Source organism: Dioscorea cayenensis, chromosome 20 (genome assembly GCF_009730915.1).
Source record: "Dioscorea cayenensis subsp. rotundata cultivar TDr96_F1 chromosome 20, TDr96_F1_v2_PseudoChromosome.rev07_lg8_w22 25.fasta, whole genome shotgun sequence".
Classification (NCBI taxonomy): Eukaryota; Viridiplantae; Streptophyta; class Magnoliopsida; order Dioscoreales; family Dioscoreaceae; genus Dioscorea; species Dioscorea cayenensis.
The window spans coordinates 15,575,500-15,640,831 of record NC_052490.1 but is presented as its reverse complement, the minus strand read 5'-3'; the positions used below and the strand labels follow the sequence as shown (position 1 = coordinate 15,640,831).

At 33.7% G+C, this 65,332-nt stretch overlaps 2 protein-coding genes and 1 non-coding gene across 4 annotated transcripts; all 3 read left to right on the top strand.

Moving 5' to 3' along the window:
- Positions 1-9,729: 9,729 nt before the first annotated feature.
- Positions 9,730-9,836, top strand: LOC120252334. Its single transcript, XR_005533873.1, has one exon. It is a non-coding gene; the product is annotated as a small nucleolar RNA R71 (small nucleolar RNA).
- Positions 9,837-13,541: 3,705 nt separating this feature from the next.
- Positions 13,542-28,271, top strand: LOC120251537 (sulfhydryl oxidase 2-like). 2 transcript variants are annotated; one of them, XM_039260088.1, is made up of 5 exons: positions 13,542-13,866; positions 18,131-18,155; positions 18,238-18,330; positions 19,015-19,196; positions 28,034-28,271. In XM_039260088.1, exons 1-5 carry the CDS (start codon positions 13,655-13,657, stop codon positions 28,056-28,058), a joined length of 537 nt encoding a protein of 178 aa, XP_039116022.1. In that variant the 5' UTR covers positions 13,542-13,654; the 3' UTR covers positions 28,059-28,271. The 2 variants fall into 2 exon arrangements, with proteins under 2 accessions (XP_039116022.1, XP_039116021.1); XM_039260087.1 differs by lacking the exon at positions 28,034-28,271 and having other exon boundaries at positions 19,015-19,344.
- Positions 28,272-48,286: 20,015 nt separating this feature from the next.
- On the top strand, positions 48,287-63,652 carry LOC120251536 (sulfhydryl oxidase 1-like). The gene is given in 13 exon segments (XM_039260086.1): positions 48,287-48,633; positions 51,928-51,952; positions 52,030-52,122; positions 53,696-53,877; positions 55,806-55,878; positions 55,982-56,050; positions 56,133-56,165; positions 56,167-56,207; positions 56,279-56,435; positions 61,386-61,426; positions 62,339-62,485; positions 62,565-63,005; positions 63,160-63,652. Coding segments are annotated over 13 exon segments (1,557 nt in total). The 5' UTR covers positions 48,287-48,406; the 3' UTR covers positions 63,188-63,652.
- The last annotated feature ends 1,680 nt before the right edge of the window (positions 63,653-65,332 follow it).

The window sequence follows — 65,332 nt, the reverse complement described above, 5'->3', positions numbered from 1 at the left end:
ACCTTAGCAAGATCTCCTCCAAAATATGTGCATTATGATCCACATTGGTCTATTTTCTTCATACTCGGCCTCACAACCCTACCTGCATAAAAGTAACATAAAAACACACATATTAATGTAAAAACCTGAGAAAAGTAATGCTCAACATAAGGAATGAACGCTTCGCATTCATATCGCACAAGCACTTATCAGTTTGTGAGGAGTTTTTAGGTAACTACTAGTTTTTAATTTCACATCTTTGAATGGTGCAATTTTGATCTTTGTAGACTATGTTGTAGCTTTAAATCATGTTCATTTTCTAGTTCATATTGTTAGTATGGTTATTTATGTTTAATTTGGATCTTCTTATTGTATACCATCAAAACTATGATTATGTTGGTATGCCTTATATGTGTTTGTAAAATTGCCTTAGAGAGAGAGAGAAATTTTTAATTGACTTCATTTAATAAGTTTCATATTTCTGGTTTTGAAATACCAGAAATTCAACTTAAGTTTTAAGGGTCTTAGAGGCATAATTTTGAGGAGAGTAAAAAAACAAAATTTTAAATTTTGACATTAGTTAAGTTCTTGCAATGTTTCAAATTTTACATATATGTAGTTTTTGAGAGATAGCCCTATTTGTATAACTGTCTCGGCTGGAATTTTGGTGCAAAACCTGAAGATTGGTGGGTATTTTTTATGGTCATGGAGATTGAATTTGGTAAGGTGAAAAATAGGAGAATTGTTTCCTACTAAGTTACCTGATTGTCTGAAAAATATCTTTTCTTTTGGAGTTGTAGATTGAGAGAAATGCATTCTTGAAGGGGATATATCTGAATTATAAATCTGAAGAACTAGGTAGAGATTTAAATGAATGTTTTAAATTGAGTAGTACTCTAATCAATATGAATTTCAGATATGCTATAGTCTTATGTGTCTACTCTTCTTAGAATCTTGAATTTTGTCATTTGGAAAAGTATATGTAAAGTTATGAGGGATTTAGTCCTTAATGGTCATGATGGAATTGTTCATATACCCTTTAAACTTTAAAGTGGATAATTTCTATTGTACTCTCGAAAGAATCAATATTTGGGAGTGTAGGATAATAGCTTGAACTTTTTGCATTTGTGCCCTTTGGAAATCTCATTTTATAATACAATTGCTTATTAGCCGCTTAAGTTTTGAAGCATCATCAGTATCTTGGAATCTTTTTGTATATTTATGAATATTGTTAAATGGATATTATTAGTAAAACTAATGGGATTTCTACCCAAATATAGGCTATGCCAAAAGTTTTGATTTGGTGTAAGAATTAGAGAATCTCACATTGATCAAGTAAGTAACACCACATATAAATGTATATATATATATATATATAATTTCTAATTATCAATATTATGAACTTATTCATTTATTTATTTAAATTATTTTTAAATTTTGCTTTTATAATTTTAAAACATTGTTAGACTTTGATTAATTTTCTAATATCATATATACATACATATATATATTAAAATTTTGAATTATTTTTCTTACCCTGAAACATCAATTTCCATATCTCTATTATATTTTGTTAATGCTTGTTATACTAAGTTTGTTAATTGTTCTAAATATAACTAAATTATTTTTTTGCTATAAAAGAAAAAGGGATCATACATATGTTAGTATGTTTGCTCGATGAATTATACCGCAAATTCGACATGTTTGAAATTTTTGTTTGAAATTCTAATATTCTATTTGTTTTTTGGATAACAAAGTTATTTTGACATAAATATGTTTAGTCTCCAATTAACTAGGCACTAACCCTGTCACTAGGGGTTAAACACTAACTATGTCGACATGAAACTCTAATAAGGGACTATAGTTTTTGCACTTTGTGTCATCGATGAAAGAATAATGGTTTCGATAATTTGGCTCGGGTCACCGAGAGTAAAAAAATGAGCTCGAAAAATCTAGCTCACGGTCACTAAGGCTAAACAAATGAGCTCTGATATTTTGCTTCCGCTATAGTGATCTGGAAACATATATTTTTTTGTTATTTACTTGTATTTTGTTGAACCACCTTGGTTTTATGAACTATATTTTGGATAAATATTTGTAATATGTGATATGATTTGTTTTTTATTCTGAATTTTTGAAATCTCATAAGATCTCAGTTAGTTTTAATGCATTACTTACTAGGTTGTCAAGCTCATAATCTAGTTGTTGAATTTTTTCAAATTAGGGGTATAAATAGATTACCGGGAGTGAACATGTAGCAAACCTATCTCTAGTATTGTTTAAGTTCTAATTTTGTATGTATTGTAAACTTTGAGCTTGTATTTAGTAAATTTTGTATTTTTTGGATTTTAACTTTTGGAATTTACAATTATGTTACATTGTATGTTATGTCTTGAGATAGGTTCTGAGGCCTTGCATGCCTATAGTGCTATGCACTATGGGTGTGCCCCCTTTTGTCGGCGTACTGAGTCCGGCGAGCCGGGTTCAAGGCCTGACAGATAAGCCTATCAAGCTTTGAGTAGTTGTGAGCAAAAAAAACCCTAATCTGATAATCCTATCCTGTATCCAATTTTTTTGGCTGAATTTTACGGGTACCCGATCCGTAAAAATGAATCGAGTACCCGATCAGAATTTTTGAGCTGAAAACTGGATCGGATCCGGGTTGGGAGAAAATAAAAACTAGGTAGCCGAATCCGATCCAATTTCCAATATATTCTTATATATATCATATATATGTATATATACATATATATTAATAAATTTAAATTTTACATTGTCTAAAAGTAAAAACAAAATCCAAATTCATAATCTAATACATTTAAGAGTTGTATGTATACATTGATAAATTAAATTTTACAAGGGCTAAAAATAAAAAAAAAATGAAATCCCTAATTTAATTAATTTAAGAGTTATACATGTATATATAATAAATTTGAATTTTATAGGGGCCAAATATAAAAAAAAAAATTCAATTCCCTAATACAATCCCTCCAAAGTATATCATTTCTTCTAGTCGTCATCGCCCCACGTCTTCTCTCTATCTTCATTATTGATGAGAAGTTTGATGCTTCCGAAAACATTTGATTTTTTTTTTTTATCATTTAGGATTGATAGAATTTTTTATTATTTTTTGTTCTGTAGAAAATAATATAAGATTTTAATCCTTTTTTAAATTATAAGTTGGTTATATTTGTTTTTTATGTAATGTTATTATATAAAAAATTCCATAAGCCGATAAAACTTAAATTTGGATCCAAATATCCGATTTTAGATCCAATTTAAATCAGGTACCCGGTTTTGGGTGTCCGATTAAAATCGGGTCAGATACGGGTCAAGTTTTTTCCCATCCAAAAAATCGAGTACCGGGTTTTGCTCACCCCTAGCTTTGAGCATGATCATTCCTTTGTCAAGCTTGTTATTTACCTCCACCTTAAAGATTGCATCTCTGACCTCTTATCAAATTCAAATGGTGATAAAATAATATATCTAGATTATTATAATATGCACAAGTCAGAATGCTTGAATGTGACTGCCCTTGTGCCCCTCCAAATAGTTGTACTAGCTTGAATACGAGGAGGTTGGCACACATTCCAGCATCTCAAACCCAACCTATGTCTTCACGTTTGAACCTTAGCAATATTTCCTCCAAATTCATGCATTATGACCCACATTGGCTTCTTTCTCTCATATTCGGCCTCACAACCCTACCTTCATGAAAGTAACATAAATACACATATATTAGCGTTAAAACCCGAGAAAAGTAATGCTCAACACAAGGAAAGAACACTTTGTATTCTTATCGCACAAGCACTTATCAAACTCCCCCACACTTAAGTTTTTGCTTGTCCTCAAGCAAAAAATTAAAACATTAAAGCATAGACGAAGGAAATATTGGAAGTGCTTGGCCTTAGGTTCACCAAAGCATACAAATAGTGCATTCTACAAGTACGGGAAATTTCAACACTAAATACGAAAAATCAATGCTCTAGCTAAAAAATTGAATCAAAAAGGGCGACAAACCCGAAATCGTGTAAGTGTGTGAACTCACTCAAGTCGACCCAAAGTATACTCCTCAAAGCTCTACATATAAGGGACTTATTTATCTACAAGAGGTAACAAAAATTCAAAAAGGGTAGTAGCTTCACACATCCTCTAAGGTAGCCCTTTCCAAAGCAGTCGCTAAGGTGGCTTTCACACTTTCGAGGTGGTAGCTCTTTCTCTCATTAGGGCATAACTAGTATCCGACTTATGAGAGTAGCTTCATACATCATAGGTGGTAGCTCTTTCCACCCAACAAGCACAACTAAACAACAAAACTATTTTGTTCTTTCTTTTTATTTTTTCAATTTTTTCATTTTTTTCAGAATTAACACAAGAAACAACTAAAACTAGTCCCTTATATATCAAATATGAGTTTCCAAAAGAGTTCAAAGAGTGAGTAGTGCAACAAGTGTCAATCGGGCAAAAATTCCTAGAAACTCAAGCAAAAACCTGAGCATGAAAACATCCAATGTTAAAAATTTTCCTAAACTCAAGAATACAATCAATGCAAACTAAGGTGAACCTCCATTGGCTATGTGAGCATGTATATCAATCAAAACTAGTATAAAAGAGATGTGTGCACTATGAAACTCCCCCACACACACACACACATTTAAGTTGTACATTGTCCCCAATGTACATATGCAGGCTCATTCATAATGTAAATCAATTAGATTCAGATGTGGGAGAAGCAATCAAAACAATACTCCCCTGACTCCTAGAGTTGCATTTGATGGAGCTAAGTCCTTGGGAGTGTTGTTCCAACAGGGTTGTGAAGCTCACACGGCCAAGTACTGAAACACCTTGGCCGTGCCCATGACAAAGTCTCAATTCCCATGATGACAAGACCATCTACACACATACATGAAGGGGTTCAGTGATGCTCAATAAAAACAAAAATAACTCGAGTATATAAAAGATAAGATAATGAATACAACTTGAGATACAACGGAAATAAACTCAGAAAGAAAAGTCCTTTCTGAGTATACAAAGTCCAAAAATAAAAATACGGAAATAAAAAGGCGAGGAAAAATAAAAATCAAGTATCAATGTCGCTCTACGGATCTCATTGTTGCTCGCTGGTGATGAAGTACATGGTGGGTCATCCGTGCTGGGAATAGGGGATGGAGGTGCTGGGAGGCGAGGGGCACTGAGGAGTCCTCAGTCGTAGGACAAATGATGAGACGACGTCTTGCTCTAAGATCTGTTATAATGTGTCAAAACGTACCATGAACTCCGTATTCTATGCGGCCTGCGTAGCCCTAATATCGCCAATCTCTGCTCGGGCCTCTGCTACCTCTATTCGTATCAACCCCATAGTGCTCTTGAGCCTCTCAAAGTGATCCTAGGCTCGAGATGGTGAAAACATGTGCACGGGGGTGGGTCCTCTATCACCGGAGGTGCCTTGGTCTCCATAGGTACTGACTGAGGCTCGGGGGCAAGCTGGGAAGCCTCGGCATTATCTTCCTCCTCCTCGGCTATCTCTGGGACCGGTATAACCAGATCATAAACCCCTGTCTGAATCCTACAAACCATGCCCATCAATCTCATCGTCTCCAGGCTTAGGGGCGCATGTATACTCGTCTTCTCGGCCCCGCAAATCGCGCCTAAGAGACCCATACCAAGAGCAAATCTCATAATGTATGGACCCGAGAAGATCGCTCCCAATCTGGCATACTGGCCCTGATGTCGAATGTACTCAGCGACGATATGCCCAAGATGGATCGGTGTGTACTGCATCATCGAATATAAGTACATAAGCTCCTGAGGCTCGAGCAGCGGTGCTATCACCATGGCCATTCACCGAGCACACTCATGATGGCATGTAGATATCGATCACGCAGGTCGAGAAGGCGCGTGGTCGTGGATACCCCAGCTCATATTGGCCCCTAACAACATAATGCTCCGTAAGCTCTACGTGGGGTCGAGGCTCCAAGATAATCTAGTCGATGGCGAGGGTACTTCTCGGGTGTGCGTAAATGCCTCCTTGTATAAGCCGAGGCGAGCGGGCCGAATGATACTCAGACTATAGTGATGTCCAAGTGCTCTGAATTGAACTATGTTGAGGTCGTCGGATCTTGCATAGCTGTTGAACTCGAATGTCGACAGAATCTCAAGTGTAAGCTCCCGGATGGCCGGCTCTCTAATCGACAATAACTGCCTTCAAACCACCCACTGAAACGAGATCCTCGACCTCATCAACGAACTCATCCCCCTGCTGCAAATCTCTCAATATACTCGTATCCAAGAACCGAGTCATGTCGAGACCAAAACCTTGACAAGCAGCTCAAAAGCAGGGCACGATGCTTAGGGATAGTGAATCTCATGCTCTCGGACTTAGGAGACGACTCTCACGATCGCTTATCAGCTTGCTTCTTTAACCTGGGTGCTATAGTCTGCAAAAATTGAAAAAGAATTGATCAAACTAGTTAATTAAACATAGCTACAGAAATCCACACGGTGGAATGCGAATTTCCGCATGCACGTATTGGATCCGCAGCCGTGAATAAACACCGCGACCCACGCTTCAAACTCCACAAATGCACCATTACAACGCTTTTACTTAGTTCTAAATATAAATAATCATTCTAATTGAAAAAATGAAGCATTATTGACTAGTTTCATCGATGAAAATCATGAATTTTGCAGAAGGAAATCAAAGATAGGGATTACCCGTCGAGGTTGAGATGAAAAACTTTGAAAATGGCGGAAAAACCAAGCAAAATCCTTCCAAATTGGGGATATGAGGTCGGGGAAACAATGTAGAAGTGCTCTCGAGATAAGCGGAGGATTTTTAGGGTAAAGAGGAGCGATAATCCTTTTTAAAAGGACTCGTCGCCTCTTGGAGTTACATGACATCCCCATGGGCGTGTGGAAATTACACACGCCCAGTGTACTCTCACGGAAAGCTTTCCGGAGCGGGTGCATGCCCCATGTGTACTCTCGAGGAAAACACTCACTTTGCCTGCGAGCGCAAATACAGGCGTGTGAAAAAAATACCGCACCTGTGCGCCCGACCCACAGGCGGCCGCACACCATGCTACTTTCGGACATCCGAGAAAAAAATTGCTAAGTGTTCCGCACGCCCGTGTGGAAATTCCGCACGGGTGTAGCCATTCACAAGCCCAACTCACAGGGGGCAAGCACACACCCCTGTGACTTCTCGGAATGAAGAGAGCTTCTCTACAGAGATTCGCACGGGCATGCAGAAATTACCCACGCCTGTGTGATTTTCACAAGGTCGCCCACAGGGGTGAGTCCACACCCCTATGTGCTTTTCAGGAAAAATCTGCCAATCTCTGCAAGAATTCACACGCCCGTACAGAAATTACCCACGGGCGTGCGAGGATTGCATGGTCATTCACAGGGGCGAGTCCACGCCCCTATGCCTTCTCTGGATGAGCTCGCAATACAAAACCACGGGCATGTGTTAATTCCACACGTCCGTGTGTTTTCTCTTGATGCCTTAGAAAATTTTGCAGGCTCTACAGAAAATTTCTGAACATGTTTATACACTCAGAGCCTGCCCCAATATGCAATTTATACCAGTGAAACATGAGAAATAGCTCAAACAACCAAAACTTCACCAAATTCACATGAAAACACACGATGAACTTGAAACCCCACGATAAAATTACAGCAGAAATATAAAACATCAAGACACCAACACTCAATAATTTATTCAAGCAACAATAAACTACCAAATTAAGAAAACAGTAAACACTTGGGTTTCCTTCCAAGAAGCGCTTGTTTAAAGTCATTTAGCTTGACATACCTTATCTTACCTCACGGGGGCTCATAGATGAAAGTTGTCCTCTTACCCATGGTTTGGAAACATGACGAGCAAAATCTCTTAGGGGTAGAGGGTGAATTGTCGGGCTTGGGAATGCCTAGAAATGGTTCACCCAATATGTTCGGTTCACGCACGTCTCCAACAGCCTTGGAGTGTTTCCGGTGGCATCTCCTAGCCTTCTTCAATTTCTGGAGCACCTTCTTCAAGATCCCTGGGGTGGATGGTACTTCTTCTGTCAAACCAAGCATTATTACTTCTTCATTGTCCTCCTCTTGGTCGAACAAGCCTTCGTATGGATCCTGATTGAACATTTCCTGCATGTATTTATCAAAAATCTCATCAGTAGCGTCTAGAAAATATAAAGTATCATCAAAATCAAGAGAATGCCGCATGGCTTCAGCAAGGCGGTATGTGAGCTTGTCATCTCCAACTCTCAAAGTTAGCTCTCCGCCGTCCATGTCAATCAATGCCTTGGAAGTCCGCAAAAACGGTCTTCCAAGTATCAAGGGTACATCAGCATCCTCATCGACGTCTCCTACTATGAAGTCAACAGGAAAAATGTACTTGTCCACCTTGATAAGCATATCCTCGATAATGCTTCTCGGATGTCTCACCATTCGGTCTGCTAGTTGCAAAGTCATCCGAGTAGGTCTAGGCTAGCCCAAGCCTAGTTTTTGAAAGAAGGTGTATGGCATGACGTTGATGCTAGCCTTTGAGTCCACCAATGCCATTTCTTCACCTAGATTGCCAATATTACACAGAATGATGAAGCTTCCCGGGTCTTTCTTCTTGTTCGGCATGTTCTTTTGCAAAACCACCGAGCAAGATGCATCTAAAATCACTGAAGCACTCTCCTCTAACTTCCTCTTGTTGGTCAACAAGTCTTTCAAGAATTTTGCATACTTAGCATTTGGGACAATGCCTCAACAAAAGGAATATTGATGTGGAGTTGTTTGAACATACTCAGGAGCTTCTTATACTATTCACTCCCTTGGTCATTCTTTAATCTAGAGGGATAAGGGATTCTTGGCTTCAAAGGTGGGGGTATCACCTCCTTCTCTTTACTTGCTCCCTTCTCAACCTCTATAACCTTGGGTACGTGTTCATTGGGCTTCTCACTCGGAAGCTTACCCTCAACCTCATAACCACTTCTCAAAGTGATCACCTTCACATGCTCTCTAGGGTTGGTCTCGCTGTTACTCGGCAAGCTTCCTTGTGGCCTTTCCGATAAGGACTTCACAATCTACCCTACTTGATTTTCAAGATTATGCAAAGAGGCGGTGTGGTTGCGAAGTGTAGCCTCAACTGATTGGAACCTTGTATCAGATGATCACACAAACCTAGTTAAGGCCTTCTCCAAATCGGTCATTCGGGTCTCCAAACCTGAAACTCTGTTTTCTACATTTGGGCCTTGTTGTTGGAAACCCGGTGGCCCCATGGCCTTTTGTGGACCTTGGTTGCTCCACGAGAAATTGGGATGATTCTTCCAACCCGAATTGTAGGTGTTGCTGTATGGGTTCCCTTGAGTCCTCATGCCATTACCTACAAAATCGATGTTCTCAATCGAAGATGCATCACCAATAGATATCTGGCAATCGGAGAGAGCATGTCCTCCACCACACCCGGTGCAAGTAATCACGCCCGCTACTCTGTTCAAAGTTAGAAGATCTAACTTCTTACTCAATGATTCCACTTGAGTCGCCAATGAAGTCATTGCATCTATCTCATGGAGACCGGCCACCTTTTTCTTCTCCCTGGCATTCCATTGGTAGCTGTTTAACCCCATTTCTTCAATTAATTGACGAGCCTCACCGAGGGTCTTGCTACCTAAGGTACCTCCTGCTGCCACATCCAAGAGTTGCCTTGTATTCGGATTCAGACCGTTGTAAAAGGTCTGAACAATCATCCACTCCGAGATTCCGTGTTGTGGGCACTTTCTCAGGAGCTCCTTGAACCTTTCCCACATCTCAAATAGAGACTCTAATTCCAATTATACAAAGGATAAGATCTCATTCCTAAGCTTTGTAGATTTTCTGAGAGGGAAATAACGGACAAGAAAAGCTTCTACCATCTCCTCCCATGTGGTAATTAATGCTCTAGGTAATGTGTGTAGCAATTGCTTCGCTCTCCTTTTCAAGGGAAATGGGAAGGCTCTCAACTTGATGGCATCATCCATTACTCCATTTATCTTGAACATATCACACACCTCGAGAAAGTTCTCTATATAACTGTTTGGATCCTCATCGGCCAAACCATTGAACTGTGTGGATTACTACAACATATGGATGAATGCCGGCTTCAGCTCGAAGTTCTGAGCTGTAATTGGGGGACGCACAATGCTCGATTGTGTCCCCAATACTGAAGGTCTGGCATAATCGGATAATGTCCGCTGTTGCTCATTTTGTTCTGCCATGTTTTCAGATTCTTCTATTTCTAAATCATCTTGATTAGACTGTTCTTGCACAGGTTCTTTCCCTTTTCTTCTAAGTGTACGTTCAAGCTCAGGATCTCCTTCAGTCAGTATGGAGGGGTTCCCTCGGGTCATAACCTGGAGCTGCACCCAAAAAAAAAGAAAAAAAAAATCAAAACGATGATAGAATAAGAAAATATGAAATAGAATGAATAAATGAATAGCTTAGAAAACAAAGTGCAAAGTATCTCTAAACGCCTATTTCCGGCAACGGCGCCAAAAACTTGACATGTCCGTATATGCATGTAAACCGTAAGTGCACGGGTGTTGAAGTAACAATCCCAAATGAGTGGGTATCGTATCCACAGAGAGTAGGGAATAAAGACACTTAAGTTGTTTCTTAACTAATGTGGAAGATGAATAGTGATATGTGTGACAAGATTCAATTCTCAAAAGTAAAAACAACAAGAAAGAGAGCACAAGTAAAGGAGAAGGTAAGGCAATCGATAAAGATGGGGTACCTGGATATTGTTCCGCCTAGGACAATCGTTTCAAGTGCAAGAAACCTCTATTATGCTTCCTAGTTAATGCAATAGTGAGTCGTGGGAATCCTTAATTGCATAGTCCCAAATCTAAGGTCAACTATGCCTAACTCTATACATGTCCCGGAGGAGAAATCGAACAATCTCAACACCCCACACTCGTATAGAATTGTAATGAGCTCTAAGTATTCCAAATGATAAACCCTATTCTTATGTATAGACCTAACCCTTTGGTCCAGGTGAAAGATCCCTAGCCACAATTAAGCCCTAGATGCTAAAATCACTCCAACGCTTCACTCTGTTGCACTCACAACTAAGCCCCAGCGGAAGGTCATCCCTTAGCCCGTTCACTCTACTATGGTGGCAAAGAACTCTTGGAACGTGAAGGTAAGATAGATCACACCGGAGAGGAAAGGGCACGCTCCGCTACCTCTCGACTCATCCTCTCAACTCTCTCCAATCTAGCTTTGTCTAACTTTCATGGTGTGTCACTCACTCACAAGAGTTACCAAGAAGAACTCTCAACCCTAGTGTCACTCTAGGGGAGTATTCATACAATCAAGCATACAAGATTGGAACTCACAATAAACATCAATTAATTGAAAGCATAATAAAGAGATTCAATGAAATGAATACATCCTAGGGTTCACAAATTCCCAAGTACCCACTAGGGGTTTAGCTCTCCATGGAGCTAGATACAATCAATGAAATCGAATGTAAAAACAAAGCATCCATAGAAAACCCCCTCGTTAGTCGTGGCGATGGTCTTGTGGAGAGTCCTCTACTCATCGCAAGGGTCCTTTTGTCCGGCCTAGGACACACCTCGCTGGATCGGTGCCGACGAAAGCTCTCCCACTAACCTTCTTCCATACGGCGTGCGATGTCGGAGCCGTAAAACCTCTCCAAAGCCCTAATCAAAACCCTAGCCGCCGTCGTCTCTCAAGTTGGGGAAAAGATGGAGAAAAAAATGCTGAAATCGGGGCTGAAATCGGCTTTTAAAGGGGTGGAATCGGGATTTCACACGCTCATGTGGGCGCCCCTGTGGATTTTTCACACGAGCGTGTGGAATTTCCATACGCCCATGTAGATTCTCTGTTTTCCTGTTTTCTCTGCCGGCTGTGAACAGTGCTGGTACAGCATTTTTGCTACAGTACCGGTCCGAAATACTCCTGAATCCATGCTTTCATCGAGGTAATACAAACGGGCACACGTTTACGTCGTGGATCGCTTTGCTTCTTCAATAACGGACATGTTGGTGGAGATCTTGTTCTATATGCACAAGTCGGAATGCTTGAATGTGACTGCCCTTGTGCCCTTCCAAATAGTTGTACTAGCTTGAATAGGAGGAGGTCGGCACACATTCCCGCATCTCAAACCCGACCTATGTCTTCGCGTTTGAACCTTAGCAAGATTTTCTACAAATTGGTGCATTACAACCCACATTGCCTTCTTTCTCTCATATTCGGCCTCACAACCCTACCTTCATGAAAGTAACATAAATACACACATATTAGCGTTAAAATCCGAGAAAAGTAATGCTCAACACAAGAAAAGAACACTTCGTATTTTTATTGCACAAGCACTTATCAATACACATAAATCCAATTACAATAATTTATGATAAATAAAATTTTATTTTAAAAAACATTTTTAATATTATTATTCAAATTAATTATTCAAATTAAATACCTCATTTTAATTATTATTAGTTTTAATTATTTTAATTAATTATTTAAATAATTTATTTTTTTATAATTAAATGTCAATAAAAGAAATTGTTACCAGACTTTAATTATTATAATTAATAATTGTAATCAATAATTTTTATTTAACTAAATGTACCTGGACACAATTATGTAATTCTAATCATTGTAATTTAATTAAATCTTTTTTAGGAGCAAAAATATCATTTTATTTTTATTAATATAATTATATATATAATAATGTTTGTTTAGTTATTATCTAATGTAATCATTATAGCTAATTATTTATTTTTATAAGTTTTATTTAATTAAATATTCAAAAGGGTAAAAGCGTCATTTTAAAAGTAATATTATTCATTCCTCCCTATACAGTGTCATCCTCACAATTTTGTGCAAAATACATATGCTTCTACCATTATTCATTACTCCCTCCGTTCCTTTTTATCTGTCGTAAATAACCGAATCTCACATACCAAGAAAGTTGGTTATTTCACATAATTTAATAAAAAATTAGTTATCTTTCCAAAATTACCCCTAATTTATATCTTCGCATTTCTCTCATATTAAATTTTAAGAAGAAAATTGAATAGAGTGTTATGGTAACTTTGCGAAAAAAATAATAAATGCTTCTTGATGTTAAAAAATGACAGATAAAAAAGAACATGAGTTTATAACAGATAAAAAGGAACGGAGGGAGTACTTACACATTTCATTCACATTCTAATAGTTGTGCATTAAACATGGATATAAGCTACTATTGATAATGATTCTCATTCCAATAGTATTTATTACTTCCATTCAAACACACTCTCAATGCATATATAGTGAGTGGGCCTCTTATAGATGGACAATGTGGGGTCGCTTATGCATATAATGAACGCATGTAATATTTTTAAGACAGGTTTCGGTTGTATTGGTTAAAAAATAATTAAAATAGAATAATATTAAAAATAAAAATAAAATTTTTGGAATAAGTACTTTTTTTTTCTTTAGTTAATTACATAAAAACCCTTAACCAACTAGCGGTTTAACAAAAAGCCAAAACATAAACCTTGGGGTCACCGCGCCTTTCCGTGCCGTGCCGGCTCGAGCATGAGGCAGCTCGATTGAGACTATGCTTTCTTGTTGCTACTACTCTTTCGAAATCCTAGAAATCCAAAAATCGTGATCTCTCGGTTTCTCCCAGATGCTCGCTAACAAGTTTCACCGCCTTTTAGTCTTTGTCCTCCTTGTGCTACCAGTCTTGGAAGCTTCAGTCATCTCCTTGGGGCCTCGGCATCTTGGAGGACATGGGATTTATCCACTGGAAGCCTCCGTGGAGCTCAACATCACCAACTTTGATGCCGTCCTTACGGATTCTCCTACTACTTACGCTATCGTTGAGTTCTTTGCTCATTGGTAAGCACTTGTTCTTTCTCTTTCTCTTTCTCTTTCCCCTTATAATTTCATCTTCATGTGTGGTACAAGGAATGTGAGAGTTTAGGGTTTTCTTTTTTCTTGCGTTTTTTTTAATGGTGAATTTAAAGTTTATGGGTGCAATTAAAGTTTGATGGCATATTTAGGAATGGTAGAAATCTCAAAGTCTTCATGATTTTAATACTTGTTCTACAATTAAAAAAAAATGTTAACACTTTTGTTAATGTTGGTATTTAGCTTCTGTCAGGATCTTACCTTTTAAGTCCTGTTAATTTAATTAAGTTGTTCTAATTTGTTCTTGTAATTATTTATAGAATAGGCAAATAATAATTAGCTATCCACTTTTTCCTTATTAGATTAACTAATAGTCCCACAATGGTAGCTCTGGAAAATATGGATTTGAATATATAAGCAACCCATAAACTTAAGCTCTTTTGGTTAAATTGAGAGCCCAAATAATATGTTTGGTTTGCATCAAATTTATCATTGGAGTATGGTTTTGTTTGTTTGGTTTATTTAAAACATGCCAAGTTAAAATAGATTAACATGTATCAAAAGCAAGGTGGTATTAAAGTAACTATTGATCTTACATCGGTTCATTTAGAAAAATATAAATTTGAATATATAAGGCTAGTTTTATCATCCTATTCGTCACGCTCACTCCCCAAAGCCGGGCCGTGACGATCGGCCGCATCCAACGGGGATGGGCCCCCACTGGGTGCTAGGCCTCGAGTTGACCCTGGTCGAGTCAACCCCTAACAAGCGAGCGAAACAATAAAAAAATGGATGCAATACAACACAAACTCACGGATCGAGAATCCAATGTATAAATCGAGGTTATAAAAATTTTACAAGAAAATGACAACCTAATGGATCCATCCTAGCACCTGGTGATCAACAGGTCTTAAGCACAACCTAAAAAGTCGAGTACCGAAAAGATAGAAGAAGAGAGTTTGAGTAACTCGGTTGACTCGGTGAGTGAAGACAAAACACGAGAAAACTCAAAATACCGGTGAAAACGGAAATTGGTTATCGAAATAATCCCAAACATAATACTTTCCATACAGAATGACAAAATAGCAGGAATAATAGCGGAGCGAAATACGAGAGAATGCTCGAATCTAGAGATACTCGAAATGCCGAAAATCGCCAAAGCAGACATGTACATCTCCCGACTAATACGCAATCAACGGCGACGGTCGGATCATCGATCGTGAAGTCGGGCGGAAACGAAAACGAGAATATCAGCGGTAGTAGCGGATCTTGACCGCGATCGGGGGTAGCGCTACTGAGAAATATGTGCACATGGCTGGGACTTACTCCTCCCTAGTGCAGGCGGGCGAAATCGCGAGATGTACTAAAACCGCGGAGATACGAGATCACGAGACGGAGGAAATACTGGAATAATTAATGCAAAAACAAAATAAACAAATAAATAATTATACACCAAAACACGAGTTCGAGGTTGAAATTGCAAATTCGAGAGTTCCCGGATACTCACGAGCAATCTGAACTTCAGAATCCCTCATTAAGGGAAATAACTGAAGAAACAGAAATTATGCACAAAATTTACCAAATGAATAAATCATCAAATAAAACCAAACACCACAGAAATTACATCCTTAAGGTCTCGGCATAATATCACTTCTAACCTTTGTTCCATTTTACAACACATAACTCCAAGATCATACTAACAATTGCAAAGATATTTTGCTTAGAGCGAAACTCAAGACCATCTTGAACATTTTCCTTGTCAAATGCTTCCCAAAGTTTTTGTCCCAGTGAGAAAAAATCAAGCTAAACCTTAAGATTCCCTGTAGTACATCATCTTGCACAAGTCTTTAATAAATCAAAACTTCTAATCTATAAATCCAATCCGCACCCTTGGTTTTTCCCATCATTTTGATTTTATCAATAATGTATCTTATCATAATTGCTCATCTAAAACAAGTTTTCATTTCAAGGGCATGAACCTAGTTTTCCCTTCCAATATTAAAACAACTCTTGAACATCAACCAACATAAGCTATATAAAGCAATTACCCCAATTTTGAATTAACATTAGGTCAAGGTCACCTTTAATATCCAAGATGCAATAACACCCAAGCAACTCACCAACTTTTCAATTCTTTACCGGCCATAATTGTCATGTCATCTCACCCTAAAATGTCATCAATCCCAGCTTCATACCACCCCATTCCTCTAGATTCAAAAGCAACTCACATTATTATTTTCATTCTTGAACATTCATGCTTTAGTTCTCATCACATAAGTTTTTATCAAAATCTTACATTCTATTATGAGCATACATCTCTCCCCCTTTCTCTAACTCCTTCGTATCATCCCGACATATCATCAAAGCATTTCCAATCTCTTCCAAACCCATGCAAAAGAATTACATAAACATAACTCCCTCACATAAACAAATTTCCCTTGCCAACATTACATATACTTATAATCTATAATGAAAAATGTCCATCTTCTCATAATTCTTACATTCTAGTATTTTAACACAAACCATGATATGTATAAAAACACATTCCTTACCTCTTGATTCCTAACCAATTCCACAAGATATACATATTATCACCCACACATGAGATCAAACAAATGCATTTAAAAATTTCAACTCATATTTAGCAACAAACAAGGGATCCACATTTTATTATTCCTTCATGAAGGATTGCTCATACAAACTAACAACTAAGCCCATCAATACCATTGAAAGTCATTACAAAATTAAATCACACAATTCTCACAATTATATCCCCAAATATTTGTATTCAACACTAGGAGGCAATTAGTCAAACACCTTATGTGCATCACCCAAATTCCATTCCATGGACTCTAGCATAACTCAATAATATGATTTCTTTACACACTAATCTACACTTGCATAATTCACCAAAAATAGAACTCCCAAGACCTTACATTGTCATGGACCCAATTAACAACAAGTATGATATTTTAGCAAAACCATGCCAAGTTCCAATCAACATCATGCCAAAACAACACCCAAACATGCAAATAATTTACAAGAACCAAAATAAATCAAGAATGATTCGGTTAGCCCACTCACCTTGCCATCTTCTCTTCTCATCCTCTCTACTTCCATTAATCTAGGGAAAATAAGAGGGAAAACAAGAAGAACACAAACCCTAAGTTTATACTAAGGTTATCAACAAGAACACAAAATGAAAAGTAATGGAAACAAGAATTACTTACCTATCTTTAACCATTAAAAGCAAGAAGAGGAGAAGGACATGGCTAGGGTTTCCAACAAGTATGAATGGGAAATGGAAGAGAGGGACTGAAACTTTTAGAAGGGAAGAAAAGTATTTTCGGCCTGCTACAGTACCCGTGCTACATTGTTGTGCTTTATAAAGTTGCTACAGTAACGGACTGGGTTATAACACTATCAGCTTAAGCTTAAAACTAGTAGGTATATAGTAGCAAAGGCCTAAGAGGGCACATTGGTAACTTGAAGAACCCATTGTCATCTGATAAATATGAACTGCACAAATTTCATAAGTTCAGATTCAGGAATCAGATTTAAACATTAATTTTTATAATCCATTCACTTTGATTATGTGGCTATTTTTATTATCTAATTATCAATAAGGAAAGGTGATTTCCATCCTGAAGCTAGAATGGAGTTCTCTGCTAACCTTTCTTTTTTGTGATTAAAGTGATTTCCAGTGTCTTGAATGATCTAATTATTATCATCTTTGAGAGACAGAGCATGCCAAATTTTCATATAACTGACTGAATACCCACTACCCAGTCCCTATGATCTTACTGTAATTTGCCAGGGCTTTCGGGTACATGATTTAAATCTCTAATGAGGACACTTCTGTTTCATAGCTTGAACTATTTAAGAATTCTAGCAAATTAAATGCAAAAGAGCTCCATTCAATCAACAACCATAAAGCTTCTCTGAAATTAGCTGACCCCTGTCATGATCAATGACAAAATCAAGTGGCATTTGTTTGCCTACATGCCATACTGACAGGCTTAGATTACCTGTACCAAAGCTTGTATGAAAGTGAAAGTAGCTAAAGCTTACTGCCAAGAAGAAAATAGAGTATCATTTGTAATGACATATTGAATAGTTTAAATTTCATTTATGCCTCTTTTATTTCTACTGACTTCTAAATACCATGGCTCTCTCATTTTGTTTTACATCTATTTAGCCCTTTTGTGGGGTTGATGAAAATTTTAATCTATTTTTATGCTCAATTCTGCAGGTGTCCAGCTTGCAGAAATTATAAGGTATATCAGTTTCATCATTTATTCCAGCTACCTGCCATATGTGACTGCTAATTTACGTCTTGCTTGGAAAACAATGTTATAGCCTCACTATGAGAAGGTTGCAAGACTATTCAATGGGCCTGAAGCAGTGCATCCTGGTATCGTACTTATGGCACATGTAGATTGCGCCTTGAAGGTATAATTGCTTTCAGAGGTTTAGTGTGTGTTATATTTTGCATCTGAACTTGCTTTTTTGTACATGCATGAATGATAAATTAGAAAAAATTAATATTAATAAACACTTATTATCATTTAGAGAAAGTAAAATTTTTATCTTAAATTTGGTTAGCTCGTATCAAAATTTTCAATCCAAATCAATTTTGGAAAAGAATTCCTTTAACCCCACACTTTTATGCCTCAACCGAATATCTCCTATTTGTTTATCTTATATTTGGTTCATTTTTCCATATTGTTATTGATTAACTCAGAATTTTTCATGAAGTTAGAACCTTGTGCTGTTGATAGTAATTTAGTCTTTTAAACCTTGGTTCAGTATCATGCAACCTAAAATCATCGCTTCGACACTGGTGAAACCTAAAACCAGTTCAGACTGCATCAAGTGTCTTAACAATCAATAGTTGAAGTTGATCATATTTGGTGATTTACTCCTAAGTAAAATTAATTAATGATTTGTGCCATGTAATTAGCTGATGTCCATTGTATGACCAACAATTTTTTACTCTAAATTCCTGCTGATGACTTTTACAAACGGGAGATGCGTTATGTCTTTTGATAGCATTTATGAAATTTTCATTGCCAGTGTTTCTGAAGTCACAGTAATTGATCAGTGAGATTATAAATTCCTTTGAATGTTTTGCAGATGAATTCAGATCTTTGTGATCAATTTTCAGTTCGGCACTACCCCATGCTGCTGTGGGGACCTCCTACTAAATTCGTATCTGGTAAATGGGATTCTAAACAAGAGAAAAATGAAATACAACCCATTGATGATGGAAGAACTGCTGAACGATTGCTTAATTGGATCAACAACAAGATTGGAAGGCAAGTAATTAACCCATTCCCACTCTTTTTAATTGTTACATAAATCAAGAATAAACACATATTTTAGGAACGATCTGATAAATCATTCAAATACCATGTAATACTTGAGGAACTTTCTACAAAATTGGTTTAGTGTGAATTATATTCGTAATAGTTGATTTTTTCTAATATTGAATTTAAATGTTAAAATTTCTTAAAAGCAAGCAGTACTTTTTTGATGAATATTAACTAAATTGCTTTCAGAATACTCTCCAAAACTCCCTAAATTTGTTTTAGCGTGCTTAACACAATTTATGTTCATTATATTTGCAATATTTTCACTTAAAGTAGTACCGTTTTCAATAGAAACTTTAAATTAGTGAAATTTAATTATATTCACCATTGCTTTGTCTTCTTTTGGGGATCTTTTTATTATTGTTAATAATATTCAAGTATGTTTGTTATTTTATAAAAGAAATTTCCATTGACGTTTTGGTTGAGAGGCATATGGTGTTGTGATAGTAAATATAAACAAATATATAGTTTTTTGAAAGTGCAGCATAAGATTATTTTTAATTATATTTATATTTAGTTAAATGCTAAGAAATTTTAATGTTAGGCAAGGTATTATATTAGCAAGTAGCTAATGTGTAATACTTTTGATATATTCAATTATTATTATTATTATTTTAATAATAATAATAATAATAATAATAATAATAATAATAATAATAATTGAATATTAATTATAGGTCCTTTGAAGTTTCAAAATTTTCCAAAACAATCCCTCTAATATTGGAACAGTGTTGTTAAGGCACGCGCCTAGGCCCCCAGGTGCATTGTTAAACCTTCTTAGCGCCTCTAAAGGTCTAAGGTAGGGCGCTTTTAGTCAGGCGAGGCTTTTTTGTGCTTTTTTTTAAGCCCAAGGCAAAAAAAAGCGCGCCTGGTTGAAAAAACTGTTGGTTTTCTATTGTTTAAAAGATCCACAGTTTACTAGGTATTAGTGATTGAAAAATCTCTAAGTCTATTAAAAGAATAGAATCTAATAACTAAGCAATAAATATTTCACTATTTTATACAGATTCCTCATAGATAGATGGCTATGATTCTGAACAAGGAAAAGAAGATGAAAACATGAATTTAGTATTTGACATTAATGATGATGATTATTAGCTGCTTATGATTTTAGAAATAGAATTTTGACTTTAAGATAAAACAAGTTTGTTAATATTAAAGTTTAAGGCTTTAAGATTTCTATTTGTCTATGACTCTATCATATACCATATATATATATATATATATATATTCTTTATGTGTGTGCGCCTTACTTCAAGCAGACACTCGTTTTTTTTGCGCCTTGCGCCTCAAGAGATAGAAGCGTCCTAGCACCTCGGGTGCACCTTGCGCCCTTAACAACATTGTATTGGAATATTCCAAATAGTCTTTGTTTTCTAGTTGGTTTTTTTTTAGTCCCTCAGCCTCATATCTTTCTTTTCCTTTACTTAACCCTTTTTGTTCCCTTTTTTTGTTCCATTTGGTTGAGACAAATTTTTTTTTTCTTTTAGTCATTCATTGTGATTTTGTTTAGTACCGTCCACTTGCTCTTTTGGGTTGACCATCTCTTTTTTAGTAAGTCGATATCAAAGTTCATAGGAGGAAGGCTTGAAGAACCATCTACTTTTGTCACAAGTTCATTTGTCATTTTTTTCAAAGAAGTTTTTTTATAGCCTTTGTAGTTTGAAACCAAGTTAGTGAAGGTGTTATTCCTATCTGTTGTTAATGGAGACCTTTTGTGTAGTCGCTAGATATAAAGGGAAGGATGAGCCCTGCAATTTACAATATTAGAAGTCAATACTAGCCAAGATATGTGAATGATAGGGCTTTGAAGTTTTTTGTGTAAATGTGTAGTTTATCACACCAAATTCACACAAAACGATTTTACCTATTGATTATGAGGTGGATTTTCAACATCTATGTTATATATACAGCATGTTCAACAACACTACTGTCAACATCATCATTGATACAAATGAAGGGGTGGTAGCCATTCCTTCAGGCTTTTCGTTCTCGCCATAATTATCGTTGCTTTGCGTTCATACTCTATAATATTTCATGCAACTGGTTTTGTTTTTGTGTAGTCAGAAATATGGGTTGTTTTTGGATGTATTAAACAACCCTAGTCAGTTCCATTAGGTTTTGTGATATTGCATGTAGTTCCGATTTTCCACTCGGTAGAGAGGTTCTCGATTAAAATTATAAGTTTTCGCTTATCATATGATTTTTTTTTAATGATCAAACTTTCTGTGTAATATATAACATTCTTATTTAAAATTATAGGTTTCTACTTATATTTCATTCTTTTTGAATACCAATTTTTTTCCTACTAGGCCTCATTTGGGCCATCCTTATTTGTGATACACCAATAGGAATTCATTTTTGGAGAGTATATTTTTCAACCGAAACATGTTTCTATTTCCAATAAGGATTTGTTGAGTCTTAGGTCTTTTTATTTCCTTGGAGCATTTTGAAAGTTTGTCAATGAATGTCGGTCAATAGTTTTTAGACGTTGAACACTTCAAAGATGCACTATATAATTTTGCTATAAAAAAAAATAACTTTATATTCATAAAGAATGATAAGTAGAGGGTGATTGTTCAATGTGCCATGGTTGGCTACTAGTGTTGTATCTACTCATCAAAAGAATGCAATAAAGAGACATTAGGATCAAGACAATGTGTCTGTCACACATTTGTGCGGGTGGTATTTATATGAGGTCGCATCCAAAAGCCTCTAAAAGATGAGTCAACGTAGGTATGATTCATAAACTCAATGATCGGCCTTTGTACAAGGTAGTTGATATTCAATGGGGCATATTACGTGACCATGGATTCAGTCTGTCGTATAAGTATGCTTGGTTAGGAAAAGAGGTTGCTCAGGTTATTCTCCATAGAATTTAGGTAATTAGCTATGATTTGTTGGTTTGGTACGCAAGTGATACGTGTCAATCACGTTTCTAAGTACATGGGTAGTATAAGTAATACAATGTACCCGAAGGTCTGGTAGTCGGATCCACAAGGAATGAGATAACTAGTAATAACTCTTCCTCTATTATCTAACCGTATTCAAGTTGTTTAGAAGTGATAAAAGTGAGCTTATAACAAATGAAAAGACAAGAGAGTATGAAAATGCCGAGAGAAATACGATTGGAATGGAGTGGGTATTCGGGCAATATTTTCCCTAGGATTACACACTTAAGGTCTAGGATCTAAGTTATGCTTCCTAATTAAGTTAAGAAGAATCGTGGGTCTCCTAAAATACACAGGTCCTGTTCTCACGGCAACTAGTGACTATTCCCCTACAAGGTTCTAGTGGTGATCTCTCTCTTCGCCAAAACCCCCCTATGAATGTTTTACGTTCCAAGAATCCCAAATGATCAACTTGAATCCCAAAATTAGGTCAAACCCTTTCGAGATGTTTAACCCCCTAACCTCGATGGTGATGTCTCTTGTGATTATGGTTCATATGATTGCTTAACGCTCACAGAAATACGAAGGTAGTCGTGATGAAATTGAAGGCGAAAGGGGGCACTCCTCTACTTATAGATTCACTCTCTCAACTATCTCTAACCTCGGTAGGTTTAGGCCTAGTGGGTTTCTCAACTCATCACTAGTTCAATCCAAAAGTATAATTGAGCTCTCACTACAAATGGTCATATGATGATTAAGACACAAGATTGAAACTCAATTTAACTAGGAATTAAGAAGCATAAATTAAATCAAGAATGAACCATCCTAGGGTTCAGATGCCCAAGTACCCTACAAAGGGTTTAGCTTCTCATAGAGCAATACAATCCAAAATCGAATACAATAATAAAGTGCATGATAAACTCAAGAAAAACTCCCTCCAAATTAGTGCTAGAAGCTCCGATGATCAGCCCTCCAAACGACCAAATGACAGTTTGCCGGTGAGGCTTCATTGGCGCCAAACGACACTTCCCAAAGCTCGTCGGTAATGTGGATGATGGTGTAGGCAATGGAGAACGATGCCGGAGACTCTCCTTGGCGGGATGTAGCTCGATCCTGAAGCTAGATCACAACCCCTTTATTTCTCCCAAAGGCTCCCTTTCAAACTTAGCCAAAAATGACTTAAAAAGAGTCCTGACGGGTCTCCACACGGCTATGGGGAACTTTCCACACGGCCTTGTTCAATTCTGCTTTTTTCCCTCGGTCAGCTATAGTGTTTTGCTACAATGTTTTGCTACAATGTTTTGCTACAATATTGCCGATGCAATACACATGGTTGTGTCTATGCCCTTTTGAACCCACACGGCCTGACACATGATCGTGTGGTTACCGGTGTGCCTTTCTGCCCTTTCTACGCTCTTAGCTATTATACCATGCTACAATTCCTTTTTTTTTTAACGGATTTAATCAGGTCTCAAGGATGAGATTTTGCATGATATAGTTGTTGCTTTGTGATGTGTAGTTGATTGAAATACAATTTTTTACCATAAAAGTAATTATTAGTTAATTTCATTTGATAAGTTTAAAAGTTTTTGTTTTTGAAATAGCAAAGACCCCTATTCAGTTTGAGGGGTCATGGAAGCAGAATTTGTAGAAGAATAAAATAAGAAAGTTGTGAAGTTTGACATTAACTAAGTACCAGCAAAATTTCAAAGATTATACATTTGTAGTTTATCAAATATATTTCTTTTAGTAAAACTGTCTCGAATGGGATTCTTGTGCAAAACCTGAAGATTGATGAGTATTCTTGATGGTCGTGGAGATTGAATTGGTTAATGTACAAAATAAGATAGGTGTTCCTTATTAAATTATTTGATTCTCTATAAAATATCTTTGCTTTTATGGTTGTATGTTGAGAGATATACATGTTTAAAAGGGATATGTCTTAATTACAAACTGCAAAAATAAGGGGAGATTCAAATTAAAACCATAGATTGAGTAGTACTCTAAACAATATGAACTTCAGACATGTCATAGTTATAGGTGTCTACTTTTCTCAGAATCTTGAATTTTGTGATTTGGGTTCGTATAGGCAAAGTTATGCAAGATTCAATTCTCAAAGGTATGAGTCCTACTTGAATCATGCATTTGTTAATCTTCTTATATATATTTCTAATTTAGTGAATTTCCTAAGTTATTGTATAGAATGTTTAATTATGCAAGTAAGGAAAATTGATCACTCTAGTTAGATGGTTAAAAATCCAGTGTTATGCACGACATTCCGATATTGTTGCAAACTTCAGAAGGTAAGTTAGCTTTGTATGATATTTCTAATTTTTTCTTGCTTATGTTAAAGATGTCTTTGATACCTTTGGAATTAACTCTCGAATATGGGGTATTCTGACGAACTTGATTTAGTATGGGATTTGGAATTTTTATACATAAACCAAATAAGTAACACCACATATAAGTGTATATAAATATATATAATTCCTGATTACCGACAATTATGAATTTATTCATTTAATTCTTTGTTTGTTAAAGTTTCATTATATAATATTAAATCGTTTTTTGGTTTTGATTCATATTCTATTATAGAATATATGAATGTAAAGAAATGATATTTACGATAGGAACGAAAAGCCCAAAGGAATTATTACTACCCCTTCATCTGTATTATCGATGAAATTGATGCCAGTGTTGTTGAACATGTGGTATGTGTGACACATGTTGAAAGTCCACCTAGAAATCAATAGGACAAACTGTTCTATGCGCATCCAATTTGACAAATTACACCCTTAACAAGAAATTTCAAGGCCCCATCAATCTCACATCTTGGCTGTTACTAACTCCTAAGAAGTCAACACATAAATTGCAGGACACGTTCCTTTTTCCTTATATCTAACGACTACACAAAAGTTTTGATAATCGGCAACAAGAGTGCCTTACACTGATATGGCTTTAAACTACACATGACATGAAAAACGTTTTTATAAAAACGATAAAAAGAACTTATAGCGAAGTTGGATGTTTCTTTGAGCCTTCCTCTTGTGAATTTTGGTGTCGACTTATTAAGGAAGAGATGGTTATCTTGGGAGAACAAGTGGACGGCATCGGAACGAAATCACAACAAATGGCAAGAAAAAGAGACAATTTTGTCCCGACCCGATAGAAACAAAAGGAAATAAAAAGGATTAAGTAAAGGAAAGAATGGCAGGAAGCATTTCATTCTTTCCAAAGGTAAAAAGTACACATATCTTCTAAAAAGTAAGTGAAATAATGACAAAAATTGATTATAGTGATAACTTACTGTACAAACTTCAAATAGGCGATCTGACTACATGGCCATTTTTCCACCAATCTTAAGGGCAAAATTGAAAATACAAAATAATTGATAGTGTGGGGTTGACGGTCGAAAAAATTTAAATGTTTGGACTGACTATGAAATTTTGGAACTTCCAATGGCCTATAATTAATTTTTCCTAATAATAATAATTAAAAAAATTTTAATATTTTAATATATTTAGATATCCTCATATCAATTTATTAATACTCTTCTAAATTTGGATAGATAGAAGTTTCCACACAATTAAAACAATTTTCAAATTAGAACTATATATCCTTGGAATGATTATAAAGAGCAAGTTTTGGATATCTAAGAGAGAAGAGAGCTTGGACTTTTAGCTCATTGTTGTCGTTTTCTTTGGTTTATTTTACTTCCAAAGTTTTTCCCCCACGTATTAGAAATATATTCGAATTTACAATTAGTTTTATAGAACATTTTGAAGAGGTTTTGTTACTTATTGTTTTTGTATTCTGAAGTAAATACATTCCGATATTATTTTAAAAAAATATATAAATTATAATGATTTATTTATTCATATATATATTTATGTATTTTTATTATTTGATTTATTTATTCATTCAGTTTGGAAACATGAATAAATTGTTATTTTGCCTTAAAAGAAATATAGTCATGCAATTATCTTCATGGTCAAACATGGTTTTTTTTAATAATGCAATATATATATATATATACGAAATTACGCATGTTCAGGATTATTTAACAGAATGCTCAAGTTAGATGAAAACGGGAAAAATTTACCTGTTTTCAACCAAAAAAAGCCATCAGCTTCTCCCGTTTTCAATTTATTTTTTATTTTTTTTTAAAAATTGAAAATGGAAAATGCGCTTCTGTCTTCATGCTTAATTTTTTAAAAAAATTCTTAAATGTTTAATTTTAATTTTTTTAAAGAGTTATATTAGAAAATAAAAATCCATTTATTTTTTTAAGTTTTATTTAAAAAAAATACAAATTTCGAAAATATTAGAAAATAAAACGATCAAATCTGCACCAGTCAGAAATTATTATGAAATTTGTCAATTCAACCTGTACCGGTTAGTAATTATTTTGAAGTAGGGCGATCAAGATAGGTCGGACGATCTAGCCTGCACCGGTTAGTAATTAGTATAGAGTAGAACGATCAAACCTGCACCGGTCAATATTTAGGACGATCAAACTTGCAATGATCATAAATGAAAATAGTCAAAATTCGAATTCCATATATAAACCAACCATAGTAGCCCATTTTCACTCTTACACATTATTGACTCTCTTTCAACTCACTCACCCTTGCTTCTTCTTTTTGTCTTCAACAATGGCAAAAACTTCAGTTGTTTTGGTTTACTACAATTAAACAAAACAAGTGAAGTCTTTGTCATTGTTGAAGATAAAAGAAGTAAGGGTGAGTGAGTCGAGTAAACTCAGTCTCAAGAGTGAAAAATGAAACTACTAAGCGGTTATATAGAGAAGTTTGAAGTTTGACTATTTTTCATTTTTATCACTCGTGCGGGTTTGACTCTAGTGTTAATCGATGCGGGTTTGACCATCCTCACTTGTAATAATTATGACCGAAGCGGCAGTTAAACCGTCCTACCGGTCGGGTTTAATCGCCCTATTTCGTAATAATGTCGACGGCCTGAATTAACGACCAACATCATAATAATTTTTGATCGATCTCTGATTTAGCAAATATTTTCTGAAATTTGTGTTAAAAATAAAAGCGTAAAAAATATATAGATAGATTTTTATTTTTCTAATATAACTTTAAAGAGGGTTTCATATGCAGCGACTCCAACAGTGCCGTTAAAAATTTTATTTTATTTTTAAAAATTAAGCATAGCCGGGAGAAGCGACTCCGTTTTCAATTTTATTATTATTTATAAGGTAAGTAGTTTTATCATTCATTCAACTTGCGCATTCTGGTAAATAATCCAAAACATGGGTAGTTTTATAATTTTTTTTTTACAATATTAAAAAAAAGGCACATTCTAGTATCTTGAATATTCTAATATTTTTTATTTTCTATATATATATATATATATATACCAAGGAAAAGTATAGCCTTGGTATTTGAAATTCGATAATTTAATTTGTTAACCTTGCATGCAAAAGTTATTTTTGACGCATTACATCCCCAATTTAACTATATTTCAAAAAAAAAAAGGTATAATAGTGATTGTATTGGTACAAATAATTATAAATGAAGTTTGTTTCATAGCAAACCAACAGATTATGATATTTCAACTTGGATTACGAAATTAAAATAAATGATAATTCACTAGTAAACAATTGTTTTGGTAAATTTTGGAGGCATATTTAGTAAGTATTCTTATTTATTATAATTTTTTATATTCTATTTTCTTTTAAATTCTGATGATTTTTTCTGAAAATATTATTGTTGTCAAATGAGATGTGGAGATATTTATTTAACTATCATCTCAATTGGTATTTGTGCATTTATTTTTATATAATATTCACCGTGATGTTTAAGATTATTTATTCAGCTTACTGAGCTGTTAAACTTATAAGTATTTTGTTGGCATCTTTTTCAGTTCAACCGTGGTAACAACTAGCTAGTTGTTGGCATCTTTTTCAGTTCAACCGTGGTAACAACTAGCTAGTTGCTGGACTTCAAGATTAGCATCTATGTTATTGTGTGTTTTTATTTGGATTGCGTGTTGTATTTTCTTTCATATTGAAATACTGAAAGATGTCTTAACTTCTATCATATTGACAATTGAGACCTTGTTTGGTTATTTAAAAATTTCAAAGTTACTTATTCACACATTACTATTTGCGATACAGAAATTTGCAACTCAAAAAATTTGTGGTACATATTGCAATATTTTATGACAAAAAAAAAAAAGTAAATAGAAAATCTTAAAATGAATCAAACCTTTTTGCAAAAATTTATCATTACTAAGCATAGCAAAATTTGTTGCAAAATTTTGATTTTGGCGTTAAATGGCGCACTAGGTAAATGTTGTAAAATGTCACAACCTTGCAACTCATTTTACATACAATTCAAAATGTTTAATTCGGTTGCGACACGTGTTTTGTAATTGGCCTTTCTATGTTGCAAATGTCATGAGTTTCAATAGTAATAAAATATATTTCTTTTAAAAAAAATGTGTTAAAAGTTGGAGATAGATATAATAAAATATTGATGTAATTTGATTTGTAATGTAGGTTACGACACATAAAAAAGAAGGTTAGGATGAAAAGCAATTTTAGAATTAATTCAATGTAACTTTGGTTTGTTAACAATGTATATATTATAAAATTAATTTTATTTTTTTATATTTTATTCTTCTAATGTGGAGTTAATTAATTTTGATAGAATATTTATATGGTAATCATCTATTTTATTGTTAATAAATTTTAATTTTAATTTTTAAAAGTATTTTTTAATCACTATTTATTAAAAAAATTGCAATGCAACTTGCAAAGTGTGACGCTTTCAGCATTAAGCATTGCAATTTTTTTTGTAAATTGTAGTAATTCATAACAAAGTGTCAAAAATCAGGTTATTTTATGTTATTTTGATAATTGGTGAATTTTGTAGCATTCTATCAAAAACAACATTGTATTTGTCTTGTTGTTTTGGAAATCATTGCATTTTTTTCTCTTAGCGATGATTGTCACATTTTATCGCAAATGCCTTACAAAATGTTGCATTTCATTGTTCTATAACTATGTGTATGTTGCAACTTATCTTAAATGGGTTGCAATTAATTGCAACATTTATTGTAATCTTAACCCAATTCTAAAGTGTGGAAATAGTGCAAAGTGTTGCAAAAGGTGTTGCAATCTGTCTCATGTGTTGTAGGTATCATCACAAAGCTTGTTACTTATTTCTTGCAATATATTTTCCTAAAAGATATTGCCTTTTTTATGTATTGGATTGACCTTAAAATAAATGAATATGCTAATTTGATCATAAATTTAATATCCAACAGTCAGATTTACAATCCAATGATCAGATTAATTAGTAATAGTATATATAACGAAGAACTACTTAAGCGCTAATATAACTTCTATAACTTAATTCAATAATCCAACTATTGATTTTGTTTTAAAGGTGATTTAGATTTATTTTATTAAAAAAATATAAATGAATGATGAAACCATAAGATAATTATGCTTAAATTATTACTTAAACGGTTAGGAGATTCTAGGATTGGTATACGCTAAATCATAAATCAAAACAATATAAAAATTAATATGATTGATCCAAACATATTTAGCTTGAAATCTAATGGTGGGAATAACTTTATATCAGCTGATTCAGCTTTAAGACTTATAAAGGGGGAAAACTTAATTCTATTGTAAATTTTGTCACACAGTGTGTTGGAGAATGCAACATTTTGTAACACATTGTGACTTTTTTTAAAATTAATTATATTAATCAATCATTTTATTTTTATATTTTTCAAGTAAAACATATGTATGTATATATATTTTAAGCAACATTATGTCATTTTTTTACACTTTTTTCATTGTCGCAAAATGAAAGTTTTTGCCAGTATTAATTTTTTAGTGTACCACTTTTTCTTCAACTGCGACGCATTTTATGATCGTTTGTATTATGTCACAGATTTTTATATTAAACATTTTAAAACAAACCATTCTATTTAAAACCCTTTTCTTAATTTTCTTTTTTGCACTCGCCCATCTTTTCCCAATCCCACTCACTCTCATCATCTCTAATGCATTATTTTTATTGCTATCATAATTTCGACATCTGTAGCATTTACTGTTGCCTGATACGTTCCATTATCATATTTACTTATTTTTTTTTTTTTTATAATAGAAAATATAATTTGTCTATATTTTAATACAACTCCCCATCCTCTTAGTCATCCATCTGATTCTATGATTAAATACATTATGTCTATTTTACTTTGAATAGGTTTTGACTATTTTTAGATAAAAGCATCCATCACTCACACACAAAGATATGTGATTATAGTTATTATTTCATGTCCTTGTAAAAATAGTCAAAACCTACTCTATCAAACCTCTACTCATAGTATTACAAAACAGTTAATTAGAGATTACTCTAATAATGTAAAAATAGCTTGCTTAACGTTCTAGCCACTGAATTGGTGATACAATGAGGACCGTTACTAAATCACGGGTCTCTTAATATTTTGTGATCGGTTTAACAACTGTATAATAAATATTAGAGGTTTTTTTTCGGTTGCTAAAGTAGTCGCCTCTATATTGGCAAGTAGCTAACAATAAACAGAGACTGCTACATGAGTTTTTAAATTATTATATAAAATAAATAATGATGACCTATCTAGATATTTCAAAATCAAGACTAAACAAATGGTCACTATATCAATCACTAAATAAAAATAGAGACTGCTATAAAGAGATAATCATGCGCCCATTAAATTAAATTTAATGGTTAATATAGTAAAAATTTAGAGACCAACTAATTATTGGTTTCTAAATTTGTCATGGATGTAAATAAAATTTTAAAAAAAATAAATTAAGAAGAAATATAAATATACTTATAAAATTATAACTTGTTTATCATTTCACAAAACATATTGTGAGGAAGAGATTCCCACACATTAGAACACACATACTTTGTTAAATCTATGCATACGCTAAGAAATTAGGTATTGCTAGATTTCTGGATTAGGGTTTGATTTAGCCCTTTTAGAGGAGGTCTTGATTTTAAGGCAAACATAGGAGGCTAGGGTGGAAGAGATTCCATTTTAAGTTTTTAGTGCTTAAAACCTAGTTGCCAAGAGATTGAGACTAATAGGCTTTTGAATTCCCCCGGTCCAACACTAGAGCATAATTGTCATAACTCAACTCATATTATAAGTAATTGCTAAAGAAATTCTCATACAATCACCAACTCCTTCCAATTGGACTTAATGATCCTCAATTGTATTTTATTAATTAATTTGTAGAAGTAGAACTAAGAAACACCGTACACATTCAGGCCATTGATTAAGTAAAAACGAAGTAATAGGTGCCTCTCGTTGTTCTTTGAGGAATGAGACCGTCGTGCTTACCCACGAGGTATTACTTGAAAACCCTTGCACTTGAGGTATATACAGGCTTAATCCGTGCGTCTGTCAACCCAATACTGTAGTAGGCAGGTTACAACCCCATCACCATCAAATAATCAATACCATCCACATAAACCATAACACAAGGTCCTTGTTTAGGACAATAATCACTTATCGGGAAAGAACATCATTTCCACATAAACCAAAGTTACTGACACACCCCTTGCGTGTGTGTGCAGCAAGTGTACGGGTTATCGAAGTAATAAAGTACCCTAGTGAGTGGGTAGTCATATCCACAGGGAATAGTGCTTGGAAACATAAGTATTGCTATTTAACTATAGTGAAAACGATTGAGGAGTTGTGTGAACAATATCAATGCAAATGAAAATAAAGAATAGAAGAGAGAGACACAATAGAAATAAGGAGAGGCAATCGATAATAAATGGGGCACCCGGACATTACTCACCCTAGGACTATAGTTTCAAGTGCAAGACTCATCATTATGCCTCCTAACTGATGTCTAATAAGTCGTGGACATCCAAAGACATACGGTTGCAAACCTAAGGTCAACCGTGACTAACCCTACAATATGCCCTGGAGGAAAAGGATACTCTCGACGCCTCACACTGTGTGAGGTTGCATGAAGCTCTAGGGATTCCACGTGGTAAACTATATTCCCTAATATAGATCTAACCCTTTGGTCTAGGTGAAAGACCCCTAGTCACGATTAAGCCCCAATACTAAGGATTACTTCAACACTTCACTCTGTTACTCACTCAACTAAGCCCCAGTGGAGTTTGTCTCTTAGCACTTCACTCTATTATGACCGCAAAGAACTCTTAGAACATGGAGGTAGGATAAACTACATCATAAGAGAAAGAGGACGTTCCGCTACCTCTCGACTCACCCTCTCGACCCTCTCCAACCTTGCTTTGTCTAACCCTAATGAAGTGTCACTCTTTCACAAGGATTACCAAAATAGATTCTCAACCCTAGTGTCACTCTAAGGGAAAATCAATTAAAAAAGCATTCAAGGATGGAACTCAATTAAAACATCAATTAAAGAAGCATAATGAAAGTCAATGAAACAGAATCATCCTAGGGTTTATAAGTCCAAGCACCCACTAGGGGTTTAACTCTCCATGAAGGAATACACAATCAACAATGAAATTGAAAGTAAATGCATGTAATACATAGATAAAACCCCCTTGTCATGCATAGGGCACACCTCGCCGAATCGATACTAATGAAAGTTCCCCCAATAACTCTCTTCCAAAGAAACTCGATGTTGAAGGCCGTAGAACCGCTCCAAAAACTTAGGCAAAGCTTCTCCAAACCCTAGCCGCGAGCGCCTCCAAAGATGAGCAAAAGATGGGAAAAAGATCCTTCAAAATGTCTCAAGTTGCGATATTTATAGGGGTTGGAATCGGGCATCCACACGGGCGTGTGGAATTTCTACACGGCCGTGTGGATTTCCAGATTTTGGTTTCCTGCGACCTATGAATAATAACTGCTACATTGATTTTTCTATAGTAAACTGCTACAATACTTCACCAAAATGCTCCCAAATCCACTCTTATCATCGAGGCCACATGAATGGGCATACATCCATGTGGTAGATCACTTTGTGGCTTCAATGAAATCACATTAACGAAAATCTTACTAGTATTGCATAAGTCAGAATACGTGAGTGTGACTGCTTTTGTGCCCACTTTGCGTATTCGCTTGAGCACAATGAAGGTTGGCACACACCCACATGTATTTGAGAACAACTTGTGTCTTCATGTTTGTTCAATCCAAGACTTTATCAACAAATGCATCCATGATCTACGTTTGTTTTCTTTCATCAAACTTTATCTCCACAACCCTACATGCACAAAAGAACACAAATACACATGCATAAGCAATAAAACCTTATAAACATGATGCTCAATGTAAGAAAAGAATACTTCGTATTACTTATACACAAGCACTTATCAGTCACAAGTCTAACATGTATATAAGTTTCAAGCTTCATTTCAAACCCAATTTACTAATGTAACCATAAACCTTTTCATCAAACATCAAGAGTTTTTTTTTATAAACAGAAAGCATAAAAACACTTTCTAAACAGATTAAATCATCATTTTTAATATGATAAACTCAAGGATTACTTTTAAATTATAACCAAAGCCTCATAAATAATTTCAACTCAAATTATAAATACAGTCATAAACACATTCACTCTAATATCAAGAGTTTCAAAGATAGTTTAATAACATAGAATTCTCTTTTAAAAAGGACCGAAGCATCGATTTAATTTGATAAAACACATGAATTATTTTTTAGTCTAGCAATATAGTTAATCAAGTCACATTCTAAAAGAATTGTGCAATCACGAGTCCTACTTACAACTTAAGCGAGAAAACCTCTAGTGTGCTACTCCTCCGCTGGCTCCATGCCTTGAGTCGCACTTTCGCCGCCTAACCAACCAACAAACACACAAACAAAACAAAGCAAACCAAGAATGAAACCCTAGGTCACAATGACATCCAACTCTAAATCGATCCTAGGGATGGCTCAAAACTAGGTTCTCAGGTTACTAAAGAGTTCCTAAGGGTTTGAGCTTTACTCCAAACCAAAGAATTCCAAGAAACCACTAAGTTTAACTGGTGCTACATTAATGCTACAATGGTTCATAGATACAACAACTCAAGGAAGCATGGTAATGAAATTCATTCAACTTAAGATCTAAAAGCACTACTCAACAAGAAGAACAAAGATTAAACCATCAAACTAACCCCTAGATCATTCATTCTATGAACATAAGGGAGAGAAGGAAGAGGAGACGCTTACCTCAAGAACTCATGGAGAAGAATAAATCCAAAGCTCTAAACTTGCAAGAACAAAGGCTAGCAACCTTCTCTTCTTGCTCCAAAGGAAGCATAAGAAAGAGGAGGAAGAAAGGAGAAGAGAGGGGGAAGGGAAAAGGGCACCCAAAAAAACCAAAGAAGCGCAAAAAAGGGTTAAAAATAAGTTAGGGCGCGCCTGTAGGTGCAATCCGCTAGCAGGGCTATGTCTGGGCGCGCCCGCACATAACCCACCGGGGCCGGCCTACACGTTCGGTATCTAACTCATGGGCGCAAAAGACCCCACAACCACCAACGGCCATGGACATGCTCCCTAGCCTATGGCCCAAGTCAGGAAGGTGAGCGCACACCTGCACGCTTAACCGCTTAAGTTTGCAATGACTCGAATACCCCAAAAAAACTTAGTTTAACCTGGGAAGGCAAAAAGAAACAAGGTCAAAACACCACAATCTTCATATGGGATTTGTTGCTAGTCACCTTAAGAAAGGGTATTAGTATAAATTAGGAAATTTAGGTTTACTTTTTTTCTCAAGATTCATAGAGTATTGATGCAATCATAGGGAGTCTAGGTTAGAAAGAGATAACAATCTAGCTCTGTATAGGATTAATTGCTCATTTCCTTGACAAAGGGGTTTATATTTTAAGATCATCCTGATGCGTTCTCCGCAAGTGCACGGGTCGCACACAAGTAATATAGTGGTACCCCATCAGGGGTAGGGTTGTCGAACCACAGGGAATGGACTAGAAATACTCACTCAACACTGATCTCTAGTAAAGAATAGAATTAATAAGATTACTTTAAACTAAAATAAAGAATAAAGAGATAAAAAGAAAAGAGGAAAGATAAAGATAAAGGAAAACTGGATTGAGTGTCAATAGTGAGAGAACAATGCCCCGGGATGTTTCCTAAGCACTTAGTGATGCTCACTCCCTCTCAAGGTTTACCAGGTACATTCTCAAGCTCTAGTGTGTGCTCAAAAGCAACATTGTAGCTAAGGCTCTTATATACATTGAGTTTTACAAAGATAACTACGGGTTCAAGCTCACCAAGTTAGGTCATTTCCTAAGGCAATGACAGCTGTGACAATCCACCATCAAGTTTTATCTAAGCAACTATGCAATTCAAGCACTTCAAGTTTTGCAATACAAGATTTAACACAAGAACCAAAAGAACTCCGTAAATCATGAAAGATACAAGTCTTTAAAGTATACAAAGTGACAATGTTCCCACCCCGGGGCACCGTGGCCGGCTAGCCCCTCATGGGTGGGTACAACATGGAGGAGATAACACTAGATCTAAAGAAAGAAGATATGACTCCCTTCTCTTTGAGATTTGCCTCCAATGTTGAGCTCCGTGTGCTAGCACCACTTCCCTTGTACCTCCAACTCGCTCCTTGATGCCGTAGAAAGTGTGGATAAGCTTGATCTTCACTCTCATCAATACCCTCTTGGTGGAGAAGTAGATCCCCGAACAAAAGATAGAGAGGAAACCCTAAAAACTGGAGTTAAAAAGAGAAGATTCGGGCTTGACACGGTCTGCACACAAGCATGTCCAGACCGTGTCATGTCGAGGAAAAACTGAGTGAAATGGAGTGTCTCTGCCTGAAAACTTTGGTGGAAGGGACACAGTCGTATCTTGACTGTGCAATGATATGACATGATCATGTCAGGAGCACCCAACACGTGTCACCTATTCTTTAATAAAATCACCTTTGGCCTGGGTTTTTCAAGGGCATGGACATGATCGTGTCCAAACCATGTCAGGCTGAGAAATGCCCTTCTACACAAACTTCTTGCTGGATCAACATCAGGCCGAGAACTTCAGAGGGTATGACACGAGCATGTCCAGCCTGTGTCACGCTTGAGTACATGAACGCCTTTTGAATATTTTCTTGTTTTCTTCCCGATTTCACTCTAAATAGTATTGGGCCCCCCTATTTCTACACATATAACACAAATACCCATAATAGCACTGCTCATGTATAAAAGTAAACTTGAGAACAAGCAAAATGATAAATTTAGGGCATGAAAACATATATACAAAGTGCACTCGTCACACCCATTATCCAATCAACTCATTTCCAATCTAAAATTCTTGTATAGTGCTTCATATGATTCCTATGGGATTCCTTGTCTGGATACCTCCTCTCATGATTGATTACTTTTCGATCAACACCATTACTTCCATAATTTTGTATTTATTCTTTCTTTACTTTCATCTTATTTGTTATTGTTCTGCTAGATAATTGACTAATATCTAGTAGTAGTACATCCACTCCTTGTGGGATCAATGACCCTGCGGTTTATCATACACTTTATTACTTGATCTGTAATAAATATACTTATATATGTCGCTACACACTATTAAGAGGCAATCAGGAACACCCTTTATTCATAATTGAGGATGAGTGGAATCCTCCTGAAGAACTTTGGCCAAAAAAGACAGGTAACTTCAAAAACCCTAATCTACAAAATTAAACACATTTATCAAAAAAATGTGATAAGCTTTTTTTTATGAAATAGCACGGATAAAACTTTCATGTAAAGCCACAATGTATTCATTCATATAGTCAGTAGAGGTATGCTTGGTTTCTTGCTTTTGTTCACTTTATAAGTAGTGCTACGAAAATGAATAACAACCAAGCTATGAATGCTTTTAGCCCAGGAGTACTTCTATAAGCTGGGAAGGTTGTCAAGAAAATGGAAATCCACTTTACCATTGAATGCATGTTCTTTGTAAAAAAGAATAACCATAAGACACAAGCTACCAATATTTTCACAAAGTCTTCTTGTTTTTAGACTCTATCTCCTTAACAAGTTGAAGATAACTAACTGCTTAAGGAACTTTCTTTTCGGAGAGATACTCTTGAAATACCAATATTCTCATAAGTGATAACCATGTACAAGGTAGTACAAGGATAATGCTCACATTTTCAACACTCCAAATCACCCATTGCTTGAATTTGAAATCATCACGTTGTTCATTATACAAGAAAAGGAGATCAACAAGGAAAGCTCATTTGTGTTAACTGAGGCAACCATAGATGCAATGCGAAAGGTGTAATCTAAAGGAGATCCATGTGTTAATTTTTGCATTAATGTTCATAAACTAAGAAATTTTCATGCAACCAAGTGACAACACAAACTACAAAAATTCTACATAATCGGGTTGAATTGGGATTTGGGGCAGATTTGCAACAGATTGTGGCTATCACTTTTTTCCTCGTCACAAATTCTTTTTGCAACATGAAGTAATCCATTGCAAACGTTACAATAGGTTTGCAATAGATTTACAAAGGCTCAGTTGCAAATTTGTTACAAATCCATTGTAAAATTTGTTGTAAATCCATTGCAAATTTGCAACATACTTGCAACAAACTTTTTGAATTTGTGATAAATCTGTTGTAAGTTTGCTACAATTGGGAACATATTTATAATGGAATTGGACAATCTGTGACAAATCTATTGCAAATTTGTTTCAAATTTGCAACAAACTTGCCATGTAGTTTGTGATAAGTCCGTCATATTTTTGTTATAATTGTGCAATCTAGACTGCATCATCATTCTCATGTGCCTCCACTCAAGGTGCATCTGTCTAAACATGTTCTGCTCTTACTGCATCAAATTCTGATTTTGCTACTAAAACTCTACCATCTTCTTTTTCATGCTTTCCATCTCAGGCACATTATTTAGGGGGATCATATCTACTGAAAATGGTGGGGGAGTTGATGTAAAACTACTGCAAAATGACTCTAGATACAAGCTGGATGCCTGAGATCCGAGACCATAAACTCTCTTCTTCTTTTCTCCGACAGAAGCCTCCTATTATATAGCTCCCATATTAGACAATGGAGGTTGTGAACCATCTGATAATGGCTGTGAAGCAGTCTAAACCATCTTCTATATATGTAGTGTCATGCAATTACAATACTAATTACAATATACACAATATAATCTATAAGTAAATCAAATAATCTCAAATAAAGTAACAAAATTACATAAACCATATGTGCTCGTGAATCAACACATTTTCCTTCTTTATTAATATGAGTTTTGCAGAAGTTATCAAATGCAGTAGGTATCTTCTGGAGTAACTTACTCTACAAAAAAAAACATGAACATTAATAAATAAATTAGTTTATAGTGAAAGTAGACTTTATCTACAGAAAATATTCAACCATGACACATTGAATTCATATAAAGAACTAATTATTGCATTCAATAACAAATATGTGCATGTGGTTTTTGTTATATATATATATATATATATATATATTCTCTTTGACATGTCAGACTAGACATAAATATGAACTCAGTGTGAAGAACTAGTATTACCACTCTTAATGGGATTAGAAATAGAGGGAAGGGCTACTATAGCAAGTGTAACATGTAACACCCCCTTCTTTTCTAGCTACCTAAAAGAAACCTTAATTATTTGCTCCTAAAAAATGGGTGACAAGGAGTGAGCTACCCACTTAGTAAGTACTATACTCATATTATCATGTAAGTAGTTATACATTGAAATACAATTAATAACATACAAGTAATCAAAATAATTTAATTCTCATGATATGAATTATAAACAATCAAATAATACACGAATTGATCATACCAATTTAAAAATTTCAAATCTCAATATCCTATTCTCTACCGTCATCTCTTTTTCCATTTTATTTATTTGGGCATTACTTGATCTAGCTAAGTATTTCCAATGGTCTAATGGTCATATATCTTTCTATGGGCATGCACTATCGTCGCCTATATGGACACACATCCAAATCTCATCAATCTCAAGTATTGCTATCATAGCCTATATGGATATAATACCTTGACACTCAATCATCGCCTATATGGATAGGTGTCAGCACTCTATCGCCTATATGGATAAGTGCAAGAAAGATCATAACAAACACCATCAATCTCTAGACCCAAGGACATACCCAAACAAGGTAAGCACTAGTCGTCTATCACTTTCTAATTATTACATATCTCACATCATAATATCAAACCAATCTTGCTTACCCACGTATTTTTATAATCTTAAACAGAAAAATTTATTCTTATCTATAACAACATAAATTCCAATATGCCATCAATCCAAAAATAACGACATCGTACATAATATGTATATATATATATATATACATATATACAAAGAAATCTCTCAGTCCAAATAAATTCATTATATATAGAGAGATATATATATTCATACGATGAAGCATACATCTAGATACATTTATAAGTAAAGCACTTAAAGCAATCACTCAATTCAACACTTAATCAGAAATAAATAAATTAACATAATCAAACATACAATCCCATATAAGCATAAATAAAGTACTTACAAAACAATTACTCAAACCATCAAGCATACAATTACATTCAACTATAAGTAAGTACTTACCTCTTGCCTAGCGCTAAACATAAGTATGTTCACCCTCTGCTTTATCCCTATCCTGCTCACCTAAAACCAAACACACATATTCATAATAATTCTAATTTTACTTGATGATATGAATACATCGATGTCTATTAATCTTTCACTTGTGACCAATTTGAATTAGTTATGGGGTTTTCTTACATACCAAAATAGATCCTCGAATCTATTGTACAAATTTTACTACTCTCATAATTAATCCAATATAAATCTCTAGTCCTTTGTCATCAATTCAACACACACACACACACACATGCATATGCTTTCCAATTATATAATAAATAACATTATAATCTATTTCCCATCCTCAATCAAATATAGATCTCACAAGAATTACAAGATTACATGTTGAATTTGTTTAATAATAAAGAAAGAGAAAAAGAGATAGTGAAATCTACTTGTTAAATGATATTGAATGCCAATAGTCCTTTAGAATCCGATCTTACCTTTTAGATTGAAAAGAATTTGGAATTTGGAATCTCAAATGATTAGTCAAGGGGAAGAGAAAGTTTGGAAGATCTAGAACAGAAAAATAGACGCCTTTGTGAGGATAATAAGTTATTAAATTTAGGGCTAAGAAACATATCTATATATAGATATTTGGTTTTCACATTGATCTTTAAGATTTACTTGAATTCTATATTGGCTCTTTTTTTCTTATACTGATCTCTAACATTTACTTTATTTTTTGGGCAACTCTTGTAACCAATTAATGGTTATTTAAGATTTTTAAATAAATATGGACGATAGCAAAATTTTTAATTGTGAATATAGTTAAGCTTTTTAATTTTAAAAAATGTTATATAACAGGAGCTGAAGTATACCAGTAGGAAGAGGCATATAAGTTGCAATAGTAGCAATAGTAGCAATAGTAGATGGCATAGAAGTGGGAAAGTGAGGGAGAAGGGATTGATAGTGATTGAGAGCTCGAGACAAAAAAAAATGGGAAACTGGGGTTTGGCGTAATAAAAAAATGATTTGTTTATTAAAAAAATTAACATAAAGGTTAAGTCTTTCTTTAAAACTTAACAACTGTTAATGAATGGAAAATTGGGACTTCAGAAGTCTTTGTTTACAACATAACAATTGTTTAAAACTTAATTAGGGAATGAGAAAGTTGTGCCTTGGGATTGTTCACTATAATTAAGTCTTTGTTTCTCTTTAGAGTAAATATGAGTTAATTAATTAATTAAAATTAAAATAAAGGTTTAAAAGAAATCTTAACATTTACTTAGAATTTTATCTGGATATTAGTGTACTAAAGATCAAATATTAAGTTATTTAATATTAAAATTTCCTTGATTTTAGTTTAGTTTATATTAATATATCCTTTATTTCCAAATTATTCATATTCATATTTTACTCATGTTGTGTTTGTATAAATTCTATTAATTTATAAACATTTATATTCACATTAATATTTTGTTAATTATAGCTACAATTATGTAATTTATTGTGTGCATTTCTAATTCTAGAAAATTATCTGACCTAACTAAAATTTATAAGATTAATTAAAACAATTGAACTAACCAAAATTGGAATGATTCGCAGCAAATTACATGAAAGTTCAACCTAATTAATAGATGAATAAAAAACTTACATAAAATTAAATTTTATTTCAAATATGTGACAATTCTACTGCAAATTTGCAAAATTGGAATGGTTTGCAGCAAATTACATGAAAGTTCAACCTAATTAATAGAAGAATAAAAAAACTTACATAAAATTAAATTTTATTTCAAATATGTGACAATTGTATTGCAAATTTGCAAATTGGGATGATTTGTAGCAAATTACATGAAAGTTCAACCTAATTAATAGACGAATAAAAACTTACATAAAATTAAATTTTATTTCAAATATGTGACAATTCTATTGCAAATTTGCAAATTGGAATGGTTTGTAGCAAATTACATGAAAGTTCAACCTAATTAATAGAAGAATTAAAACTTACATAAAATTAAATTTTATTTCAAATATGTGACAATTCTATTGCAAATTTGCAAATTGGAATGGTTTGCAGCAAATTACATGAAAGTTCAACCTAATTAATAGAAGAATAAAAAATTACATAAAATTAAAATTTATTTCAAATATGTGACAATTCAATTGCAAATTTTCAATGAAACAATTCCGTCATAAATTTCCATTGCAAAATTATAATGCCTTTATGCAAAAACTTTGAACTATGTCTTTTATTCCTTCATATTAGAACTTCAGCATGATGCCTTTGTGTTACTTTTTATCTCTTATGCAACAATTTAAGATAGAAGTTCTATATAACACATAATCTATCACAAAAATCTTTTGAATTATTACATAACATATTTGGACTATAGCATACATATTTTAAACAGCTAAATATAAAGTTTGTACTATTTTATAGTAAATGTGAACTATTATATAAAAGATTTAACATACTGCTTATAAACCTTAAGTTGTTATGTATAACTCTTGGATGATTGATTAGGACTTTGAAAATGTTAGTCTGGTTGCAAATTTTTAATACATAAATAATATGATTTTCACAAGCATTAATTTTTAGAAAAGTTTTTTCTTTTTTTTATTGCATAAAAGAAGTAAATTAACAAAACTATAGAAATCTACCTTTCTCTTTAAATGAATCTTACTTTCTCTTTAAATTAACAAAAATACATAAATCACATGTTTTTCTTTGACACAAATAAAAAAGGAAAAAGAAAAATGACAAACACAATATTTCATGTGAAAACCAAAAAGCCTTGGAACAAATCAATTAAATGTTTCACAATCTCAATATAAAAAACAATCAATTTTCATGTTTTCCATGCGATCGTTGGACACTTCCGCTTGGATACTATATTATGAACAAATAAATTTTTTTTCTCTTCAAATGAATTAAGATAAAAAAAAAATTATATAGAAATCAAAGTATTATATAGAGAATAACATTAATATGCTTTTCATTGATACACATTGCAAGAACATCAAGTATTCAAAATTCTGTAATAATAATAATAATAAAACTAAAGAGATAAAAAGATGATTTTTAGAGAAATAAGCCAAGAAAAAGATGGCTTCTAAGAAGCCAAGCTTCTTAATGGGGATGAAGAATCCATGAGGAGCTCTCAAATCTAAGAGGCTGAAATGATATTCTCATCAAGGTGGGTGGTTTGGAGTATTAAAGTTAAATTATAAATGAAATATTTTAAGAGTTCAATGTTAAATGTGTTTAGTTCCGTTGGTGTGGTTTGTGGGTTTAGAGAACACTCAAATACTCAATTAAATCTCACACAAACCAAAACAAAAGAAAACACAAGAAATTGATAACCCAGTTCGGCGTCCACTCGCCTACGTCTAGGGGCCAAGCCAAGAGACAAACAATCCACTAAAAGTGGTGAAAATACATGAGTACATACACTTTGTCACTCACATTCACAAATAAAGGTCACTACCCTCTTTAGATTGTCTAGTGGCCGCACTTTCTCTGACTCCGATTTCACACCTAATCTTAGAGCAATGTAGCTTATATAGACGTCTCAACGTCTCAAATATAGTTCATACCTCTTTTAGAATCTCCGAGTCTAACAACTTTAGAACCTTCCAAAATTAGAGGTTACAACTCTTGTTGTAACATAACTTGTAACATGGTCCTGACTGCTAACTTGACTGAGTTCTGGTTACGTTGTGAAATGACCTCAAGACCCATTAACCTCTCGGTCATGCTTAGTCCGAGTCGATGCAGCCAGATCTTCAGATCCCGACTACCGGTAACTAGCCTACCTCCTCAGTTCCTCACCACGTAGTCCTCTTTTAAGGGGCACATGTTTTTGTGCGTTTTCACGAAACTTTCCAAACTTGATTTTCAATTCATCCAAGTTTGCCCTTCAAATCTTCTCAAGAAAGATCTTCAATAAATCATGCTAATCATGGAAACAATAGACAAGTCTTCAATCATACCCTTAATAGTCTTCAATCATACTTATTAAGGATCTTGAAATCATACCTTCAATAGCCTTCAATCATACCATTGATAGGCATTTCTTTAATTAAGCTCCATTCCATATTTAGTCTCCAATCAAATCTCTCTAAATATGGTCTTGAAATGATCTTGCCATCAAGTTGTAATACATACCAAAAATAGCTCCACTAAGATCTTCAAAATATTTGCCTCCAATCCAAGACTCCTTGCAATGTCATCATTTACAACCCGTCACAATGGTCGCCATGTCACCTTAACTTGGTGTCAAATCACGCCAATTAAAGGCTTTTGCGCTAACAAAATGAAATAAAATAAAATGAATGATTTTTTTTTCTTTTCCTCTTTTGCGCTTTTTTTGAGTTTAGAAGCTCCGGTATTATTTTTGAAGGGATTTTTTTTTATCTCATGGTCTTAACAGAGGGGAATTATATGGTTATGTCAATTGAATCAGGAAACAGGAATCGAAGCTGATAATCCCGCAGGCACGAGGATAGATAAAAAGTCTATTTGTCTCGAACAACCCTAGTCTCACGACTTAAGTAGTAAACATCAAAACCATGCCTTTACAACGAACAAACCAATCCCCATCCAAGTAATCCCGTCCCTACATGCTACTAACACAAATAAAAATAAAATAAAAATAAAATAAAATAAAATAAAATAAAATAAAATAAAAAATCCTTAATATGTTTGAAAGGTTGAACTTAAAGCAAATTTTACGTGGGATCAAGAAGAGCCATAAAAACAGAGTGACACATTAAAGTAAAGGGCTTCCATCCTAAAATTGTGAAACGAAACCCTTAAATTAGACTTTCATTGGAACTTACCACCTCTTGTTGGATCTCTTTCATTGAGCTTTCTCAATATCTTTTTTATGAGACTTTGTTTTTGTGTGATGTGCATTTAATTTTTAATGTTCGAAATTGTTTTTGTAAGGTTTATTTGGTATTATATTCACAAATTTACATAGTACTTGGATTCAAAAGTAGAAGGGAAAGTAAGGGGAGGGAATGGGAGGGAAGAATAGGGAAAGTAAGGGAAAGAAAAGGAAGGCTTCAGCCCTTGTTTGGATAGACAAATTTTATGGAGAGAAAAGCAATGAGAGTTTTCTGATAAACCTTGTTTGGTTAAGGAAGGGAAATGAAAGAAAATGAGATATGATAATATGATTTACAAATTATACCCATATTATTAAATAAAAAATTAGTTATTTCTATTTAAACATATGCATTATAAATATCTCAAATAAATTCACACTTTTAAGTAGATTTTTTAATAAATATTATAATTATTATAATTATCATTATTATTTTGATTTTGATTGTTATACTTTAATTTTGCCTCTTCTCAAATACCACCCTTTATTTTTTCTTTGGAAATATATTATAAATTATTTAAAGACCAATTCCTCCTACTGTTCTATTGGATCATCACAAGATCACTTTATCATATTGTTAGTAAACCTATTCTAATATTTTAATTCATAGCATAATAATCACGTTAAATTAAATAATTATTAGTTTTTTCTCACTCAAGGAAAATTTTAATTTTATTTCTACTTCGAATAAAATTTGGATAGCAAAAGAATTCTATTGAGATAAATTCTTCCAAGAATGAATTGACAAATAAAAAGCACAACATAAACAAACAAATAAACAAATAAGCAAACAAAAAAGACATACATAAAAACAAGGATCTGGGATGGCTGTCATGTGAATACTTGATTAAAATAAGATTAGATTGAAAAAAAATGAAATAACAAACTTATGAAATGGAGTTATGTAATTAATTTAAAAAATTAAGGATATTAAGGCCTTTTCAAATATTTTAAAATTTTTAGAAGGTTCTCGCTTCCCTCAGCATCCCAAATCGAGGGGCCATAAAAAGTAGGGTTTCGGAGGGTCAGAGTTAACCATTTCTTTCCCTTCGTTAATTAAAAATTCTATCCAAACGAAGGAAGGGCTCACTCTAACCTTCCAAAACCTTCATTGTACTTTACTTTACTTTCCATCGCGGGCCCTCAATTCAAACATAGCATTAGTTTATATTTTATGAGATTTTGAATTAAAATATGAAATAAGACTTGTTTTGTTTGATACTTACATGTCGTTTAAGGATGTTGCACAAGAATTAAGGATATCATTAAATTATCTAAACTTTAACATTAAAAACAATCAAATTACTAAACTCTCTCTCTCTTCAAACCATATATTTCTCTTGGGACTAAGGGTGAGCAAAAAAATCCTGATCTGATAATCCGATCCCGATTTTTTTATCCAATTTTTTTGGTAACCGATCCGAAAAAAAGGGTTAGGTATCCGATCCGAATTTTTTGGATCAAAATTGGGTCGAATCCGGGTCGGGAAAAAAAATTAAAAATCGGGTATCCGAATTCGGTCCGGTTTTTTATTTTATTATATTATATTATATATATATATAATAATAATTTTAAATTTTATATGGTCAAAAAAGTAAAAATGAAAAAAAATTCCAAATCCCTCATCCAAACCCTTTATATATATATATATATATTACACAATAATAAATTTAAATTTTACACGGGCTAAAAATAAAAGAAAAATATCCAAATGTCTAATCAAATAACTTAAAGAGATATTTATATAGTTATATATTAATAAATTTAAATTTTATAGGGATTAAAAATAAAAAGAAAAAAATTCCAAATCCCTCCATTCAAATCTCCAAATTTTCAACTGACATTATCCCACCTTTTCTCTCCAGCCACCATTTAATTCTGTTCTCTCTCAACAACTAATCATCTTATTTGATTTTTTTTTTCAATATATATAAAACCCTTTATTATTTTTGTTATGATTTTTGTTGCGTGGAGAATAATGTAAAAGTTTAATGTTAAGTTATAAGTTATTCATATTTGTTTTTTTTATGTAATGTTGTCATATAAAACAAATCCATAATTAAATTCGGATTCGGATATCCGATATTCGATCCGGTTTAAACCGGGTACCTGATTTTCGGTACCCGATTTAAATCGGGTCGGATAAAGGTCGAGTTTTTGCAGATCTGAAAAACGGTACCCGATCTGGTTTTAAAAACCGGATCGGGTATCCGGTTTTGCTGACCCCTAATTGGGACTATAAATATTAATCTTTTCATTTATATAACTTAGGAAATTGAAGATGGGTAAAATTGAGTAAAAAATAAGTATTGCTTTCATATTGTAAAACGACAACTATTTTGAAATAAATATTTTTTTTTTTAAAACTACATGTATTTTGGAATGGAGGGAGTATATTATATGCATTTGATTTAAAAATTAACTTATTATTTGATATTTTTATTTTATAAATTCAAGTTCAACTTGGTTTAACCGTAGTTGAATCTCTTGACCTTAATGGTATGGTCCGATTTTGATTACCTAATAATTTTATCCAACAAAAACAAAATAAAAAAAAACCCTCAAATATATTTGAAAGGTAATCCAATCAACTGGGTTCCCATGGCCCACCAAACTCTCATTGAACTACTTTTCCCATGGCCCACTAATCCGGCGCCAAATTCTGCGCCAATTTTACATAATGCTACAGTGGTGCGCAACATGTAGCGCACCACTGTAGCAGCGCTATTTTTTTATTTTATTATTTTTTTTATTTTTTCTGTTTTCATTTTGATTTTTTTTTCTTTTTTTTTCAGTTTTATTTTTTGTTTTTTTATTTTTCAGTTTTATTTTTTGTTTTTTTCATTTATTATTTTTTTTTGGTTTTTCAGTTTTAATTTTTTGTTAATTATTTTTTATTTTTTTAGATTCTTATTTATCTTTTTTTATCCTTTTTGATTTTTTTTGTTTTAATTTTCAGTTTATTTTTTTAATTTTTCAGTTTATTATTTATTATTTTATTATTTTATTATTTTTTAGTTTTAATTTTCAGTTTATTTTTTATCTTTATTTATTTATTTTTTATTTTTTATAAATTTATATTTATAATTTATATTTTAATTTAATTAAATAATTTATAATTTAAGTTTGTATTTTTTAATTAATAAAAAATAAAAAATTAACGAGAATAATACACGAAATATAACTTCATTAAAATTAACGAAAATTACACGACAATAAAAATAAAAACACGTAAAAATAGTCATAACATAGATTATCATCGATAAGAATAACAAAAACCACAACACACAAAAATCTGACTAATGAAAAGTTCGAAGTAGATGGGATTTCAATAATCCCGCATGTATCACCATCAAACACACAAATTACTAATATGAATATAAAAGTATAAAGTAAGAAGAATATTCTTAGAATATTTTATTTTAGAGTTAAAAATAGAGATGATGGTTGGAGAATTTTTTTAAATTTGTATTTTTCATGTATGTCAGCCAAATATAGAGTTTTGGGTTGGAGATGGCATCAACCATTTTCCCTCATTTAGACTCCACCTTTATTTTTATTTTTATTTTTTTAATTTACCAGATCTCGTCGTCTCCAATGTCAATGCTTTTAATAAATCTCTTTTTAAAATTTTTTTTTTCTTTCTCGATAAAAATACATTTTGAAAGGCTCCGTACCTAAACCCCCCTCGTTTCTCTTTTTCTTTCTACTTCTTTTTCGAAACCCTGGAGATCCCAAATTCCTAATCTCTCTCTTCCTCTTCCAGATGCTATCTCACAATTTTCCTTGCCTTTTGATCCTTGTTCTCCTTGTTTCGCCAGTCTTGGAAGCCTCGGTGATCTCACAGATGCGGCCTCGGCGTTCGATTCTCCGGTATTTAGGAGATGAGATTGAACCCCCGGACGCTGCGGTGGAGCTTAACAGCACCAACTTTGATGCGGTCCTCAGCAATTCTCCTGCTACCTACGCTATCGTCGAGTTCTTTGCTCATTGGTAAACACTTTGCTCTTTTCTCTTTCTTTTTCTCCTTTTTATATCTTCATCGTCTATGTGTGATCCAAGGATTGTGAGAATTAGGGTTTTCTTTTTTTTTTTCTTGCTTTTATTTAATTTTGAAATTAAAGTTTTTTTTTTGGGTGGAATCATTGTTAGTTGACATACATATTTCACAATTAATTAGCGATGGTAGAAAGATCAGAGTTTTCGTGATAACAATTATTCCACAATAATAATAATAGAAAGAATTAATCTTTGTGTTGATGTTGGTATTTGTCTTGCGTCTGAATCTTACCTTTAAATCCTATCAGTTTAATCCAATTGTTTTAATTTGTTATCTTAATTATTTGTAGAATAATCAGCTAATAATTAATAACCCATTTCTTGCACAGCAAAACTGGTAGGTTTATAGCAGTGAAGGCCTAAGAGGATCAATTGGTAATTTGAAGAATCTGTTGTCATCTTATAAATTTGAATTGCACAAATTTCTTAAATTCAGATGCAGAAATCAGATTTAAACATCAATTTTTAAATCCATTCACTGTGATTGTGTGAATATTTTTATTATCAGAGCACCATTAGGAAAAATGATTTCCATTCCAATGGTATGATGGGGATTTCTGCCAATCTTCTCTCTCTCTCTCTCTCTCTCTCTCTCTCTCTTTTTCTTTATAACGGAGATTTCTACAATTCTTAGTCATCCAACTATATCATCAACATAGTGACAGAGCAGGCCATTTTTCATATAACCAACCAATTGAATACCCAGTCCATATGAGCGTAATATAATTTGCCAAGGGCCTTTTGAGTACAGGATTTAAATCTCTAACGAGTAACGAGAACACTTCCATTTCATAGCTTGAACTGTTGAAGAATTCTAGCAAATTATTTGTAAAAGATCTTCTTCCTTCAATAAACAAACCTGACACTTTTCTAAAATTAGCTGACTGGTCATGATTAATGACAAAGTCAACACTGATCAACCAAGGGTGCACACCTAACTTTTTGATTTCAATCTTTGATAATCTTTAAACATAAGCTGTTGTAACTAGACAAGATGACATAAATAAAGAGTGCTAACCACATTATTGGTTATTCTAGCTGATTAAGTTAGAGGGATTGTGGTTTATGGCTTAATGGAATTTGATGAGGTTGTGGAGAGCCAGGTCAGGTAGTCATGGTGAAGCTAGAAAAGACTGTAATCATAACTATTTTGAATATTTGGGTTGCATATTTCATTAATGGCAATGATTAGATCCTTTTTATTGAACTTGCAATAAATTGTTTTTCTGGTGCTGTTTCTTATCTTGGCCATCTCAGCCTTTTTTTTTTTTTGGTGGTGATGGTTAGATGACATATCTAGCTCTTCATTTCTAAATCTGGCTTAAATGCATATTCTTTGGCTACCAATGAATTCATTACTAATGACTGTATGGAATATAGTTTTGGAACTTGAATAATACCAATAATTGCATTCAATATGTGGACGAGCAAATAAAATGGGCCAAGTAATTGTACTTTTGCAATAGCCCATTGATATATGACTTTATTTCTAAACTAAAATGGGTGAAAATATTTAAAGAAGCGATTGGTCAGTAAAAAAAATTCATATATGGATGATAGCATTAAAAGATGATTGCCAAATGAAACAATATTTCTTTTTTCCTTTCTTAATCTCCTTCTTATATCACACAATATAATTTCTTTTTATCCTACTCCATTTTCCTTCCTTTGTGTATCTCTTTATCCCTTTACCTCTCTAAGTTTGTAATTCTCATGGAATTCTAGAATATAAAGCTATCCATATGGTGATTATAGATATGACCCTCTCATCTTGATATTTGCACTTCCTTCTTAAGTTGTGGCTGTTTGAGTTAAATGTAATTTGAGGTGCACGTGATTTTCACTTTTTTGCAACTGATCTGAATTAGAATTGTTTATTGTTTGAAAATTTGAACTTGAAACTGTGATAAATTTTTTTTAGGTTCTTCGATTGCCAAACTTGTTTATCAAAATATTCATTTTATTCAATTTTAATGCACTAAATTTTTTAATGTACCAAAAAAAAAAAAAATTCAAATTTGTTTTTCTTTATAATTGATTTTATTTATTTATTTATATTTCCTCAATTGGCTATGATTAGTGGTTTAGAGTCATACTTTTTCTTAAACTTGGTGTCCAACCCAAGAGTCATGAATGAGAATGCTTAATATGGTGTATAGATCAGAGGATTGGATGATATATTGTTAGGATTTCTGAAAATACCTGCCTGGATGCTTTTAGTGTCTGTAATAACTCCTTTGCGTATTCTTTTTTGCATACAACTTATGACCTTCAATGTATGGGCAATAGGCAACTAGGCTTAAAAAAATTGCAGATAGTTCTGAATGTTCTGGTGATATCATGCTTCATTTCTTAATGATTTTTCCCCCAAAATCACTTTTTTGTCTGAACCATTTTATCATTTCTATTTCTACTGAAGATTGATGTTAGAGTACCATTATGAAGTTTGGCAACCGAACAACAAGCTTAAAAGGTCTAACTAAACTTTTGTTGAGCAACCGATTGTTTATAATATGCTTAGAGTCACGATTAGGTGAATATGCAGAGACCTCACGAAAGAATATTGGACCATATCGCTCAAATATTAACTGGTAGAATTTTGCTCTTGTATTTTCATTCGCCCTTGGGTATTAAGAAATTTGAGAAAGACTAATGTTAAAATTGATGTTTCAAATCTTTGTTTGAGCTTAGCTGTAGTTTGGTAAGGGTTTTTGGATAATAGCTGGAGTAAGGCTTCCAAATTAACCAGAGAGATTTTAGAGAGTTATATTCAGTTAGAGAGAAGCAAGTAATATTTAAATATGAAAGATATCAGGGAGTTAATTACAAATCGATGCAGTTGTTCCATTAGTGGAACTGATTATGTGTCATAGATAAACTATGAAAAAAACAACATATATGTTTAGAATCTTGTTCATTAGGTTTATGCTGGCTTAAGTTTTAGTATTTGTGTAGTTAAATGTCTTAGGAATAAGTTTAGATTTCCTATACCAAAACTTGTATAAAATGGAAAGCTGCTAAGGCTTACCACCAAGAAGATAATATGATATCATTTGTAATGACATACTGAGTAGTTTAGATTTCATTTCTGTAATTTATAATTATTCTGACTTGTATAGATCATGGCATTGGGTAACCATGAGGACTCACTTGTTTTGATTTACATCTATCTAGTCCTTCTGTTTGGTTGATAAAAATGTTAATCCGTTTTTATGCTCAATTCTTCAGGTGTCCTGCTTGCAGAAATTATAAGGTATATCAGTTTCATCATTTCAGCTACTAGCTTGTGTGAATACTAACTTAGGTATTGCTTGGAAAACAATTTTATAGCCTCAATATGAGAACGTTGCAAGACTATTCAATGGGCCTGAAGCAGTGCATCCTGGTATAATACTTATGACACGTGTTGATTGCGCCTGGAAGGTATAATGACTTTAAATATTGAAACACCTTTCTGATTGTCTAATGCTGAGCAATAGGATATGATAAAACCTTTCATGGTTGCAGTTGCCTTTTATGTAAATATGTACTTTTTTGAATCTTGTTTTCTACACAAGCATTCAGTAGATTCAATCATTATCAAATTAATCCTTCTATTTCATTTATTATTTGATAGGCTATCATTTTATGCATGCATGTAGAATGAGACCAATGGTACCTCTTGCTCTTTTGGAAACCTTAGATCATCTCAGAATGTTGTATTCTTTGTGATAAGTTTGTCACAAAGAATACTAATGTAAATCCATTGCTTTATGGCTATGACTTTTATGTGTGATGGTGTTATCTTCGTGCATTATTTTAACTACTTTGTAAACATTTGTAACTTTATGATCTAGATAACGCATGATATTGTTGAGAAGTTAATTGATATAGGTCTGCAGTTTGTTAGTAGATTCCAAGTGCCATTTAAGTTTTAACCTCAAAATGTTCTAGAATTTTAAATAATGGATCAGCAATTTGCTATGAAGTGTCTGTTACATGAGAATTCAGAATGGTGAACCACAACTATGATAAATTATAAAGTAATTTTAGAAGGGTACTTCTAAATGATAGTGTTGAATGCACCAGCACATTCTCTGAGCTCTTTTTATATTCAATTTGCATCATTGAGATGAGTGTTTTTATGAAGTGTTTCATTGCTTGAAGTGGAGTTGAGAAAGTTTTTTCAATAATGAAGAATTATATTTTAAGTTGGAAATATATGGAAACTGGCATTTAGATAACCTGAGGCACTAGGTTGACTTTTTTATGGATATTTTGTATGTGAGATGAGGAAGGTTTTGTATGGAAATCCTTTCAAGTTTAAATGTCTATTCCTTTTTCATATTTAATACATTTTGCCATATTGTTCTTGATTAAATCACCCTCTTGCATGTTGTTTAAAAGCTTCCACCTTGCCTTGATGATAGTAATCTAAATTTGTTTCTGCCTTTTCCAGAATTAGTCATTTACTCTTAAACCTTGGCATTTAGGTTGTTTGGTCTTGGCTTAGTATCATGCAACCCAAGGTCATTGCTTTAACACTGGTGAAACCTAGATTCAGTTCAGACTGCATCAAGTGTCTTAGCAATCAGTAGTTGAAGTTGATCTTATTGGGTGATGTATTACTAAGTAAAATTTATTTAATGATGTGATTGGACAAATGGCATGACTTGTGCCATATTAGCTGATGCCCTGTATGTGAGTGATGATTTTTACTCGGAATTTCTGCTTGTAACTTTTACAAATGTGGACTGCTTTATTTCTTTTGTTATGTAATTGTGAAAATTTCATTGCCAGTGTTTCTGAACAAGAGATTTATTTATAACCATGTAAGAAACGTGGATTACATCTTCAGATTCATCCTAATGCATATTAATTTAGTTTACAATATCCATTTACTGTTCGAAGTTCAAATGCAACAGATTCTGCTTGTTTTTGCAAGCACAAAAATTGTGCTCAAGTTGAAGTAGATTACTCAGTGATAATCAATTCCTTTGAATGTTTGGCAGCACAGATGAATACAAATCTTTGTGATCGATTTTCAGTTAGCCGCTATCCCATGCTGCTGTGGGGACCTCCTATTAAATTTGCATCTGGTAAATGGGATCCTAAACAAGAGAAAAATGAAATACATTCTATTGATGATGCAAGAACAGCTGAACGATTGCTTAATTGGATCAACAAGAAGCTTGGAAGGCAAGCAATCTTTCTAACTCTCTTTAAATGTTACATAAATCAAGAAACAATGATGATTGTATGGACTAGAGACCAACAGGGTTTTACTTTGCTTAGAACTATACATAAGAAGCATGGATAAAAGATGTTGTTACTCAGTCAATTACCATTTCATACTTAAGTGACTTTCTACAAATTATTTGGTTTTGTCACTCCACCAACTGAGCAAGTGTACTGATCTTGGATGAGAGATCTGCGTGTCATGCCACTAGTTTCTGTTGTATATTGAATCATTCAGTGTTATCTAACATCCCAAAATGTCATTTTATTTAATGTGATACACATTTCTTTTATATTATGGTTATGTTTAATGAGAGGTGCGAGAGGATGCTTGAATAAATTTGTCTGTAGTTTTGATCAATTGCATGATCAAACTGTGTGCTTGTATTTAAGATGGGTTGAATTCTTGGTTAAATTGTGAACTGTCAATGTGCTTAGTTATGGACACAGTAGGGATTCTTTGCTTGTTGCCTATTCTCTCGGTTTGTTTTGCTCCTTAAAAGTATACTGACAATCAAAACCTTGTCTAATCTGCATTGTTTTGTGTTAAAGCTTTGCAATTGTGCATTTTAAATCTCAAACAGCTGCAAAAAAGTGTGTTGGTGATCTCATTTCTATGACTAAGTTTCTTATCTCACTATTATTTTTTTAATTAAAAAATTTCTAAAATTTTTAAAGCAATCCCAATCCTGTAATACTAATTTTCTAGATTTTGGAAAACACAATAGCTTCTATCAGTTCTTTTTCTTTAGGCTTATAGGTGGATTTGCTGTAACAGTTCTTCAAAAGATAAAAGTAGATTTACAATTAACTTTTGTTGATTCAGATACATTGATTACAGAACTTGTTCTACTACTTGGTGCTACTTATGTGTTATTATTGTTAGTTGTGCTCTTTGTTGGTGTTTCTTTTGTAAATAGAGTTGTTTTGGTTGCCTGTAACTTGTTATTTGGATTTTAATCTGTTTAAGTAAAATTACGTGCTTGTTTCAAAGTATTTCACAATAACACGGTATTTGAAAATACGTGCTATTTTTTGAAAAATGTTCGAGGTCCTAATTTCAACTTATGCCCAAAATGAGTGCAAGTCCAAATATGAATTTCATTCTCCATCTAGAATGTTAGTAGGATTATATTTAATACTCTGGTTTATAATTACCCTATCTTTCATAGTTATCATTATGAATTTATTATCTTCTATATAATCAAATAGATTTTGAAAATTTCAATTTTATATGTATGCAGCTGTACAAAAACCAGAAATTGCAGAGACATACCCTTGTAACATTTCTCCTTTCATATAAGCTCCTCAAGAACTGAAATTATATATATAGTTGTTTGATAGTTAATCAAAGATTATTGAACTATATAATTAATATAATTTATGGGAAACTTTTTGGGTCTCAGTTAAATACTGTTAGCTTGTTATTATTATTATTTTTTTTAAGTTCTTCATTAGATGTGTAAATAATAAATGTAACAATTATATATATATATTTATATATATTCTTAAAATATAATTTTATCATAAATATTTATAAATTGGAATGTAATGAAAATTCATATGAACACGTAACTAAAATCTCTAATTATGGATTTGCAGACCTCAATCAAACCCAAAATTATGCTAACATGAATTTTCAAATCCATGTAACTTCAATTATGTGCATCTTTAAATCCAAATATTTCGAATTAACTCCAAACAAATGCTACCTTAAAGGATATAACCATGCATTGGTTGCCTTGATGTGACCTACTAAAGTGTTTGTTGTTTGTTCATTCACTGAAGCTAGTATGTGGCTGCTCTTGTGGTCCTATTATTTTTATATGTATAATGACTCTTGACACCATTTACATACAACTGATAAGCTTTTCATGTTTCAAGCACAGCTCATTCAGCTTAGAAGATGAAAAATATGAAAATGAGAATACTCTTCCGTGGAATGCTTCTGATCCTGAGCTGGTATCGTACAAGTTATACAACTTTTGCTTTTGTTTCGATCTTCACATGTGTTTATTTGTACATTAGTTTTATCTCTACTTCACAATTATTGATCTTATGGAAGATTTCTCGAGCTGTATATGACGTCGAGGAAGCAACAACAAAAGCTTTTGAGATAATTCTAGAACACAAGGTAGATTACAATATCATATTCAACATTATTATTGTTGAAATCCTTGCAATGTGTGGATGTTTTGTTTTTGTATTTTCTGCAGATGATTAAACTAGATACTCGATCCCCTCTGATTAAAATTTCTCCAGCTTTTGGTGGCTCATCATCCTTCTAAAAGGTTGGCACTGTTGTTTATAGCATACTTCTTGGCTGTATCTCATCCTTTTCTGTATCTCTGTTGTTTGTTAGATGTCGAAAGGGAAGTGCTGATATACTTGTCAACTTTGATGACCTGTGGCCTTCAGGTCTTCTCCCAACTGGTCCTCATGCAGCTTCCATTTCTAAAGAGAGAGATGGCTTGAAAGGTTTTTGGATTTGTGGAAAGGAGGTTCCTCGTGGATATTGGGTGGGTGTAATACTTTTAAAGTTTTCTCTACTATGTGGCTGATTATTTGTTTATGTGGCTTTATTGAAATCAACATTTTTGATATGATGGACTTATTCATGTTGCGCCTAGTATATGATTCAAGCATGAAGTTGCTCATAGGAAGGTGTACTATAGCAAGAATACAAATCAACTCATTTGAACTGTTGTAGGCGATTTAAATTTTAAAGCATGTTTATTTGTTTAACAGGTGTTATTCCCTTCTGTAAAATGTTGTTTAATTTTGTTGTTATTACTCATTTTCACAGGGTATTAGCAAAAATGGCTTCTTTCATCTCTTTGTATTGCAACTTTATATGACTAGTCAATTACCCTCTTGAAGTATGTAATGATTGTACAGGAATTATATTGGCATGCTATAACCTGGCTGGTGATGTTTCTAACATTTATCATTTACTTAAAAGGAAAATGAGAGATTTTTGGCTTATTTAATATTGAAGAATATACACATAAAAAAATTCTCCTTTATTTTCTTATATACCCTCGAGTTAAGTGTACTGTTGTAATCTTGTTTCTATTTAATAGATTAAAAACTGTAGAAAGTTCCCAAGTTTAACCTAGGGTTGCATGCTTACTTCTGGGAAACTTGTTCAAAGATTTGAGTTTAGGAAATTGAGGGACAATTTATCCATTTGATGTACTGAGTTCTAATATGGGTGACAATATCTAGCGTAATATGACATGCCAACTTGGGAACATTTGAACAAATGATTGAGGTGTTTTGGAGCCTAGAGATGAATGCAATACATTCATGTGATAAACTAATATTTAGTTTTTCAGGGTTATATAAGCAAGAAACTCACAAAAGAAAGAAGTGTGAGATTGCAATTTAGATAATATGCTTTTTCTTGTTTGATAGTTCTATTTCTGCTTTGTTTTTTTCTGTTCAATCCAAGCTTTTGTTTTCCTCTTGAAACTATCGAATGTTTAATTTGCTTTTATGCCTGCTTTTTTGCATTTGGTCACAGTTTATGGAATAAATATTGTTCCACTAGAGTTTTGACAAGGTGTGTGCTTGGCCAAGCTAGTCATTTGCTTTGTTGAATGAATACATTTCTTTGGGTTTGATCTGTGGTTTTGATTTTTGCGAACATTACAATTTCATAAATCACTTATAACTTCATAAATCATTGTAGAGCACGTTTCTAATATGGATGTGCTTTGTGCTTTGCAAACTTTTTCTTTTTATTTGTAGAACATCTTTCTTAAATTTTTTATCTCATTATCAAGCTGTGCTAGTCCCCTTTTTGTCTGTACTTAAATAGGTAGTTTGTCTTGACCCAAAGCATTTTTACTTTTCCTGCTACACTGTATGCAAACTCTGATGCTCTCCTTGTACTCTTTGCTGGTGTTATGATACTATTCTAGCTCCCTGAAGATAATTCCCAATTATTTCCTCCACTAGTTTTCACTTCTTGCGCTTTAGGTTTTCGTAGGCTTTCTTGACTGTTCTATGCGAAAACAGTGAGAAAACCCGACACTAACGTGAGCTGTGAAAGGTTCTAACTGAAAGAACTTGCTTGGAGAAAAATAAGTATAGTCTACCATCTACAACAAAGTATATAGTACGAGCACAAAGTATCTAGATCTTAACTCTTGGAGATGTTTTCGATCACACCAAAAACATAACTACCAAAGGATTACTTCACTGGAATTTAGAATCAAACAGCCGTGTGCAAATGGGAAAACTGTGGTCTTTTGTGACCTTCAAGATACTATTAAAATATGTACAGGTCAGGGATATTTGGAGAAGATACAGAGTCTAATAACAAAAGTAGGGAAGAGAACTTGGAGATGGGAACTAAGATGAACATGTCTTAATTTATTGGTGAACATGGAGTGGAACTAATTTTTCTTTTTCCATCTTCATGTATATTTTTCAGAATCCCATTATTATTATCTGTTAGATTTTATATTTTGGTACTAGTGGGCCTTATATGGGCTCTATCTGGGTTTAGAGGTCTTACACAAAAAAGTCTCAAGACTTAGTGGCTCAACCTCTATACCTATATATAAACCCATTACACTTCTATTGCACAACCGATGTGGTACTATATTTTCAACACCCTCCCTCAAGTTTAACTCGGTCAAACTTGCACAGACTTGTACACCAGAGGACTGTTTACAAGGACTTGTACACTATTTGTGTCTCAGAGGTCCTACACATATGGAGGTCATACACACATGAACTTGTATATCACTTGTGTAAATATATATATTGAGCTCCACTATATTGCTCTGATACCATGTTAGATTTTATATTTTTGGTACTAGTGTTGGCACTGCCGGGCGACCATGCTTATTCCAACAGCGATCCTCAGTGTGGCCTGGCTGTCGACAAAAGGTACATACAAATTTATTCCGAGAATCACCACGGCCAGCTCCTCGACCACCACGAGAGGAACCTTTACCACCACGCCCACGAGAAGCTAACAAAGCGGACTGATCAGAGGACACAACGGGTGATGGAGATGTGGATGTAGAAGACAGGCGAAGCACGTGAGCATAAACAACAGCAAGATCAGGCATTCGCTCAGAACTCAAAATAGAGCCCTTCACCTGGTTTTGCATCTCAAGAGGGAGTCCGGAAAGATATGCGATGACTGCAACTTCATTTCCTGTGAACGATGAAGGCGTGGTCGATCAAGAACTAATGGTCGGTAAATATCTAGCTCATCCAACAGAGCTCGTATGTAAGCGAAGAACCCGAGAGGCGTACGATCGCCTTGACAGAGTGAAATAGCTGCTCATACAACTCAAAAAAACATGAGATATTATTTTCATTTCCATATGTCAATCTGCACATCTCCCAAATCGCTTTGCAGTAGTCAACATCACCACACTTCGGGCAATATCCGGCTCCATACTACCGATCAACCATGAGCACGATCGCAAAGATCCTCGAAAGAAGCTAATCAAAGATACTTGGCATCCTTCGAGTTCGGCGGATCTGCCGTGAGGTACGATTATTTCTTATGAGCCATAAGGAACTGCTCAAAACTCTGTGCCCAAAAAACATAGTTCCTCCTATCCAACTTTTGTGAGGTATAATGGAGATTCTTAACTAAAGAATCATGAGACGAGGACATGACGACGACAAGACAAATCCTTCGAAAGAATAAGACAAGGGCATTATCGCGTAGGGTCGAGGAACATCACCAGGTGCCCATATACCAACGAGAACGGCAAGAGATGAACGGTGGCTGGCGGTAGAGGTGGCGACGGTGGGTGGAAGGCTAGGATTTGGAGTGGCGGTGGCGGCGGCAAGGTTTTAACCCAGAGCTCTGCCACTTAGAGAAGACGGAGTCATGCTTGGTGCACTTGCAGCTCCTCCCTATTCAATCGGGAGGACATCTCACAATTGGAGGCAGGCTCATCTTCGCATTGATTCCATGAAATATGAAGCTTTGCCTCGGTTCATAGCTCCCGGTTTCCAAAAACAGCGCCCAGATCGAAGGGAATCTGCCGGGTGCTCGGTAATGGGTTTACATATAGGTATAGAGGTTGAGCCACTAAGTCTTGAGATTTAGTGGCTCAACCTCTATACCTATATATAAACCCATTACACTTCTATTGCACAACTGATGTGGTACTATATTTTCAACACCCTCCCTCAAGTTCAACTCAGTCGAACTTGCACAGACTTGTAAGACTTAGTGGCTCAACCTCTATACCTATATATAAACCCATTACACTTCTATTGTACAACTGATGTGTTACTATATTTTCAACATCCTCCCTCAAGTTTAACTCAGTCGAACTTGCACAGACTTGTACACCAAAGGTCTGTTTACATGGACTTGTACACTACTTGTGTCTCAGAGGTCCTACACACATGGAGGTCATACACACATGGACTTGTATACCACTTGTGTAAATATATATATTGGGCTCCACTATATTTTTCTGATACCATGTTAGATTTTATATTTTGGTACTAGTGGCCCTATATTGGTTCTATATGGGCTTAGGGGTCTTACACCAAAAAGTTTTAAGACTTAGTGGCTCAACCTCTATACTTATATATAAACCCATTGCACTTCTATTGCATAACCGATGTGGTACTATATTTTCAACATTATCATTGTCTTCCCCAAGTTTGGTTACAATAACCAGTAGGATAAGAAGACTAATGGAAATGTTGTTTTGTCTTTTCTCTTGTGGGAACTTCTTGAGAAAAATAGATTTAGTAGATTCAAATTGTTCAATTAGTAGATTCAAATCATTTAGTAAAATAGTTTTTGCATTTATAGTATATGTGGTCATGCATGTTTCAGGAGATGGACATTGAACAATGATTAGCAAAATATATTTTGGGCGACACTATCTCTTCAAATCATCCTACTCTACTCAATCCTTTACACCGATGTATCTTTCATACTATCCAGAAATTCAGACGCATGGGCTACGTGAGACCGTTTGTTTACCAAGCAAAGCAGACAACTGGGGTAGTTGCTTGGAAAAGCTCACGTCAGCTAAAGAGAAAAAAAGAAATAGAAGATGAGGAATAGAGAATACGAACCAAGAGAACAAAAGACGTAGAAAGTCTCGCAGCACAACACGAAACAAAGAAGAGGGGCAGAGACAGACAGACCAAGAGCACTGCTATAAATGTAACCAAAAGCAGTCGAAATTCTATAACAGATTTTTACCGGGACGGATCAAACTGTGATTGAATATATTTCTTTCTCTCCTCAATCTCTCTTTCCTTCTGGTATAATTTATAATTTAGAATCAATATTAGGAATTTGAAAATTATTTTCTTATTAATTGTATTAGAAAGAAATTGCAAGTACTAAATTGGTTAGTCTTATTCTGTTCAACGGGTGCACATGTTTGAATGCCAGTCTTTTGCATTGAACTTTGCATGATTTATGTTGCATTTTTGCTTAACTGTGTATTTTGTTTCAGATATTTTGTCGTGGGAGCAAAAATGAAACTCGAGGATTTAGGTGTTGTACTTAACTTTTGAATATTATCTACTTATATTCTGCAATCTCTTAATAAAAGTTGTTTTGATCTTTGTATCTCACATCTGACTCATGGGGCCAAGAATGTTGAAACCTATTTATTGTTTTCATCTACTGTTTTCTTTTTTCCCTAAATGATTGTCAGTTTCAACTTGGGTATTTTAACCATCTTGTTCTATAGCTTGGTAACCGCCCATTAATGGGAAAAAGTTATATGGTCTTTGTTATATTATGATTAGTTTTTTGCTCCTAGGTATTGATTTCAGGCAAATCATTTTCTTGCCAAAAGTTTTAGAGATATATCCAGGAGATGGTCATTTTTTTTTGTTTCATCATTTTCATTGGGCTAACAATTTCTAGTTGGGAAATATTTTTCTAGCATTTTAGGAAAATTTTCGAATCAAACTTGCAACACTTAGGCCTACTGTGTTGATTCCTTTAAAAGGGCCTTGTGACCTTTAACTCATGTGCACCAACTCCCACATGCAAACCTCTTGTTTTCCTAATTTCATAGCCTGCTTCTTTTTCGTTCTTGCATGTGATGTGTGATGAATGATTACTTCTTGGAAAGAAAGCAGCATCATGTGGATAGCAATCCCACTGCTTGCGTCAAGAATCCTTACCACCATGCTTCCTATTGTTTTGGAACTTATCCATATGCTGACATTCTTAAACTCCAATTAATAGAATATCACTTCAATTTGGTTTTTTTAACTTTTAAACTTATCCTGGTCATCTATCAGAAGAGTCAAGTCTCAATTTAGTATTGAATGAAAAATTGTTCTATGCATTAATGCATCCCTCTATATTGTATTGTATGCTTCCTGGATATATTCTATGAGAAGAGTTGATAAGTGATTTCTCCAAAGTTTAGGCTCTTATTTCTTGTTGCAGTTGTGGCCTTTGGGTTCTACTACATTCTTTATCTGTCAGAGTTGGAGATGGAGAGAGCCATTCGGCTTTTACTGCTATTTGTGACTTCATTCACAATTTCTTCCTCTGTGATGAATGTCGCCAACATTTCTACGAAATGTGTTTGAGGTACTGAAAATTGAACATTTCACTGATTTTTTTTCCCTGTCCTGGCATTGTGCCTTAGGATTAAAATCTTCTTGTGCAGTGTTTCAACCCCATTGAACACAACTCGTGATCTTGGCCTTTGGTTGTGGAGGGCACACAACAAAGTCAACGAAAGACTTATGATAGAAGAGAAGGATATGAAAACTGAAGACCCGAGATTTCCTAAGACCATATGGCCACCGAAACAGCTCTGCAATCAATGTTACTTTGCTCCGAGTAGTAAAAGCCATGGAGCTGCCCTCTTGGACTGGAATGAGGATGAAGTGTTCAAGTTCTTGGTAAAATATTATGGTGAAAATCTTGTCTCATCTTACAAGGACTCAGTTAGCGACAGCAGAGACGGAGAGTCAATTGTTGATGATATGGCTGTCTCAACAAATGCTGTTGCTGTACCTGTTGGAGCTGCATTGGCCATCGCTCTTGCCAGCTGCGCATTTGGAGCGCTTGCATGCTTTTGGCGCACACAGCAGAAGAACCGGAAGTACTTACACCAACTACACTCTTTAAAGAACATATGATTTATTAGGATGGTAATCAATTGCTTTTAATGGCTTGGTTAGAAGGAAACCAATTTGTGTAGGTAAAACAGATTGATCCTTTCTGAGTTATTTATCGTATTTTGTTCTTCTCCACAGGCAAAGAAAGAATTTATCCAAGACTTGACTAAAGCTATCGGCACGCCGGGTGTTGATCAACTTGTGCCGGGTGTTGATCAACTTGTCGAGCCTTCGTTTTCTTTACTGGGAATGCAAATTGTATATTATTTCTTAATTGCAATTTTGAGAAACTGGGCATCTGAATAAGATAAAGGAAAAATAAGGAAAAAAAAAAAAAACAAAGAGCTTTTGAGGTGTTTTGTTTTTATGATAGTTGACAAATGAACATTTTGTATCCTCGCTTAATATCACAGAAGCATCTGTACACGTTATAGGGCGTACTTTTACAGGGAACCAAAGAATAGCCTTGGAGTAAACAATACCATTATTGCCTCTATTACTGTGCATCAGGTGATTATGGCCTTTATTTGCTCATTTTTGCCCTTTATATGGTCAGGTAGCGTATATTTTGGTGAAAATTTAGTTCCTCAAATGTGGCTATTATTTCCAGAACTTTAATTCTAGTCATGTATTTCAAAACTTTTTTTTTTTAGAAAATCTGTTTTTTTGTATGGATCATCGATTGTTAAGCATGAATTAATGTAATAAGTATATAGAGGACAAATTTTATAAATATAAATCTATTTAGGAATTATTGAATTTAAGTTATTTTTAGGCCTGCATTTTGCCTGTTGGTTCCAAGCCCTATGGTTTGTAATTTTATTAAGCCTATCTTTCTGTTGACATGCAAGGCAAGTGGCATCCGTTCCTTATGTGGGAATAACTAGAAGCCATGTGGTTTCAATTTGAAACTCCATCAACCTTTTGACTTGATGCAGGCGATCTTATAATTTTAAAAGGGAAGAGAAAAAGTATTTGCAAAAGTAAGAACAGGTTTTTATTTTCTATGATTCTATGACGTGTGGTTTCTCATATTGTATTAATTTGTCATTTTTAACATGAGCAAAATTGTCCATTCATGTAAAAAATAGTCCTATGACATAAAAAAACATGATTTTATTTGATTTTTAGAATTTATGTTTTTTTTTGTTTTGTAGAATTTCAGAAGAGATTTATAAACTTTTAAAAAATATTTTTAGAAGGGAAGAGAAAAGTAAAAAAAAAAAAATTTGCAAAGTAAGAATAGGTTTTTATTTTCTTTGATTCTATGATGTGTGGTTTCTCATATTGTATTAATTTGTCATTTTTAACAAGGGTAAAATCGTCCATTCATGTAAAAAACAGCCATATGACAAAAAAAAAATGATTTTATTTGATTTTTAGAATTTATGTTTTTTTTTTTGTAGAATTTCAGAAGATATTAATAAACTTTAAAAAAAAATATTTTTTTTATGCATGTAAGTTAGTTTTTAAATAAAATGACAATTTTGTCCATTTGAGTTAACATCGTTAATGACCTGGTAATAATCTTTTTATTTTTATTTTTATTTTATTTTATTACAAATATGGGAAACCACACGTCATAGACTAAGAAAAAAAGCCTCAATTCTTATTTTGCAAATTTTGGAAATCACAAGGGGTTTTTTTCTATACTTTTTCCAAAAATATTGATCACGCCAACCAGTTAAAAGTGTACTATAACTTTTTAACTTTTACCTGATATTAGACTACAATGCTTAATGTTGGAGAAAACAAAGTAAAAGATGCTTGAGTTGTGCTCACTAGCACTGTCCTAAAAAAACTATTTCAAGAAACTGAAATGTTTTCTCATGATAAAACAAGCCTTCCTTTATATTTGAGGATTAGGAATAACAATAAATTTATAAAGATACAGTTAAAATAAGGACTCCAAAAATTAACGTGAGGGTTAACAAATTTTAATGTCAAAGAACCAAGTTCTTCTAAAAATTGGATAAAAATTGGAAATGTATTAAAAGTTTATTGAAGGATAGAGGCTTTTTTTTTTAAATATTGCTTTTTTTTTAAATTAATTACTAAAATAGGTATTTTTAGAATTATTTACAAATTAAGCATTTTTATTTTTAATATTAAATTTTTAAATTTTCTTTTTAATAGTTGTAGGGATCCTTGATTTTTAATATTAAAAATTTTATTTTTTTAAAATGGCAGGGTCCCACTAGCTTTTTAATATTAAAATTTATTTTTAAAAGCGAGATGGGTCCTACTGTTTTTAAATAAAAAGCAATTTCTCTACTCTTGCTCATTTCATATAAATTTTTACATACTAGTT

What these genes read in the sequence shown, in the direction of transcription:
- LOC120251537 (XM_039260087.1), top strand. Translation starts at nt 13,655, where the DNA reads ATGCTCGCTAACAAGTTTCACCGCCTTTTAGTCTTTGTCCTCCTTGTG. An exon ending in GTTGAGTTCTTTGCTCATTG is followed by an intron (nt 13,867 to 18,130) that starts GTAAGCACTTGT and finishes TCAATTCTGCAG; the next exon opens with GTGTCCAGCTTGCAGAAATT. An exon ending in ATGTAGATTGCGCCTTGAAG is followed by an intron (nt 18,331 to 19,014) that starts GTATAATTGCTT and finishes AATGTTTTGCAG; the next exon opens with ATGAATTCAGATCTTTGTGA.